Below are 72,089 nucleotides of genomic sequence, written 5' to 3' on the forward strand. Positions count from 1 at the left end.
AGCTTTTTCTGCACCTATTGATATTATAATATGGTTTTTCTTCTTCAGTCTGTTAATGTGGTATATCACATTGATTTGTGGGTATTGAAAAATCCTTGCATCCCTGGGATAAATCCCACTTAATCATGTTGTATACTTTTAATATATTGTTTGTTTTGGTTTGCTAGTATTTTGTTGAGGATTTTTGCATCTATGTTCATCAATGATATTGGCCTGTAAGGAGGCCATCATCACCCTGATACAAAAGCCATTAGCCTTTATGGCCCTGACTCTATGTCATGGTTTCTTTCTATGCATCATCCAGCCTCAGTCTCTCACAGTTAACTGCTTCAATATCCCAATATCTCAAAGTTTAAATTCTTCAAAGAGACTTTAATCTAGGCCATGTCATACGTATCTAAATAGCCATCGATTGATTGGCTACGTTTGGCTCTTGCACTTACCAGTTTTTCAATAAACTGGGATGCTGAGGGAAGAGAATATGTAGGATCAAACCCACATATGCACAGCTTCCTCCTCAGTGAGGGCAATGGGTAGGGCATCTTTCCTTGGAAGGAACTGTGAGTGCAGTATGTACCAGCAATCATCTATTAGCATGTAAACTTTCATATACCAGCTGTTTTTATCAGGACAGAAGTGCCATGCTCTGCCTTGGGAATGGAAGAAGACATAGAAACAAACTTCTTAAATTTGCTAGTTGTTTTTTCCTCTCCATTGATTCAACTATTTGTATATCTCAAATATGACAATAAATAATGAATGGATAAGAATTAAATAACCTTCATTCTCTCTTCTAATTCACAATTAACTAAGCACTTTATGTTGTTAATCCAATTAATACCCACAATTAAACTAATCATCTTATTTATATCTAGATTTGTTATATGAAATACTATCAAATGTTGTATTTTATTGTGCTTTAATTTGCAAAGCACTTTTGTACCCTTTACTACATTCGGTCCTCACAACAAGCTGGAGAATTCGGTGATAGAGACTGAACTAAATTCATAATATAGATGAAGAAACTGCTGAACATCTTATCCATGTCATATGCCTAAAATTCAGCAATGTGCAAATAGAATCCTTGTCAGATTTCCAGTCAAGTGCACCTTCTTTTATACCATACCATATCATATATTTTTATATATGTGCATACAGGTTACATCAGTGAGATCCTGCTTTGTACATTTTTTCTTTATATTTTTACAGGACCATGGAAACACATACACACACACACACATACACCCATATGCATATACCCACAGTCTGTTATAATCAGTTTCTTTAGAAGTGAAAGAAAGGAGTTGGACTAGATGATTTCTACCATCCTTTTATTCCTTATATTCAGATTTTTAAAAACTTAGACAACATAGCACCCTGAAGAAACCCACTTTTATCATACTGTAAGCCATTATTAGTATATTTCTCTCTCACTTTCACTAGAAAATCAGCTCCTGTGGGCTGTACCATTGCAGATTTGCATTTGTGTCCCTACTGCGAAGGATGGCGCCTTTCACATAGCAGGCATTCAATACATTCATTGGTTGAATGAAACAATAATTGGAAATCAAATTTTAGCTCATAATTCTGAAGACATCACATCTTGTTATTCATGATTATATTGGAATAGAGGCCTTGAACAATTGAAAATCAAATTTTAGTTTTCAGTTTAGGACATCAATATTAGTAGAGCCAACTTAAAGCAAAATGATGAAGTAGTCCAAGTGAGTTCTCAGTGATTCTATATCACTTCTCTTCCAAAGATGTTTGGTAGTGAGTACATAATTCACTCACCAAAATGTTCAGAATTGATAGAAATAGAAAGACAGACTTGAAAAAGGCAGAAATGGATAGTGAAGATTTAATGAAGTAGAGTTAACAAAATAGATTTAATAAAATCTAAGATACTCTTCTGTGAGCAAATAAATGACTTTGAAAAATAAAAAATGGCCTGATTTTAGTTTAGATGACTCAATTGTATGAGAATGAAATAATTCACTTAACAATAAAGTGGATTGTGTTCTTAGTTCTGTAGCAGGGACTAGCTTGTTTATTTCATTGCAATTTGTTCCAATGTCAGTGACTCATCTTAAAAATATCAAACTTAAATAAGACACTTAGGATTTCCTGCAATGAAAATATGTTTTACATGTACCTCTTTGTATAAAATTGACATTGTGTTTCTATTTTGGAGACAGAAAATAATTTATATGATAATATTGAAATGCATAATACACATAGTAGCTATTTGCTATTATTGACATAAATCTAATGATTGCACATCAATTTTTATTTTTAATTCATTAATAATGTCAATATTACATGGCAGTTTGAACCTCCACAATACAAGGATGATTGAATACGTTGATGTGTTTGTGAGCTCCCAATTTGGCGACATCCGACATACTAGGATAATTTTACTTCTATGAGTTTAGGATGACCACATTTCCCATAAGTTGAAGTTCCATGCCTGATTTATGATTGTTTTCATTTTTAAAAGGCAATTCATTTTTAATAACTGCACCCCATATTTTGTTTATGCCACATATGTTCAATCTAATAATTTATTTTGTTCACTTTGTACAGTTCTTGACTCCTTCTGTTTTTTCCTTTTCAAGCATTAAAGTTACCGTGGAAATGGTGCCATTAACATCATGGGTGGGGCTTTTACACAAATGTATCTAGTTGCACATTGTGAGGTTTTAAGATTCAGACCATGTCACTGAGTGAGAAAAATCAAGGTTGACATGCATTGTACCTTCAATATGTGTTTTAGCACATTAGTTACAGAAAACTGTGTTTAGGTAAACTTTTTATTTATTTACTTTAGTATTTATTTATTTATTTAATTTTGGCTGTGTTGTGTCTTCATTGCTGCATGTGGGCATTCTCTAGTTGCGGTGAGTGGGGGCTACTCTTTGTTGTGGTGCGTGGGCTTCTCCTTGAGCTGGCTTCTCTTGTTGCAGAGCATGGGCTCAAGGCGTGTGGGCTTCAATAGTTGTGGTGCGAGGGCTCAGTAGTTGTGGCTCACGGGCTGTAGGGCACAGGCTCAGTAGATGTGGTGCACGGACTTAGTTGCTCCGTGGCATGTGGGATCTTCCCGGAGCAGGGCTCGAACCCGTGTCCCCTGCATTGGCACGCGGATTCTTAACCACTGTGCCACCAGGGAATCCCCTAGGTAAACTTTTGATTGAAAATTAAATGACAGAAGAATATAAGTTAAATCTTAAAGCTCTCCTGGTAATACTGATTGATTTATATTATACTTTACACATGTATTGTTAATTATCTAAATATTGATGGTGTATAATAAAAGGTATCTATTGCATAATATATTATCTATGTGCCTTTATTTACAAAATTTAAATTAAGAAAATTCAGCATCTGTGTGTGTCTTCTTTTTAGTATTGGTACTATGACATGCCTTGTAGGTCACATGGCTAGGGGATATTAGACCATTTACTTGTATTTCTAATAGATGCCTTGATATGGAGAGAATTGTGTACCATGTGAAAAGAGCTTGTCACTTTAGTATGTTATATGTGGTTTTAGAATATAAAAATGCCAAAGGTATTTTTATTTTCAGTATTGATTAATTTTCATTCTCATCCTTAAAACTCACATCTAGAGGAGTGTTGATTTTCATAAATGGTGTCCAAAATATCTTGAAACATTTTCCTCTAATAATATATGCTGAAACTTTATATAATATTGCTTAGAAACATGTTGACTTGAAAGATTTAAAAAATTAGGAGGTCATTGATCTATCATTAAAATATTTGTTTAGTTGTTGATAAAGTATCATATCTAAATTTAAAATATAATACAGAGGTATGCAAATTTTGACCCATGGGCCAGATCGAGTTCACTGCCTGTGTTTGTAAACAAAGCTTTATTAGAACATGGCCATGATCATTTATTTATATGTATTGTCTATGATTGTTCTCACACTATTAATAGCAGAAACAAATAGCTGTAACAAAGATCACATAGCCCACAAAACCTAAATTATTTACTAACTGTCTCTTTACAGAAAAGTCTGCCTACCCCTGACATAATGCATCTTCTTTTATTCCATTTTTAAACCAACAGTCAAACAAATGGAAAAATATAAAAAAACTGTGGCTATATATTTATCCCAGCACTATTTCTTGAAAAGATATTTTAACTATGGACTTAGCACCCTTGTCAAAATTCAGTTGAGCATATAGAAATGAGGTTTATTTCTGAACTCTCAATTCTACTCTATTAATTTATATGTCTACCCTTATGCCAATCCCACACTGTCATGGTTACCATTGCTTTGTAACAAATTTTGAAAGTGTGAAGTATGCGTCTTTCATAGTTTGTTCTTCTTTTTTAAGAACCTTTTGGCTATTCTTGGTTCCTTGTAATTCCTTATAAATTTTATAATCAGCTTGTTAATTTCTACAAAGAAGTCAGCTGGGTTCTGATAAGAATTGCATTGAATCTGTAAATTAATTTGAGGAGTATTGCTATCTTAGCAATATTAAGTCTTCTGATCCATGACATGGGATATTTTTCCATTCATTTAGATGTTCTTTAATTTCTCTCAACAACATTTCTTGTTTTCAGAGTCTGAGTTGTGTACTTCTTTTCTTAGTAATATTTTATTCTTTTTTGATGCTATCGCAGGTTGTTTTTCTTAGTTTAATTTTTGGATTGTTCATTAAGAATATAAAAATACAGTTGATTTTTGTACATTGATACCTGCAACATTGCTGAACTTGTTTATTCGTTCTGATAGGTTGCTTTTTTAAGTGGATTTCTTAGGAATATTTTCTGTGTATAAGATTATGTCATCTGTAAGTAGAGATAGTTATACTTCTTCCATTCTAATCTCAATGTTTTTTTATTTATTTTTTCTTGCTTAATTTCTGGCCAGAACCAATTTTGATTAGAAGTGATGAGAACGGATATCCTTGTTTCTGATATAAGGGAGAAAGCAGCCAGTCTTTCACCATTAAATATAATGTTTGCTGTGGGTTTTTCATAGTTACGTTTGATCAGGTTGAGGAAGTTCCCTCCTATTCTTAGTTTGTTGAGTGTTTATATTATGAAAAGGTGTTGGATATCATCAAATGCTTTTCCTGCATTTATTGAGATGATTATGTGGGTTTTTTTTTTTGCTTTTTATTCTATTGATATGGGATATTACATTATGAATGTTAAACCAATCTTCCATACCTGGGATAGATCCCAATTGTCCATATTGTATAATTCTTTTTTAAAAAAGATTTATTTGCAATTTATGTATTTATGTATTTAATTTATTTTTGGTTGCATCGGGTCTTAGTTGTGGCATGCGGGATCTTCTTTGAGGCATGCAGGCTTCTCTCTAGTTGTGGTATGTGGGTTTTCTCTTCTCTAGTTGTGACACACAGGCTCCAGGGCGCCTGGGCTCTGTAATTGTGGCATATGGGTTCCAGAGCACGTGGGCTCTGTAGTTTGTGTCATGCAGGCTCTCTAGGTGAGGCACGCGAGCTTAGTAGTTGTGGCACGTGGACACTTAGTTGCCCTGGGGCGTGTGGGAGCTTAGTTCCCTGACCAGGGATCGAATCCACATCCCCTACATTGTAAAGCGGATTCTTTACCACTGGACCACCAGGGAAGTCCCCATATTATATAATTCTTTCTATGTTTTGCTAGATTCAGTTTGCTAGTAATTTGTTAAGGATTTTTTTGTTTTTGTCTATTTTCATAAGAGATATTGGTCTGTAGTTTTCCTTTTTTCCCCCAAGTCTTTGTATGTTTTTAGCATCATTGTAACACTGGCCTCATAGAATGAGTTATAACATGTTTTCTCTTCTATTTTTTGGAAGAATTTGTGAACAATTGTATTAATTCTTCTTAAATGGTAGAATTCAGCAGTGAAGCCATATGGCCTTGAGTTCTTCTTTACTGGACTTTTTTATTTTACTAATTTACTTTCATTACTTGTTATACGTCCTTCAGATTATGTATTTCCTTGTTGAGTCAGCTTTGGTGGTTCCTTTCTTTTCAGGAATCTGTCCATTAAATGTTATCTAATTTATTGACATATGATTGTTTATAGTAATCCTTTCAATTTCTGTAAGATAAATAATAATGTCCTCCCTTTTATTTCAGATATCAGTAATTTGAGTCTTCTCTCGTTTTATTTTGGTCAACCTAGCTAAATATTTGTCAATTTTGTTGATTTTTCAAAAAACCAAGTTTGGGTTTCAATGATTTTTTTTCTGTTGTTTCTTCATTTTCTACTTCATTAATTGTCATTCTAATTTTTATTATTTCCTTTGTTCTATTTGCTTTAGGTTTTGTTTTTCTTTTCCAGTGCCTTAGGTTTATGGTTAGGTTATTGATTTGAGATATTTTTTCTTTAGTAATATAGGCATTTAAAGCTAAAAATTTTCCTCTAAGAAGTGCATTATGTAAGTTTTGATATGTTCCCATTCACTTCATTGTATGTTAAATTTTCCCCTTTTATTTCTTTTTTGATCCCATTTGCTATTTAGGAGTACATTGTTTAATTTCTACATAATTTTGAGTTTCTCAATTTTTTTTGTTGTTGATTTCTAATTCCATTCCATTGTAGTTGGGGAATATACTTTGAATCATTTTAAAACTTTAAAATTTATTGATGTGTGTTTTATGCCCTACTAAATTATCTACTCTAGAGAATTTTCCATGTTACTTGAGAAGAATGTATATTCTATTGTTGCTGGGTAGAGTGTTCTATAATGTCTGTTAGGTCTAGTTGGCTTATAGTTTTGTCCAAGTCTTACATGTTCTTATTGATCTTCTGCCTAGTTATTTTACCCATTATTGAAAGAGGAGTTTTGCGTGTACACTTATTATTTTTGAATTGTCTATTTCTTCCTTCATTTTTATCACTTTTCGCTTCAGTATTTGGGTGCTCTGTTATTAGGTGAATATATGTTTATAATTTGTATATATTCCTGATGGATTAACTATCATTATAATTTTCAGAAATCTCTAGTAACATATTTTGTTTTAAAGCCTATTGCATCTGATATCAGTACAGTCACTCCAAATTTCTTGTGGTTGGCATGTTATATCTTTTTCCATCATTTTACTTTCATTTGTGTCTTTGAATCTAAACTGTATTTCTTGTATAAAGAATATAGTTTGATGATTTTTTAAAAAATCCAGCCTGACAGTCTTTGCCTTCACATTGGATTGTATAATCTACTTATGTTTATGTTACTATTGATAGAGATGGATTTATGTCTGTCATTTTACTTTTTGTTTTCTGTATGTCTCATACCTGTTTTGTTCCTTTGTTCCTCCTTTGCTGCTTTCTTTTACATTAATTATTTTCTAGTGTGACATTTTAGTTAAATTTTTCTTACGGTATATTTTGGGTTATTTCTTTAGCAGTTGCTCTAATACCATGTACATCTTAATTTATGAGAATTAGCTTTAGATTTTTAGTGTTTCTAAGTTCAACAAACAACTATGGATAATAAGAGAGTATGCTGGTTAAGCATCACATGAAAGGAGTGATTTTCAATTTATCAACCTTGCAAATAGGAGTTGGAAATGGAAGAAATGAAATATATTGACTCTATTATATCTTGCCTAATTTTCAACTTGTAAGAGGCCTGTGAAATAGGTTTTCTATTCAACAGAGAAAATTAGGGCTCAAAGAGATTAAGTGACTTGCACAAATTAACATAACAAATAAGATATAAAACCAGGCTTGGGACTGCTTGATATCAAATCCTATGATCTTTTTTCTAAAATAGCATGTGAAATCCAGACAAAACAAAATGCAAATATTTAAACTTTTAACTTTGAAATAATTTTAGATTTACAGAAAAGTTGCAAAAAAAGAAAAGTACAGAGTTTCCATATAACCTCCCTCTTGAGACAGCCTGAGCTAATGTATAAAGTTCCTTTCCAAATGCTTACTAAAATTATTTAAATAATAATGAAATTATTAAATAATTAAATCAAATTTAAAATAAATTAATTGAGCTCAAAATCAAGATGGGGAAATATATAGTAGTGAGAAATAGAGTTACCTCAGAATAAGAGAGAAGTTGAAGCTGAACAGTTCACAGGCATTTAGGAAATAGATATAAGAAAGTTTATGGCCTTCAGTTTTTATTTCTATTCAGGAAGAACAGTATAGGCCATAAGCTCTTGAGCTACCAATATAAGGCTGGAATTAGGAAGAACTTCCTATCAATTAACTAGGGACTAGAAAATTCTCTATTGCAGGCCTGTGAAGGCAGTAAGAAAGCTTGTTGTTCATCTAGGACTTTGGATAAAAGGAAATCATCCACTGGGCACTAGAACCCCAGTCAATTTTCATCAATAAACAACAGCTCCTAGCCAAAGTAAGTACTCAATATTTGCTGAATATTTAAGCATTTTACAAAGGGACATTTCTCTACTCCACTCCCTAAGACTACTGCTAATGCACATTAGCAATGAAGTAATATATGTCATTTATGATGTGCACCAGTGAGGCATCATGGCATCTGCTCGTCAAGTAAAGTCACACTCAGCCTTTATTTTGCCACAGTGTATGGGGTTTTGTGAGTCATTTCAAGGAGCATGATGCCTCTGAGTGGCATTCAGGAGGCTAAGACCTGGCAGTTTCTGGCAGAAAGGCTCTGGTGCTCCCTGGCTTGGCTGGCATCTCAGCGCATATGATTTCCCAGCAGATGAGAAGTCAGAATCTGTGGACACATGGAGGTAGGAGCAGTTGTTGACCTCTCATACACAGCCTTCTGGCATATTTCCTTTTTTCTCTTCAATTGAAAAATCATTTGTAGTAAATTGTTAGTGTTCTCTTCATTCCATCTTGTCCCTAATGCCACCTGCCATTAACCAGTGCTTCACATGGTGCTACAAAGACAATTCTCTCCTGAGAGAAAATGGAACTCTTACCTTTAAAGTATGCCATATTTTTCTCTCCTTGTATCTCAGGTTAGAACATAAAAACTTCCAGCAACTTTATTATATTGAGGGCAAAGAGGGATCTTAATATGGCAGAAAAATCCAGAATTTCAAATGGAAGAAAGCATCTTTCTATTAGTCTCAGAATCTGATGGACTGGAGTTTGATCTATAGCTGTGTAACTTTAGGCAAATTGATAAACATCCTTGAACATCATCTGTTCTCTCATCTGCAAAATAGGAATAATAATAGTACCTTCCTAATAGGGTTGGCTATTAATATTATATATATATAATAATAATATAATTAAAATAATATATAAAGTAATATGTATAACTGATATATAATTTTTATTAAAGTGAGTCCTTAAAATAATTATTCTTTCTAATTGTTGCCTTTTTCCTTTTCTTCCACCATATCGTCTTCATTAATTCTGTAACCCAATTTGATGGGTCTCCTTTTATTTATTTTGCATAATAAGTTTCCAGTGATCTTCTGTAGATGGGGAAGATGTGGAATATACTTCCTTGTTTCTTCATCTGTGTGTTTGTCTCTGAGCTGAAGTTCTTCCCTTTGTGCTTCTCAGTGAGGATATGATCATGGAAGAAGTGGACACCCATTTACTCCCTGTTGTAGTTATTCTACCACTTTTCCCTAAGGCAAATCCACTGCTCCCAGATGAGGGCTTATTCCAATTACTATGGCTGTACAGCAAATTACTCTGAACCTTAGAGTCCTAAAAGAATGGCAACATTTATTTTGCTGGTGAGTTTGCAATTTGGGCAAGGCTTTGTAGGGATAGCTCCTCTCTGCTCATCTGGGTCAGTTGAGGTGGCTTGAAGGATAGGGACTGGGATCACCTGAAGGCTAGTTACTCTCAGGTCTGGAGGTGAATGCTGAGAGGACTTGAGCAGTTAGAATAAGGAACAGGTAGGGATCCTCAAACAGCTCTTTCTGTTTTTATGCAATTTCTCTAAATAGTCTCTCCAGCATGGCAGCTTTGGGTTAACTAGACTTCTTACCTCTGGGCTATACTCTTCCAAGGCACACATCTTAACAGAGAGAGATCTAAATGGAAACAGTGCTGCCCTTTGCACTCACCCTCAGAGGGCATGAAGCATCACCTCCACGATGGCATGAGCCACTAAGACTGACCCAAATTAGAGAAGGGAACTAGAGTTTACCTTTTAATGGGAGGAGTGTCAAAATTTTAGAGTAGCATGTGGGACCATTTTTAGAAAATTCAGTCTGCTGCAGGGTTTAGTGGATTTTTAGTGAAGAGGATCAAGTAATTGCTACAAACATTATATACTTGGTTCAGCTTCCTCAATCCCTTATGTTGAGCAAAGTGTAAAGCAAATTGTCTAGACAGGCAGTTTTCAAAATTTTAGGTATCAGGGCCCCTAAAGTCTTTTAAAAATTATTGCACACCTCAAAGAGATTTTATGTGGGTTATACCTATTTATATTTACTGCAATAGAGTAAAACTGAGGATATTGAAAATAGTTCTTTTTCAGAAAACATGTTATTTATGCTAATGTGTAATAGAATAATTACTTTTGATGAATAAATATTTTAAACCTTTTTCAGACAAACGTTTTACTAACAGTAGAGCAATTATTTTACATTTTTGTCAGCTCTTTAATATTTGGCTTAAGAGAAGACAGTTGGATTTTCATATTTGCTTCTGCATTCAATATGTTGAAATGTTATTTTGGTTGAAGTATAGGGAGAAAATCTGGGCTTAGATATGTAGTTGAAAGAGGGAGGTGTATTTTAGTAGCCTTTTCCAATAATTATGGATATTCTCCTTTGATACTATGCCAAAACTCAGCAAGAACCAGTTTCCTAAAGGTCAGTTACAGTGTAGAATCTGAAACCATATCAATGAATATGTACACCTGTGAGAGAAAAATGAGAGTGAAAAAGGCATACAACATCTTAATATTATAACAAAAATAGTTTTGACCTTACAGACCTCCAGGGAGCTTGAATTACACTCAAAGAAACATAGGTATATATAATTTGTCAACAATCTTCCCCAGATTTTTGAGCATTGTTCTATATTGATTCCTATCATTTTCTTTCTCTATGATTCTCTTTCTGATGCCTTTTCTCTTTGACCCCAATCCATCCTCTATCCTTGTCATTCTCTTCTCATGCCCTGCCATTTTGTTATTGAATTTATTAAGTGTACAACCCTTCAGTGCCTACTGGGATCTTGCAAATTTCATCGTCTTAGGTCATGAGTGAACTATATTTTTCTACCTGGTTACTCCTGTACTAACAGAAAGGCTGGGTGGTCTAGGTCTAGTTGATTCACGTTAGTATGGTAGTTCTATTTTTAGTTTTTTAAGGAACGTCCATAATGTTCTCCATAGTGGCTGTATCAATTTACATTCCCACCAACAGTGCAAGAGGGTTCCCTTTTCTCCACACCCTCTCCAGCATTTACTGTTTGTAGATTATTTGATGATGGCCATTCTGACTGGTGTGAGGTGATACCTCGTTGTAGTTTTGATTTGCATTTCTCTAATGATTAGTGATGTTGAGCATCCTTTCATGTGTTTGTTGACAATCTGTATATCTTCTTTGGAGAAATGTCTATTTAGGTCTTCTGCCCATTTTTGGATTGGGTTGTTTGTTTTTTGTTATTGAACTGCATGAGCTGCTTGTAAACTTTGGAGATTAATCCTTTGTCAGTTGCTTCATTTGCAAATATTTTCTCCCATTCTGAGGGTTGTCCTTTCATCTTGTTTATGGTTTCCTTTGCTGTGCAAAATCTTTGAAGTTTCATTAGGTCCCATTTGTTTATTTTTGTTGTTATTTCCATTTCTCTAGGAGGTGAGTCAAAAAGGATCTTGCTGTGATTTATGTCATAGAGTGTTATGCCTATGTTTTCCTCTAAGAGTTTTATAGTGTCTGGCCTTACATTTAGGTCTTTAATCCATTTTGAGTTTATTTTTGTGTATAGTGTTAGGGAGTGTTCTAATTTCTGGGAAAACTGGACAGCTACATGTAAAAGAATAACATTTTTAAATGAATGAATGAAAACCTTTTTTTTTCTGGACACAACTCCATGGAATCTTTTTGTGACTTTCAGAATCATAACCTGGATTTGAACTATGATAGATGAAAATGTGTAGGGATTAGATTTTTGCTATGATGCTCATGGACAGGCAGATTCCTACTTAACCTTCAACATCCTCTTGACAACAGTCTACTTGCCTTGTAACTCCTTTGTTTGTGAACTCTTCTCTGATTTTACCTTATGAATCTGAAGATATAATTAGCATAGGCATAATTTTTGAATGTGAATTCCTAAAACTATGCCTTATTTTAACTGAAAACTTAAGGCAAACAAATTTCAAGTGCAAATATTTAGGTTTTTGGAGTGTGGAATTACCCAGCTTCTGTTGGTGACTTGTGGGTTTCCCCAATGACAGCTGCTGGAGAATTCTTTCTGGGTTCCAAAGTTCTAGGCTGTTTTCATGGATGCATAATTATAAGAAAGACTCATTTTGTAGAGAATTGATGATGATGTGAATTTGTGGAATAATGCAACGCAAAGGTTTTGACTCAGTCTGGTTTTGGCCTCCTTTTAAAATTAATCATCCTTATTTAGAAACCTTGGAATAGATATCTGTGACCAGAGGTATAGAACAGTAAATATACTGGATTGAAAGATAATAGATTTGGTAAAACTTGAATAAGTAAATTTAAATGAATTTGATAATTGCTTATGGCCAGGTATTACACTTTTGAGATTTTCATAAAGTTAAGAAACTTTAACTTGAAAGAAATAAGTATACTGTGAAATCAGAGTTCAGCTAGTAAACGATTTATTTAATCAATTCATTTGAATACACCATCCATCCTCAACATTTCTGAGGGGTATACATTATAACTACGTGGCTAAATATAATGCGTAATAATTTGCAGTTTGCTTTGTTGGTCCTGACATATTTTTCCATTTATAATGAAGATTCTCTTGTGAATAAGTATCGTAACCTTCACAAGCTCTTGAGAAGGCCAAGTTAAAGTAAAAAACAAAGCCCTATAAAACCACCCCACTATAAATTGGCTTTAATCTGAATGCTGTTTTCCTTGGAATATAGGAAATGTTTTTATTCTTGTCTTGGACCTCATGTAGCATTCTTCTTAGATTCTGCAATGAAGGATTTTATTGGGTTCTATTATTTGTTCAACTGTTTTTATAGTTAGCTAGTAAGGATATGAAGGGGTTAGAGAGATTAATACTGCAAGGAATGCACACTGCTGACAGAATAGCAGCAATTTTTTTAATATTGCAAAGTTCATTAATAAAAGACTCCATCATAATTTTAAAAGCTGTGGTGGTGCCCATCATACAAGGTCAATGTGAGTGTTAGTTGAGTTTCGTACGTGTCTTCTACTCAGTTCTCAATGCCACTCTTAACAACTGTGACAACAATTTACCTTTCTCAAGGTTACTTGATTTTTCATATAGAAGTGTCTCTAACTTTCCTTGGATAGGACAATACAGAGGTAAAATTATAGGCTATTTGTAGACAGTCGATTTGGAAAAAAATTCTTTCCTTTTAAAAATGTATTCTCCTGTCTCCTAATTGCATGTTCAATTTAAATGGTTGGAGTTCATGACTTTATCTTGGAGCCTCTCCTGTTCTTTCTTCTGTTTCTCTCTCTTCTTTCTCTTCTTCTTTGTCATTTTAATTTTATATTTTGCATCAGTTTTTCTTGCAAGGTATGTTTGGTTACAGGTTTATCCATCAAAGTAAACTGCTAGCGTGGTTTACCTGGTGGATTTGTCCTGGATGTGGTCTAGTTGGTTGATTTTGTATATTCACAATCTGGAATTACACAAATGAGATTGAGTGAAAAAGTCATAAATCAATAGAAAGTGATAGTAACAGATACAAAAACATTCAAGCTAGGAATTCAGACTACTGAAACCTGCCATCTAGGAGACATACAACTACCTGTAATACACAACTTTTCTATTGGTTTTCTCTTTTGTAAAACCCTATTCATGAATTAACTCCATATTTTTCATGATTTTAGATTTCTATTTTTCTACTGGCCAAATTAAATAGTAAAGATTTGCTTTTGATATCAATTGGTATCCCAAGAAAAAAAATGTATTTTCCACATTTTTATGACATCTGGACTTATTTTTTAAATGAAATCTATAGACAGCAATATAAGTATTTTTATAAACATTTCTCTGCAAGTAAGAAAAAGTAGATAATATGGTTATATTTAGTCATAGTCCCTCTTGTGTAAAAGGCAGGAGACTTGGATTCTAGTTTGAGCTTTAATTAACTGCTATTGGATTTGGGGCAAGTCACATAATTGTAGTGTATTAAACGTGAATGTAATCCAAACAGCTTCACTTTCTTACAAAAGAAACATATAGTAGATGTGTGCTGTGAAAACAACAAACAATTTAAGTAAGGCATTAGGGAAGAAAATAGTATATTTTTAATTTACTTTATAAAAATAGATGATTTGTTAAGGAAAGATTTTCATTGCCTTTCTCCCTTCCTTCCTTCCCCCACTCCCTTCCAACTTTCTTTTTATCTTTTTTCTTCCTCTTTCTCTCTCTTTCTTTCTTTTTGAGATATAATTGACATATAACATTATATTAGTTTCAGGTTTATAACATAATGATTTGATATTTGTATACATGGCAAAATGATTATCACAATAATTCTGCTTAACATCTCACCACTTACAACTTTTTCTTGTGATGAGCGCTTTTAAAATCTACTTTTAGCAACTTTCCAATATACAATACAGTGTTATTAATTATAGTCACCATGTAGTTCACTATATCCCCTTGACTTGTTTATTTTATAACTGAAAGATTTTACCTTTTGGCCACCTTCACCTATTGCCCCCACTTCACATCCCCCATCACTGGCAACCACTAATCTCTTCCCTGTATGTATGAGATCCGGGTTTTTGTGTTTGTTTCTTTGTTTTTTAGATTCCACATATAAGTGAGATCATATGGTATATGTCATTCTCTGTCTGACATATTTCACTTGGCATCATGCCCTCAAGATCCATCTATGTTGTCCCAATGGCAAGATTTCCGTCTTTTTTATGGCTGAATAATATTGTATTTTACATGCACGCACACACACACACACACACACAAACACATCACACTTTCTTTACCCATTCATCCATTGATGAACACTTACATTGTTTCCATGTCTTGGGTATTTTAAATAATGCAGTAATGCTGCACTGAACACAGGGGTGCATATATCTTTTCCAGTTAGTGGGGTTTTGTTTGTTTGTTTTACATCTTTATTGGAGTATAATTGCTTTACATTGGTGTGTTAGTTTCTGCTTTATAACAAAGTCCAGTTAGTGTTTTTGTTTTCTTCAGATAAATATCCAGAAATGGAATTGCCAGTTATATGGTATTTCTATTTTTAATTTTTTGAGGAACCTCCATTCTGTTTTTCATAGTAGCTGCACCAATTTGCATTCCCACCAACAGTGTACAACCCTTCTCCAGATCCTTACCAATATTTGTTATTTCTTATCTTTTTAATAAAATAGCCATCCTAACAGGTGAGAGGTAATATCTCATTGTGGTTTTGATGTTCCTGATGATTAGTAACGTTGAGCACCTTTTTATGTACCTGTTGCCTATCTTTATGGCTTCTTTAGAAAAATGTCTATTCAGATCCTCTGCCCATTTTTAAATTGTATTATTTGGGAGGCTTTTGCTATTGATTTATATTAATTCTTTATGTATTTTGGATATTAACCCCTTATTAGTTATATAACTAGCAAATATTTTCTCTCATTCAGGAGGTTGCCTTTTCTTTTTGTTCATGGTTTCCTTTGCTGTGCCATCGCCTTTAAAATATATCCCATATGGGGATATATGTATATGTATAACTGATTCACTTTGTTATAAAGCTGAAACTAACACACCAATGTAAAGCAATTATACTCCAATAAAGATGTTAAAAATAATAAAATAAAATAAAATAAAATAAAATAAAATAAAATATATCCCAAATCATTTATATACCTCACAAGGTCCACATAATCTCTTGCTCTACCTGCTTCTCCAGCCTCATGGGCCATCATTGTCTCTCTGGTTCTTTAAATTCAAGCCTTTCTAACTTTAGTTCTAAAGAGCCACATGTGGCTATCGAGGACTTGAAATGTGGCTAGTGTGACTGAAGAATTACATCTTTAGGTTCATCTAATTACAGTTCATTTACATTTAAACTTAAATAGCCACATGTGGCTAGTGGCTATTGTATTAGATTTTACAGCTATATTTCATCAAATGTGGTGCATAATTCCTCATTCCCAGCTCCTCAAACTCATAAATATGTGTCCTATCTGCCTAGGACACCCCCTCCTATTTTATTCAGCTAGTTCTTACTTTTTTTTTTATCACTTCCTTAAGGAATTCTTCTGAGACCCTTCAGAATGGTGTGGATGCCCATGTTATACATTCCCCTCTCACTCAGTAACCATAATGGAATTGCATGGAGCTAACATTTATTGAGGAATCATAGTATTATAGAGCATTTACTTAATTTGATCCACACAGAAATTATGAGAAAATGATTTGACTATCCTCATTTTACATATGAGAAACTGAGGTTTGAGTAGATTAAGAAACTTATACAAAGCAAGTTCTCCTATATTACACATCATACTTAGGATAATATTTTATAATATCTCTGTTTTCTACAATACTCCAAATTCTAGAATTTCATCTTATTCAGGACTGTGTGCCTTCCCCCTAGTACAATATTTAGCACATTGTAAATATCCAATTGTTTATGGAATGAATGAAAAGTTATGAAATGTGCTATTTATACATGAAAAACTGTGATTATTATAATTCTAAACTAATATTCATAGATGGTTGAAAATAGTTCTTCACTGAAAACATATATCAACTATAGAGAAGTTTCAAAATAATACTCTTTTTTTCAACACTGATATCCCATTTAAACATATTTATATATTTTTTCCAGCTTCATGAATACATAATTGATAAAATGTAAGATATTTAAAGTGTACAATGTGATGATTTGATATATGTATACATGGTGAAGGGATTTCCCTTCCCCACCATTGAGTTAATAAACACATCCAACAATTCACATATTTGCCTTTTTTTTTTTTTTTTTGGTGAGAACATTTAAGTTCTACTCTCTTAGCAAATTTTCAATTATACAATACAGTGTTATCGACTATAGTCACCATGTTATACATAAGAGCCTCAGATTTTATTCATGCTATAACTTAAAGTTCGTACCCTTTACCAACCTCTCCCTATTTCCCCCATGCCCCAGCCCCTAACAACCACTTTTCTACCCTTTGTTTCTATGAGTTTGACTGTTTTATTTTGTTTTTTTTAGATTCCACATGTAAGTGAAACCATTCTATATTTGTCTTTCTCTGGCTTATTTCACTGAGGATAATGCCTTCCAGGTTCATCCATGTTGTCGCAAATGACATGATTTCCTTCTTTTTTAAGGCTGAATAAAATTCCATTTGGGATGTGTGTGTGTGTATATTCATATTTTCAAATTTTCTTTATCCATTCATCTATAGATGACATGAGTACTTAGGTCATTTCCATACCTTGGCTACTGTGAATAATGCTGCTATGAACATGGGAGTACAGATATCTCTTTGAGATAATGATTGAAGTTTCTTTGGAGATATATACCCAGAAGTGAAATTGCTGGATCATGTGGTAGTTCTATTTTCAACTTTTTGAGGAGCCTTCATACTTGTTTTCTGTAGTGGCTGTACCAGTTTACATTCCCACCAACAGTGCACAAGGGTTCCCTTTCTTCACATCCTCACCAGCATTTGTTATCTCTTATCTTTTTGACAATAGACATCCTAACAGGTATGAAGTAATATCTCATTGTGGTTTTGATTTTCCTTATGATTACTGATGTTGAGCCCCTTTTCATGTACTTTTTGGCCATCTGTATGTCTTCTCTGGAAAAATGTCTAGGCTCTTTGTCCATTTTTAAGTTGGATTATATGGTTTTTTGCTATTGAGTTGTATGAGTTTCTTGTATATTTTGGATATTAACTTCTTATTGGTATATGGTTTGCAAATATTTTCTCTGATTTGTTAGGTTGCCTTTTCATTTTGTTGATTGTTTCCTTTGTTATGCAGAAGTTTTCTAGTTGGATGCAGTTCCACTTGTTTCCTTTTGCTTTTGTTGCCTTTGCTTTTAGTGTCAAATCCAAAAAATCATTGCCAAGACCAGTGCGAAGGAGCTTACCCACTGTGTTTTCTTCTAGGAATTTTATGGCTTACATTCAAGTCTTTAATCCATTTTTAATGGTTTTTAATTGATTTTTGTGTATGGTGTAAAATAGAGGTCCATTTTCTTTTCTTCTTCCTTTTTTTTTTTGCTTTTGGCTATCCAGGTTTTCCTACATCATTTGTTGAAGAGACTATTCTTTCCTCATTGTATATTCTTGGCATTTCTTTGTCAAAAATTAATTGATCATATATACATGGGTTTACTTCTGGGCTCTCTGTTATGTTTCATTGTCCTAGTGTCTGTTTTTATGCCGATACCATACTGTATTGGTTACTATAGCTTTGTAATATAGCTAAACCTGTTTATATATTTAACATCATTTACATGTCTAGACAATTTTATTTATTTATTTATTTATTTATTTATTTATTTATTGCGTTACGTGGGCCTCTCACTGTTGTGGCCTCTCCTGTCACAGAGCACAGGCTCCAGACGTGCAGGCTCAGCGGCCATGGCTCACGGGCCCAGCCACTCCACGGCACTTGGGATCCTCCCGCACCGGGGCACAAACCTGTGTCCCCTGCATTGGCAGGCGGACTCTCAACCACTGTGCCACCAGGGAAGCCCTAGACAATTTTATATCTACTGAAGTTTTATATTTTATGAATATCAGATACAGAATGATATAAAGAAAAGAGTCCTGGAGTAGAAATGAAGAGATCTTTGGTTTTGTCTTTTCGGCCCTTTTAAGGTATGTGATCTTGGATAAATAACAACATTTCTAGGATTAAGTTTCCTTAACCATAAAATTACTGGGTTATATTAGATGATCTTTATGTCATTTTGACTCATGCCTTTCGTGATTCTACTTGTATTACCAAAAATTATGATACACTGAACTCTTAAAATAGCAGGAATGACTGGATAATGCATTTATTTGTAAGTCACTCTTAAATAAGCTTGTTAAATAGTCAAGCACATGTGTTTTTGAGGCATTTTACTAGTAATAAATACTCAATAATAACATTTCTAATAAATACAACTCTTCTGTTTTGAAATAATTTGTAACATAGTTATATTATTAAAAAAACTTACTTGCCTCAGTCTAATTCTTTCCTTCCTGGTGAGTAGATAGTAAAATGCTGCCTCTTCTGACTGCTGCAAGGATATTCTACAAACCTAGACAGTGGTGGTACTGGGACAAGCGTATCTGGTGGAAGTAACCCATTGCATTTTGAACCAAGGATGTATTCAGAAATGGAAATAGCTCTCTAATTTTGGCATTGCAATTTCCAACCATGGGCACAGGTTAATTCTCTGACAAAGAGTCACTCATTTATTTATTCAGTCACCAGTATTTATTGGGCACTTACTGGTCATTGTGCTAATGCTGGAGATAGGGAAGAATACATATCTTCAAGACGTTTGATCTTATGCTCACTTTGAATATTACTGCTGACAGGTTTCAAATTTGTTTTAAGCTGAACCTAGTGGCTTCTGTTTTTTTTTCCACAAAAGGCCATTCTTTTTATAAAAATGTATTTATTTATTAAAACCATTTAAAAAATTGAAGTATAGTTAATTTACAATGTGTTAGTTTCAGGTGTACAACAAGTGATTCTGTTATACATCTATATATCTATTATTTTTCAGATTATTTTCCACTATAGGTTATTAGAAAATGTTGAATGTGGCTCCCTGTGCTATACAGTATGTCCTTGTTGTTTATCTATTCTATATTTAGTAGTATGTATATGTTAATCCCAGACATCTAATTTATCCGCCCCCCAACCTCTTTGGTAACCATAAGTTTATTTTCTATGTCCATGAGTCAAGTTCTGCTTTGTAAATAAGTTCATTTGTATCATCTTTTTAGATTCCATATATAAGTGATATCATATAATATTTGTCTTTCTCTGTCTGAGTTACTTCACTTAATATGATAATCTCTAGGTCCATCCATGTTGCTGCAAATGGTATTATTTCATTCTTTTTTATGGCTGAGTAATATTCCATTGTATGTATATGCCACATATTCTTTTTTTTTTTTTTTTTTTTTTTCCTTTTTGCGGTATGCGGGCCTCTCACTGCTGTGGCCTCTCCCGTTGCGGAGCACAGGCTCCGGATGCTCAGGCCCAGCAGCCATGGCTCACGGGCCCAGCCGCTCCGCGGCATATGGGATCCTCCCAGACCGGGGCACGAACCCGTATCCCCTGCATCGGCAGGCGGACTCTCAACCACTGCGCCACCAGGGAGGCCCTATGCCACATATTCTTTATCCATTCATCTGTTGATGGGCATTTACGTTGTTTCCATGTCTTAGTTATTGTAAATAGTGCTGCTATGAATATTGGGGTGCATGTATATTTTCAAATTAGATTTTCTCCAGGTATATGCCCAGGAGCAGGATTGCCAGATCATATGCTAGTCCTATTTTTAGTTTTTTAAGGAGCATCTGTACTGTTTTCCATAGTGGCTGTACCAATTTACATTCCCACCAATAGTGTAGGAGAGTTCCTTTTTCTCAACACCCTCTCCAGCAGTTGTTATTTGTTGACTTTATAATGATGGCTAGTCTGACTGGTGTGAGGTGATACCTCATTGTAGTTCTGATTTGCATTTCTCTAATAACTAGTGATATTGAGTATCTTTCCATGTGCCTGTTGGCCACCTGTATCTTCTTCTGAGAAATACCTGTTTAGATCTTCTGCCCATTTTTTGATTGTTTTCTTTATATTAAACTCACATTTTTTTTATATTAATCTCTTTTTTATATTAAGCTCATATGTTTTATATGAGCTCTTTGTATATTTTGGAAATTAATCCCTTGTCAGTAGCATCATTTACAAGTATTTTCTACCATCTGTAGGCTGTCTTTTTGTTATGTTTATGGTTTCCTTTGCTGTGCAAAAGCAACAAAAGGCCACTCTAATTTACAAATCATATTCAGCTAGCATTCAGATACAGTGCCACTCTTGCAGCTACTTTGTCATCCCAACTTGCTCTTCAGCCCCCTCCAAACATTATAGTATGATCAGCATCATTTTGTTTCATTAGTGACTGATTTACTTAAGAAATGACTTGTGTGGTACAAGCAGAAAACAATTTTAAAGACTTGGCTTTATTGTTTATCACCACTGACTTTCAAATTAGTGGGATTGGGTAGGATGGGTTCCCCCCTCATCTCCAGACATCTCAAGCAGTTTCCAGAGTCTCATTAGTGCTTTTTCTCAAATGACAGTTTCCAGTGTGATAAAATACAGTTCATCTATTATCAGAGTTTCAATATCTCTTCCAATGTCTACCTTCTCTGAATACACATTGGGTTTGGTAATCTGTTCTGGTTTCAATTGCTAGTAACAAACTACTCCAAAACTTAGTGAGTTTGAACGACAATGGTAGTATATTTTTCTCATCAATCTGCAATTTGGACAAGGCTAGATGAGGATAGCTAATTTCTTCCCCACATATGTTAGCTGGGATGAGTCAGTTGGGAGCTGGAACATCCATTTTCAAGATTGCTCTTTCACATGGCTGGCAAGCAGGTGCTGGCTTTTGTCTGGGGACTCAGCCAGGACTTGGTTTCTCTCCACACAGGACTCTCCTCATCCTGTTTAGACTTCCTCACAACATGGTGAATCAGTTCAAAAGTAAGTATACCAAGAGAACCAAGGTGAAATTACATTACATTTACTATGCTTCTTCTGGCACTTTGGGATCGGGTATGGGGAGGGAGAAATTAGAACATATTACTTGATTTGTTAGGTGGTAATCTGTTATTAGTGATCTCTGGATTTGAAAGATGGCCAAATTTGCTCTTTCTCTTTTGGGGCAATTTTGTGGCCTTTTAGAATACCCACCATCACTGGGGACTTCTTGCACTCTTCCCTGAAGCAAATGATACATCTTCAACTGGCCTCTTATAAGTTTTCTTTAGCTCATTTTTAGTTGGCACAAACTTCACAGACTCTATTTGGGAGTTGGGGGGTCAGTGGATGACTTTTAGCTCTGGCATTCAGATTTAATGACTTCATCTGACTCAAGCCCAACCCCTTTCAAGAGATTTCCTTCTGTCCATCACTGGTAGAGCTGACATTTTTCTCACACTGTAGCTGCTTTTCTTCTTATTACACCATCTGAGACAGCCTCAGTTCTAAGTAGGACTCAATTACCACTATTCAAATAATGGAAGACTCATCTCAAACTCTTTAGGAGGTTCCTAAAGCTCTTCCTTTCCCCCAAATGGGTCTGAAGTTTATGGCAAGCAGTTCTTCTCTTTAGGAGTGAGGGAAACACCAAATACCCCAGCAACTTGTTCCTTAGAGATTCCCTCTATTAATTGAAACATTTTCATCTATCTTTATTGTGTCTCTTTTATAGAGTCTTGAGGTAGGTGATAGGCTAAGGGTGGCAGAACTAGTTTTTGTCTATCATTTTAATGTCCTGCATATTTATTCTGGTGGTACATAGACGATATGAACACTTAACAATGTAACATTTTGTTCTCAGTAATGGGCACTTAGTAACAACTGAGATAACAACATAACACTTCACATCCTATAACATGTGCATTTTAGTTAAATATTATAAATTTCTTGATTTTATGGTCACATATTTTGGGGGCATAAAGAGTAATTATATACCTTTGTAAAATGAATGACTAAAGGATTGAAAAGATCTTTCCAACTACAATCTCTAGCCAATCCACACCACTGAAGGCACATTTCTAGTTGGCAAGTCTTGCATTGAAGTATTAAAGTTCTTTTATAATACATTATGGTAGCTACAGTTTTGTGGCACTGTGTGGAGTCTGGAATAAAATTAGTCATTGTTTCAATGTAATCAATAAAATAAGTTGGGCTCATTGTATTCACAAAGCAGGCATGTGTAACCAGCACGTCGGGCAGTGTCTGAAATGTAGGTGAATCCCCGAAGATGGAAACTCAATTTTCTTCTAACTTGTAGAGAGGTGAACTGAACCCACTATAGTCCATAGACCATAAAGAAACTTCAAAAATTTTAATTGAGAAAGGGATACAATGGTTTGAGTTATAGGACTTCAAAGCAGAAATAACATGTAGCTTAAACTTGATACTTCTATATACAAACTAATTATTGAGAAAATACTATTTGGGCTCTCTACTAGGCAATGAGGAGGAAAGTAAGACCCCTCATCCCAATCAAGGAGATTATATTTTAATTGGGAGGTAAGAGGTTTAAAGGCTCAATCAATATATGTCTACATCAGCTGAATATCAAATAAAAGCAAATATCTTGTACAAGCCATGGTCACTCAATGGGCATTCAATAAATATTTGTTAAATAGATTGATAAACAAATAAATAAATAGTAAAGAGGTTGGATTGAGCTGTCCCAGGGCACTAGGAATATTCAGGAAACATCTCATCAGTCAAAAGAGAGGTTCTTGGTGTTTTATTTTCCTGTTAACTCCTAATCGATGAGACTGCAATATGATGAATGAAATTGTTTTGCTTGGATAAGATAGATTTCACTCTTTCAATGACTTCAGTAGGCGAAAAGATTGAATCTCTGCCTTGGGAATGAAATAGTTGGAGGAAAGGAAGGGATAAATCAGGTGAAGATGAAAACCCTCAGCTTGGGGCTGTCTTTATATTCAGCAATAGAATCACTGCAGAATCTTTCCCACTCTAATTTTCAGGTTAATCTGCGAGACACAGTTCATAAGTGGGAATGGAAGTAGAGTTTTCCTTTGTTTATTTTTTAATGTTGAATTTTTTTAATCATTTCAATACACAGGTGGTAGATTTGGCCAGGGGCTGCAATTGGAACTTCTCTTTTTTTAAGTTTTGAAGAGGAACAGAGCTGTCCTAACTTAAATGTATTGTGAGACGTTTTTCCGAAATGAAATTCAGGCTTTGGGAAAGGGAATTTGAGAGAATGAGAAGTGGGAAAGGGGTGGAGCATGTTTGATTTAACCAGTGTAGAGGTCCACTGCTTAAGGAAAGTATATCTTAGGCCTTCCAGAAGTTATGCCAGAAAGTATTTCATTCAAAAAAGGAAAAATACCATGAAGAAGGAGACTAGCTGCATCATTACCATCATACAGTAAAGGCTACTTAAATTTTTGGCTTGTTGGTTTCCTTATTCTGTGTTGATTCTCTATCCTAAATGAATTTCCCAATTTGTAAGTATCTATGGGTAGAGGGCTTCTAAATGTCAAAACCTGAAAGAAAATCCTTGTCTTTGTGTTTCTATATTACACTTTTTTACACTGAAAAAATCAGTTGGAACTTTTTCTTTTTTCCTGTCTTAAAAAAAGACCTTCACTTTTACAGGACCGTTTTGCTTAATAATCAGTTTGTGCAAATATGCCTTTACACCCCTGCATCTAAGAGTTTATTTTCTTAGCATTGTATATCTGTTAGAGAAACCCTGGTATGTGAAGTTAATTGGGAGGATGCCTTCTTTTAGACTAATTCTTCATCCTTCCCACTCACAAGGGTTCTGATTTGCATTTAAGTATTATTCTAATTTATATGTGTATATTAAAAGCAATTCTGTTCAACACAGGACTGAAAGGTTGTACTGTTCTTTTTTATTCATGTGTTGATGTTTGTTTGAATTTGTGTATTGGAGCCCACATCTATGTGGCATATTTTAGGTTATAAATTCTTAGAGGACAGGAAGTGTTACTCTCTGATTAACTTTGTATATCTTCCAGTATAGGTCTACGTATATACAAAAGCTTAATGCATTCAATCTGTTGAAAAATTACTGGGCCTGGGATTTTTCAAGTGTAAAATTGTATTCCATGATATTTTTATTTAAAAGTGGAATTCGTCCAGATTGATTCTTTCACAGAGTTGTCCTCATGTGAGATTATATATGGAGGGGAATGAAAGCAAAATGCTCTCATTTTACCAACATGTAAGACAGAGCAGAGGGGAGATAATTCACACTTAATGTGCATCTGCTGTGTGACAGGTAATCTAACTGTTTTGGACAGGTTCCCTCAGTGACTATTCCCAAGGTAAAAGGTAAAGGATAATGACGTGTATCTGAAGGATCATAGTATTTAGAATAGACTTACCTGAGTTTGAATACCTGTTCTGCTACTAAGATGTAATCTTGAGAATTTTGCTTAACTTCTCTGAAACTCTGCCAATTGTAATACTTGCCTCACAACATCATTACATGAATTATAAATGGATTTTATTGTTATCATAGTATGAATTACTGTACTCACTTGATAAATAAAGACACTGAGGACAGTAGCATTACATGATTTACCCATGATCCCATTGAAAATGCCTGGCAGGTTTTCTGTTCCAAGTCCTGTAAAAATTTAAGAGCTGAACAGTACTGAAAAGGCTGTAGTTAACTTGGGCTATGGATGTGATCATGCTGAGAGGTGATCTTAGCACTGAGCGAGGAGCAGGCATGATATCTGAGTGGCAGTAGAATTAGAGAAGCTAGGCTAGGAGGTTTGCCGTTTGTAATAGTTAAGATGAGATTTGGTCATTAGTGAAAGAAGACCCAAAACAACAGTGGATTTAAAAAGATAGAAGTATGCTTTTCTTCATATAAATGTAGTTCATCTAGAGTTGATATGTTGGCTCCAAAATTATTGGGGATTCAGGCTCGCTCTGTCTTATGTTCTGCCACTTATAACACCCAGCTTCCACCTTGTGGTTCAAGGTGTTTGCTCTCTGTCCAACCATCCCATCTACATTCTGCTACATTCTAGCAGGAAGGAGTAAAAGAGGTGGGAGAAGGTATGCTCCCACCCTTTTAGAATACTTCCAGAAAGTTGTGTCCACCATATAAATTCTGCTTATATTCTGTTGGTCAGAATGTGGTCACATGGTCATACTAGCTGCAAGAAACTGTGTGGTCATGAACTAATCTGAGAATCCTGTTACTGAGGAAAGGAAGAGAATGGGGTATTGGAGGACAACCACACCATTTATTTATGGTTTTTGTGTTTGCAGAACTAGTTTGAATGAAGCTGTTTCTTTTCTACTAGTTCCTATGCTTCAATTTGATTAAGAAACTATTTTCACTGAGGAGGGGTTTTAATAGTTTCATAATTATTAAGGTTTTCAACTATAGATATGTTATTCAAAAGAATATATCAAATCTTCTATGAATTATATTTTTTCATTAATAATAAAGTATATTGTTAAACAGCCTAATTTTAATGATGATAAAGTTTTACATTTAAAAATATAATACATATTAAGGACTATTTAAGGAAACATGTAAGAATAATTAGCACTTCTTTTAGTAAGATTTAACTATTCTTTCTATACTTAATCTGAACTTGTAACTAGCCTTGAGTAGATCACAAGGTTAACTTGCTACACTGTAACGAAAGGCCATTTCTTATTTGCCTTTGTATCCTAGCAAACTAGCTTACAGTACATTCTAGCCTTTAGTAGGTAGAAAAGGCTAAATGTTTGGCTGATAACTGGACAAACAGAGGAATGAAAACTTGGGTGAAGGACAAAGTAATGTGTCCCTCCAAAGTAGAGAAATAATTTTAGCTTTAGTGATTTTATGGTAGCTTTGTTTCACATACCCAGCCATTTCAGAAGATTTTCATTTCAAAAACCCTTGAAGAAAGCTTGGTTTCTCAGGCAGAATAAATATTTCAGTGGTTATTAATAGCTTATAAGGGGAAAAATCCCAGTTATGTCTTCCAAGCATCTTCCTTCCTCCTTGGTTTCTTTCATTTGTCTTTTGACTTCTAGAAAAACAAAGGAACTGTTCTAGAAACAAAAATAATCTGGCTTTCAGGAAAACCCAATGATAGTCATTGTCTAACTAAACTTTTAATTTTTGAGTCTACCTAAAATGTGATAACCCTATTTTAGAAACTATAGATTTAACATAAAAATAATGTTAATTATTTTCCCTGCTTGTCAAACAGAGAGCTAATGATTGTAGAAATAAGAGATGATTAAAATTGTCCTTAATTATTTAGTTTTATATAATCAAGAAAACACTTTAATATATTTTTCTAGTTTATACTTTTTTTCCTCCTTTCCTCCCTCATTTCTGCTCTGTGCCTCCCCTATCTTTCTTTCTTCCTTCTTTCCCTCATCCCATCTATAAAAGTGAGTCATACTGTGGATGTAATTTAGTACCATTTTATCACTTAAAATTATATCATGAGTGCTTTTCCACATCATTAATTATTATTTTATAAATGATTTAGAGCACTATCATATGTTTCTATAGCATGGCTATAGTATGATTAAACATTCTGCTATTGTTGAGCATTTTTCTATGGCATAATATTTTATAAAATGTTGCAATAAATATCTTTATATATGATTAACTGACATCTTTCTAATTTCCTTATGCTAAATTTCTACTGTGGGATTTTTGATCAAAATATATCACCTTTGCAGGATCCCAAATACTAATTATGTTCCAAAAAAGAGACTCTGTTTACATTCCGAGCATCGTGTAAGAGTGCCAGTCCCATCACACCATCCCTGGTATTAATAGTCATTTGGACTTTAATCATCTTTCCAAATCTATTAAGTGAAAAATAACAGCTAGTTATAGATTTAATTTGTTGTTAACAATTTGATGTAATATATACATACATACATGCGTGGTGTGTAAATATATAAATATATATAAAAATACCGAGACCATACTACGTTTTTTCCTTTGTAAACTTTTCCTTTTTAAACCTATGTTTTATGACTCTAAGATAATTTTTATATTATTTTATATTCAGACATAATGTTAACTAATGACCTAAGATAGTGTTCTTGTTTTCTTCAAAGCTTCTGTTCACTTTATTTTTTTATTTTTTATTTTCTTTAACATCAGATATATTTTTATTTTATGTTATTTTATTTAAACATCTTTATTAGAGTATAATTGCTTTACAATGGTGTGTCAGTTTCTGCTTTATAACAAAGTGAATCAGTTACACATATACATATGTACCCATATATCTTCCCTCTTGCATATCTCTCCCTCCCACCCTCCTTATCCCACCACTCTAGGTAGTAACAAAGCACCGAGCTGATCTCCCTGTGCTAAGCGTCTGCTTCCCACTAACTGTCTATTTTATGTTTGGTAGTGTACATATGTCCATGCCACTCTCTCACTTTGTCCCAGCTTACCCTTACCCTTCCCCGTATCCTCAAGTCCATTCTCTAGTAGGTCTGCATCTTTATTCCCATCTTGCCCCTAGGTTCTTCTAACCATTTTCTTTCTTTTTCTTTTTTTTTTAGATTCCATATATATGTGTTAGCATACGGTATTTGTTTTTCTCTTTTTGACTTACTTCACTCTGTATGACACTCTCTAGGTCCATCCAGCTCACTACAAATAACTCAATTTCGTTGCTTTTTATGGCTGAGTAATACTCCATTGTATATATGTGCCACATCTTCTTTATCCATTTATCTGTTGATGGACACTTAGGTTGCTTCCATCTCCTGGCTATTGTAAAGAGAGCTGCAATGAACATTTTGGTACATGACTCTTTTTGAATTATGGTTTTCTCAGGGTATATGCCCAGTAGTGGGATTGCGGTGTCATATGGTAGTTCTATTTTTAGTTTTTCGAGGAACCTCCATACTGTTCTCCATAGTGGCTGTATCAATTTACATTACCACCAACAGTGCAAGAAGGTTCCCTTTTCTCCACACCCTCTCCAGCATTTATTGTTTGTAGATTTTTTGATGATGGCCATTCTGACTGGTGTGAATGACATCTCATTGTAGTTTTTATTTGCATTTCTCTAATGATTTGTGATGTTGAGCATTCTTTCATGTGTTTGTTGGCAATCTGTATATCTTCTTTGGAGAAATGTTTATTTAGGTCTTCTGCCCATTTTTGGATTGGGTTGTTTGTTTTTTTGATATTGAGCTGCATGAGTTGCTTGTATGTTTTGGAGATTAATCCCTTGTCAGTTGCTTCATTTGCAAATATTTTCTCCCATTCTGAGGGTTGTCTTTTTGTCTTGTGGATGGTTTCCTTTGCTGTGCAAAAGCTTTTAAGTCTCATTAGGCCCCATTTGTTTATTTTTGTTTTTATTTCCGTTTCTCTAGGAGGCGGGTCTAAAAGGATCTTGCTATGATTTATGTCATAGAGTGTTCTGCCTATGTGTTCCTCTAAGAGTTTAATGGTGTCTGGCCTTACATTTAGGTCTTTAATCCATTTTGAGTTTATTTTTGTGTATGGTGTTAGGGAATGTTCTAATTTCATTCTTTTACATGCAGCTGTCAATTTTTCCCATCACAAATTATTGAAGAGGTTGTCTTTTCTCCACTGTATATTCTTGCCTCCTTTATCAAAGATAAGGTGACCATATGTGCGTGGGATTATCTCTGGGCTTTCTATCCTGTTCCACTGACCTATATTTCTGTTTTTGTGCCAGTACCATACTCTATTGATTAGTGTAGCTTTCAAGTATAGTCTGAAGTCAGGGAGCCTGATTCCTCCAGCTCCATTTTTCTTTCTCAAGATTGCTTTAGCTATTCAGGGTCTTTTGTGTTTCCATACAAATTGTGAAATTTTTGTTCCAGCTCTGTGGAAAATGCCAGTGGTAGTTTGATAGGGATTGCATTGAATCTGTAGATTGCTTTGGGTAGTAGAGTCATTTTTACAATGTTGGTTCTTCCAATCCAAGAACATGGTATATCTCTCTGTTTCTATCATCTTTAATTTCTTTCATCAGTGTCTTATATTTTTCTGCATGCCAGTCTTTTGTCTCCTTAGATAGGCTTATTCCTAGGTATTTTATTTTATTTTTTGCAATGGTAAATGGGAGTGTTTCCTTAATTTCTCTTTCAGATTTTTCATCATTGGTGTATAGGAATGCAAGAGATTTCTGCGCATTATATTTGTATCCTACTACTTTACCAAATTCATTAATTGGCTCTAGTAGTTTTCTGGTAGCATCTTTTTTTTTTTTTTTACATCTTTATTGGAGTATAATTGCTTAACGATGGTATGTTAGTTTCTGCTTTATAACAAAATTAATCAGTTATACATATACATATGTTCCCATATCACCTTCCTCTTGCGTCTCCCTCCCACCCTCGCTATCCCACCCCTCCAGGCGGTCACAAAGCACTGAGCTGATCTCCCTGTGCTATGCGGCTGCTTCCCACTATCTATCTACCTTATGTTTCGTAGTGTATATATGTCCATGCCTCTCTTTCGCTTTGTCACAGCTTACCCTTCCCCCTCCCCATATCCTCAAGTTCATTCTCTAGTAGGTCTGTGTCTTTCTTCCTGTCTTACCCCTAGGTTCTTCATGACATTTTTTTTCTTAAATTCCATATATATGTGTCAGCATACAGTATTTGTCTTTCTCTTTCTGATTTACTTCACTCTGTATGACAGACTCTAGGTCCATCCACCTAATTACAAATAGCTCAATTTCATTTCTTTTTATGGCTGAGTAATATTCCATTGTATATATGTGCCACATCTTCTTTATCCATTCATCTGATGATGGACACTTAGGTTGTTTCCAGCTCCAGGCTATTGTAAATAGGGCTGCTATGAACATTTTGGTACATGACTCTTTTTGAATTATGGTTTTCTCAGGGTATATGCCCAGTAGTGGGATTGCTGGGTCATATGGTAGTTCTATTTGTAGTTTTTTAAGGAACCTCCATACCGTTCTCCATAGTGGCTGTACCAATTCACATTCCCACCAGCAGTGCAAGAGTGTTCCCTTTTTTCCACACCCTCTCCAGCATTTATTGTTTCTAGATTTTTTTTTTTGTTTTTGTTTTTTTTTTTTTGCTGTACGCGGGCCTCTCACTGCTGTGGCCTCTCCCGTTGCGGAGCACAGGCTCCGGACACACAGGCTCCGCGGCCATGGCTCGCGGGCCCAGCCGCTCCGCGGCATGTGGGATCTTCCGGGATCGGGGCACGAACCCGTGTCCCCTGCATCGGCAGGCGGACTCTCAACCACTGCGCCACCAGGGAAGCCCTGTTTCTAGATTTTTTGATGATGGCCATTCTAACTGGTGTGAGATGATATCTCATTGTAGTTTTGATTTGCATTTCTCTAATGAGTAAAGATGTTGAGCATCCTTTCATGTGTTTGTTGGCAGTCTGTATATCTTCTGTGGAGAAATGTCTATTTAGGTCTTCTGCCCATTTTTGGATTGGGTTGTTTGTTTTTTTTGTTATCGAGCTGCATGAGCTGCTTATAAATTTTAGAGATTAATCCCTTGTCAGTTGCTTCATTTGCAAATATTTTCTCCCATTCTAAGGGTTGTCTTTTGGTCTTGTTTATGGTTTCCTTTGCTGTGCAAAAGCTTTTAAGTTTCATTAGGTCCTATGTGTTTACTTTTGTCTTTATTTCCATTTCTCTAGGAGGTGGGTCAAAAAGGATCTTTCTGTGATTTATGTCATAGAGTTTTCTGCCTATGTTTTCCTCTAAGACTTTGATAGTGTCTGGCCTTACATTTGTCTTTAATCCATTTTGAGCTTATTTTTGTGTATGGTTTTAGGGAGTGATCTAATCTCATACTTTTACATGTCCCTGTCCAGTTTTCCCAGCACCACTTATTGAAGAGGCTGTCCTTTCTCCACTGTACATTCCTGCCTCCATTATCAAAGATAAGGTGACCATATGTGTGTGGGTTTATCTCTGGGCTTTCTATCCTGTTCCATTGATCTATCTTTCTGTTTTTGTGCCAGTACCATACTGTCTTGATTACTGTAGCTTTGTAATATAGTCTGAAGTCAGGGAGCCTGATTCCTCCAGCTCCGTTTTTCCTTCTGAAGATTGCTTTTGCTACTCGGGGTCTTTTGTTTTTCCAAACAAATTTTGAAATGTTTTGTTCTAGTTCTGTGAAAAATGCCAGTGGTAGTTTGATAGGGATTGCATTGAATCTGTAGATTGCTTTGGGTAGTAGAGTCATTTTCACAATGTTGATTCTTCCAATCCATTCTCCATCTCTTTGTATCATCTTTAATTTCTTTCATCAGTGTCTTATAATTTTCTGCATGCCAGTCTTTTGTCTCCTAAGGTAGGTTTATTCCTAGATATTTTATTCTTTTTGATGCAATGGTAAATGGGAGTGTTTTCTTGATTTCACTTTCAGATTTTTCATAATTAGTATATAGGAATGCCAGAGATTTCTGTGCATTAATTTTGTATCCTGCTACTTTACCAAATTCATTGATTAGCTCTAGTAGTTTTCTGGTAGCATCTTTAGGATTCTCTATGTATAGTATCATGTCATCTGCAAACAGTGACAGCTTTACTTCTTCTTTTCCAATTTGGATTCCTTTTATTTCCTTTTCTTCTCTGATTGCTGTGGCTAAAACTTCCAATACTATGTTGAATAAGTGTGGTGAGAGTGGCAAACCTTGTCTTGTTCCTGATCTTAGTGGAAATGGTTTCAGTTTTTCACCATTGAGGACAATGTTGGCTGTGGGTTTGTCATATATATTGTCTTTATTATGTTGAGGAAAGTTCCCTCTATGCCTACTTTCTGGGGGGTTTTTATCATAAATGGTGTTGAATTTTGTCGAAAGCTTTCTCTGCATCTATTGAGATGATCATATGGTTTTTCTGCTTCAATTTGTTAATATGGTATATCACATTTATTGATTTGCATATATTGAAGAATCCTAGCACTCCTGGGATAAACCGCACTTAATCATGGTGTATGATCCTTTTAATGTGCTGTTGGATTCTGTTTGCTAGTATTTTGTTGAGGTTTTTTGCGTCTATGTTCATCAGTGATATTGGCCTGTAGTTTTCTTTCTTTGTGACATCCTTGTCTGGTTTTGGTATCAAGGTGATGGTGGCCTCGTAGAATGAGTTTGGGAGTGTTCCTTCCTCTGATATTGTTTGGAAGAGTTTGAGAAGGATGGGTGTTAGCTCTTCTCTAAATGTTTGATAGAATTCACCTGTGAAGCCATCTGATCCTGAGCTTTTGTTTGTTGGAAGATTTTTAATCACATTTTCAATTTCAATGCTTGTGATTGGTCTGTTCATATTTTCTATTTCTTCCTGATTCAGTCTTGGCAGGTTGTGCATTTCTAAGGATTTGTCCATTTCTTCCAGGTTGTCCATTTTATTGGGTAGAGTTGCTTTTAGTAATCTCTCATGATGCTTTGTATTTCTGCAGTGTCAGTTGTTACTTCTCCTTTTTCATTTCTAATTCTACTGATTTGAGTCTTCTCCCTTTTTTTCTGGATGAGTCTGGCTAATTGTTTATCAATTTTGTTTATCTTCTCAAAAACCAGCTTTTAGTTTTATTGCTATTTGCTATTGTTTCCTTCATTTCTTTTTCATTTATTTCTGATCTGATTTTTATGATTTCTTTCCTTCTGCTAGCTTTGGGGTGTTTTTGTTCTTCTTTCTCTAATTGCTTTAGGTGCAAGGTTAGGTTGTTTATTCGAGATGTTTCCTGTTTCTTAAGGTGGGATTGTATTTCTATAAACTTCCCTCTTAGAACTGCTTTTGCTGCATCCCATAGGTTTTGGGTCGTCGTGTCTCCATTGTCATTTGTTTCTAGGTATTTTTAAATTTCCTCTTTGATTTCTTCATTGATCACTTCATTATTAAGTAGTGTATTGTTTAGCCTCCATGTGTTTGTATTTTTTACAGATGTTTTCCTGTAATTGATGTCTAGTCTCATAGCATTGTGGTTGGAAAAGATACTTGATACAATTTCAATTTTCTTAAATTTACCAAGGCTTGATTTGTGACCCAAGATATGATCTATCCTGGGGAATGTTACATGAGCACTTGAGAAAAATGTGTATTCTGTTGTTTTTGGATGGAATGTCCTATAAATATTGATTAAGTCCATCTTGTTTAATGTATCATTTAAAGCTTGTGTTTCCTTATTTATTTTCATTTTGGATGATCTGTCCATTGGTGAAAGTGGGGTGGTAAAGTCCCCTACTATGAATGTGTTACTGTTGATGTCCCCTTTTATGGCTGTTAGTATTTGCCTTATGTATTGAGGTGCTCCTATGTTGGGTGCATAAATACTTACAATTGTTATATCTTCTTGTTGGATCGATCCCTTGATCACTATGTAGTGTTCTTCTTTGTCTCTTCTAGTAGCCTTTATTTTAAAGTCTATTTTGTCTGATATGAGAATTGCTACTCCAGCTTTCTTTTGGTTTCCATTTGCATGGAATATCTTTTTCCATCCCCTTACTTTCAGTCTGTATGTGTCTCTAGGTCTGAAGTGGGTCTCTTGTAGACAGCATATATATGGGTCTTGTTTTTGTATCCATTCAGCCAATCTGTGTCTTTTGGTGGGAGCATTTAGTCCATTTACATTTAAGTTAATTATTGATATGTATATTCCTATTCCCATTTTCTTTATTGTTTTGGGTTCGTTATTGTAGGTCTTTTCCTTCTCTTGTGTTTCTTGCCTAGAGAAGTTTCTTTAGCATTTGTTGTAAAGCTGGTTTGGTGGTGCTGAACTCTCTCAGCTTTTGCTTGTCTGTAAATGTTTTAATTTCTCCATCAAATCTGAATGAGATTCTTGCTGGGTAGAGTAATCTTGGTTGCAGATTTTTCTCCTTCATCACTTTAAATATGTCCTTCCAGTCCCTTCTGGCTTGCAGAGTTTCTGCTGAAAGATCAGCTGTTAACCTTATGGGGACTCCCTTGTGTGTTATTTGTTGTTTGTCCCTTGCTGCTTTTAATATATTTTCTTTGTATTTAATTTTTGACAGTTTGATTAATATGTGTCTTGGCATATTTCTCCTTGGATTTATCCTGTATGGGACTCTCTGTGCCTCCTGGACTTGACTGACTATTACCTTTCCCATATTAGGGAAGTTTTCAACTATAATCTCTTAAAATATTTTCTCAGTCCCTTTCTTTTTCTCTTCTTCTTCTGGAACCCCTATAATTCGAATGTTGTTGCATTTAATGTTGTCCCAGAAGTCTCTGAGACTGTCCTCAGTTCTTTTCATTCTTTTTTCTTTCTTCTGCTCTGCAGTAGTTATTTCCACTATTTTATCTTCAACGTCACTTATCCGTTCTTCTGCCTCAGTTATTCTGCTATTGATCCCATCTAGAGTATTTTTCATTTCATTTATTGTGTTTTTAATCGTTACTTGATTCATCTTTAGTTCTTCTAAGTCCTTGTTAACTGTTTCTTGCATTTTGTCTATTCTATTTCCAAGATTTTGGATCATCTTTACTATCATTATTCTGAATTCTTTTTCAGGTAGACTGCCTATTTCCTCTTCATTTGTTAGGTCTGTTGGTTTTTTATCTTGCTCCTTCTCTTGCTGTGTGTTTTTCTGTCTTCTCATTTTGCTTAACTTACTGTGTTTGGGGTCTCCTTTTTGCAGGCTTCAGGTTCGTAGTTCCCATTGTTTTTGGTGTCTGTCCCCAGTGGCTAAGCTTGGTTCAGTGGGTTGTGTAGGCTTTCTGGTGGAGGGGACTAGTGCCTGTGTTCTGGTGGATGAGGCCGGATCTTATCTTTCTGGTGGGCAGGTCCATGTCTGGTGGTGTGTTTTGGGGTGTCTGTGGACTTTTTATGTTTTTAGGCAGCCTCTCTACTAATGGGTGGCGTTGTGTTCCTGTCTTGCTAGTTGTTTGGCATAAGGTGTCCAGCACTGTAGCTTGCTGGTCGTTGAGTGAAGCTGGGTGCTGGTGTTGAGATGGAGATCTCTGGAAGATTTTCGCCATTTGATATTATGTGGAGCTAGGAGGTCTCTTGTGGACCAGTGTCCTGAAGTTGGGTCTCCCACCTCAGTTGCACAGCACTGACTCCTGGCTCCTCAATTTGGGATGATTCGTTGTCTATTCATGTATTCCACAGATGCAGCGTACATCAAGATGATTGTGGATTTTTAATCCACTGCTTCTGAGGCTGCTGGGAGAGATTTCCCTTTCTCTTCTTTGTTCTCACAGCTCTCGGGTCTCAGCTTTGGGTTTGGCCCCTCCTCTCTGTGTAGGTCATCGCAGGGCGTCTGTTCTTCGCTCAGACAGGACAGGGTTAAAGGAGCAGCTGCTTCAGGGACTCCGGCCCACTCAGGCCAGGGGTGAGGGAGGGGCACCAAGTGCGGGGTGAGCCTGCAGCGGCCAAGGCCGGCGTGACGTTGCACCAGCCCGAGGCACGCCGTGCATTCTCCCAGGGAAGCTGTCCCTGGATCCCGGGACCCCGGCAGTGATGGGCTGCACAGGCCCTCCAGAAGGGGGGCATGGACAGTGACCTGCGCTTGCACACAGGCCTCGTGGCTGCGGCAGCAGCCCCAGCATCCCACACCCGTCTCTGGGGTGCGTGCTTTCAGCCACGGCTTGCACCCGTCTCTGGAGCTCCTTTAATCAGCGCTCTTTATCCCCTCTCCTTGTGCACCAGGAAACAAAGAGGGAAGAAAAAGTCTCTTGCCTCTTCGGCAGGTCCAGACTTTTTCCCGGACTACCCCCCGGCTAGCTGTGGCGCATTAGCCCCTTCAGGCTGTTTTCACGCCGCCAGCCCTAGTCCTCTCCCTGCACTCCGACTGAAGCCCGAGCCTCAGCTCCCAGCCCCTCCCGCCCCAGCGGGCAAGCAGACAGGCCTCTCTGGCTGGTGAGTGCCAGTTGGCACCGATCCTCTGTGCAGGAATCTCTCTGCTTTGCCCTACCCAGGTACGTGGGGAGTTTTTTGCCTTTTGGGAGGTCTGAGGTCTTCTGCCAGCGTTCACTAGGTGTTCTGTAGGTGTTGTTCCACGTGTAGCTGTATTTCTGGTGTATCTGTGGGGAGGAAGGTGATCTCTGTGTCTTACTCTTCTGCCATCTTCCCCGAAGTCCTCCTTGTAGCATCTTTTGGATTCTGTATGTATAGTATCATGTCGTCTGCAAACAGTTCTACTTCTTTTCTGATTTTGATTCCTTTTATTTCTTTTTCTTTTCTGATTGCTCTGGCTAAAACTTCCAAAACTATGTTGAATTATAGTAGTGAGACTGGGCAACCTTGTCTTGTTCCTGATTTTACTGGAAATGCTTTCAGTTTTTCACCATTGAGAACAATGTTGGCTGTGGGTTTGTCATATATGGCCTTTATTATGTTGAGGTACGTTCCCTCTATGCCTACTTTCTGGAGGGTTTTTATCATAAATTGGTGTTGAATTTTGTCAGAATCTTTTTCTGCTTCTATTGAGATGATCATATGATTTTTCTCCTTCAATTTGTTAAAATGGTGTATCACATTGATTTGCATATATTGAAGGATCCTTGCATTCCTGGGATAAACCGCACTTGATCATGTTGTATGATCCTTTTAATGTGTTGTTGGATTCTGTTTGCTAGTATTTTGTTGAGGATTTTTTCGTTGCTCCCAAAGTCCACTTCCTCAATTTGGGATGATTTGTTGTCTCTTCAGATATTCCACAGATGTAGGGTACATCTAGTTGATTGTGGGGATTTAATCTGCTGCTCCTGAGGCTGCTGGGAGAGATTTCCCTTTCTTTTCTTTGTTCGCCCAGCTTCCAGGGTTCAGCTTTGGATTTGGATCTGCCTCTGCGTGTAGGTCACCTGAGGGCGTCTCTTCTTCACTCAGATAGGACGGGGAGTAGCTGATTCGGGGGGTCTGGCTCACTCAGGCCGGGGGGAGGTAGGGGTACGTATGCGGGGCAAGCCTGTGGCAGCAGAGGCTACTTGATGTTGCAACAGCCTGAGGCGCGCCGTGTGTTCTCCCGGGGGGAGTTGTCCCTGGATTACGGGACCCTGTCAGTGGCAGGCTGCACAGGCTCCCGGGAGCGGAGGTATGGATAGTGACCAGTGCTGGCACACAGGCTTTTTGGTGGCTGTAGCAGCAGCCTTAGCATCTCATGCCTCTCTCTGGGGTCTGTGCTGACAGCCGCGGCTCGCGCGTGTCTCTGGAGCTCCTTTAAGCAGCTCTCTTAATCCCCTCTTCTCATGCACCAGGAAACAAAGAGGCAAGAAAAATTCTCTTGCCTTTTCGGCAGGTCCAGACTTTTTCCCGGACTCCCTCCCATCTAGCTGTGGTGCACTAACCCCTTCAGGCTGTGTTCACGCTGCCAACCCCAGTCCTCTCCCTGCGGTCCAACCGAAGCCCGAGCCTCAGCTCCCAGCCCTCGCCCACCCCGGTGGGTGAGCAGACAAGCCTCTCGGGCTGGTGAGTGCCAGTCGGCACCGATCCTCTGTGCGGGAATCTCTCCACTTTGCCCTCCTCTCCCCTGTTGCTGTGCTCTCCTCTGTGGCTCTGAAGCTTCCCCCCTCCGCCACTTGCAGTCTCCGCCCACGAAAGGAATTCCTAGTGTGTGGAAACCTTTCCTCCTTCACAGCTCCCTCCCACTGGTGCAGGTCCCATCCCTATTCTTTTGTCTCTGTTTTTTCTTTTTTCTTTTGTCCTACCCAGGCACGTGGGAGTTTCTTGCCTTATGGGAGATCTGAGGTCTTCCGCTAGCATTCAGTAGGTGTTCTATAGGAGCAATTCCACGTGTAGATGTATTTTTGATGTATTTGTGGGGAGGAAGGTGATCTCCGCGTCTTACTCTTCCACCATCTTGAAGCTCCTCCTATGTTTGTGTTTTTAATCATGCTGAGGGAATATACTATTTCTGAGTTTCTAAAAGTTTTATTCAGTAATAAATGTTGAATTTTATTTATAAAAATTGTCTTCATATTTTTCATTGCATTTGCTTCTATCATTTGTTCCCCCTCCCTCCCTTCCTTTCTTCTTTCCATTCGTTCTTCCTTCCTATTATCTTTTGTTATATATTTATATTACTTCTTTTTTTCTTTATTTACCTACTTTGAAGTATGTATTTTATGTCTTTTTCCCAACGAATCAACTTACAGATATGTCAATTCTTTTTCTGTTTCCAGTATTATTAAAATTTTTTTATCATCACCATGGTATTCTTCCTGACTCTATTAAAATAAAAATAAAAAGTTGAATTTTGAATATTAAAAGTTTATTCATTTTTTACTCTTAGAACTTAAAAATGAAAACATTTAAAGTAATGTAATATAATTATTTTAAATGTAGATTCAGTCTCATAAAATTTAATAGGTAGTATCTTATTTTTATTGTAAATATTCTTTTTTAAATAAATTTATTTATATTTATTTTTGGCTGTGTTGGTTCTTCATTGCTGCACACAGGTTTCTTCTAGTTGTGGCAAGTGGGGGCTACTCTCCGTTGTGGTGTGTAGGCTTCTTATTGCAATGGCTTCTCTTGTTGTGGAGCAGGGGCTCTAGGCACGCAGGCTTCAGTAGCTGTAACTCACGGGCTCTGGAGTGCAGGCTCAGTAGTTGTGGTGCACGGGCTTTGTTGCTCTGTGGCATGTGGGATCTTCCCAGATGAGGGCTCTAATCCATGTCCCTTGCATTGGCAGGTGGATTCTTAACCACTGTGCCACCAGGGAAGCCCCCTATTGTAAATATTCTAATTAGTGTTTAACTAGTATTTGGGTTTAGAATTTACTCATGGATTATATAGTGTTATCAAATTTTTATTGTTAATAAGTGACAGTATTTGATGTGACATATTCATAGATTGTAGAAAAAGGGGAATAAAATTATAGGCAGTGTGTAGGGACCAAGATCTAACTAGATGTGTTTAGTTTGGAATAATAATGGCATAATTTATTAGTTATTAGAATGATGCTGTTTATGATAGAGAGGTGAAAAATTGATAGGTCTATAAAGAGAGGAAAGTATATAGACTAAATTTTGCATCAGTCAGGGTCTGATCAAAAGACAGAAACTACACAGTAAATTGAAAGGGAATGTTTTATTTAAAGAATTATTAATTATTACAGAGGATCAGAGTAACAAGAGATTGGTTAGTAAGATTTAACAAGAATTCTAAAGAATATAGGAATAGTAGATATAAGGAGCAGTCACTAGCTCAGCAATAGTTCCATACACACATTCCCCCTGTCCCTTTGGGGGCTGAGATTCAAACCTTCTTGGAGAGGTTATGACCATGAATCACTGAATGACAGAGAAATAACTTTGGGGTCACACTGGTGGAACTTGTGGAAATCTACCCTCTTAGGTGATGGGGAAAGCTGTTCCCTGGGGTAGTGTCTCTCTCGAGACACATACAAAATCACCCAAGTAGGATACCAGGGGAAGGGCTGGCCACTGGTTTTCTGGCCACCATGTATTACAAGAATTGGGTGCTGCAGAAGCCTCCCAAGCTGCAAAAGCTGGGCTGAATAAGACCAGCAAAACCAGTAAAGAAAACTCCTTCTTCCTGCAATGTTTCTCTAGTGCTCTCTACTAGCAAAGTTTAGTTTCATGCTAATTGACAAAGGAAAAGATAGCTAAAGGACCCATTACAATTTTCTAAGAACAGACAATGAAGGGTGAACTTGGAGTTGAAAAGCAATAAACTGACAGATTTGGTATTAGAATACAAAGTCTTAAATACTTGTAAGTTTGGAATTGGAAACCAATGTGTAGTCAGAACAGAACTGTTTCAGTTCTTATCCTTAGCACTGATACTTTAGTGTTCAAGAAGCAGTATTATCCACTGCTTCACATACAGCGTTTCATATATAAAATCTAATGTACATATCTTGTATATAAAATATCATGTATAGAATCTAACATGCATATCTAGTGTCCATATTGTGATTTCTGATGCTATTTTTCAGTTAAAGGAAACAGGGCTCTGGAGAAAACAGTTGTCTATGTGTTTTGTGTTAGAGGAGTTGTTACTCAAGTGATGTATATAATGTGATTTATGCATAAAGAGATTGCCTAATTCTGTTTAATGAAAATCAGACAAAAATAAGTTTAGTTGAAACCATATAGGAGAGCTGAATCGTATCAAATCTAATTAGGCACTTAGACATGAAATAGGTTATAATAAAAGTTTTGAAAGAAGAGTGAAAGACACACATTTTTGTCACACTAAAAGAGTAAGAGTAATTATGCTTTATGTATCAGATTGCATGAAAATGAGTAGGCTTGAAGAAAGAGCTAGGCCCAATACATATAGAATTACTGGACATCCAGGTATGTATTCCAATACACAATTTTTGATAGTTTATTCAAATCTATAACCTCTATATTAGGAAAATTTGACTGCTTTACATTTTTGTTGTCATTTGGAAATTCATTTTAAATCCTACTAGTTTTTCCTTTAAAACACATACATACATATCAAAACATTCAAACCTCTGATTATCAGCATAAAATATTAACAGTATCTACACAGTGACTTTTCCTGCCCTAATTTGATATTAGAATGGTTTATCTATTCTTCTACCCTATCAACCCAATCCCTTCCTGAGTTTTATTTTGATAATATAGAAATTTTAGGTTCAAATTGTTATTATTGATTTTATCTCTCAGCAATAATTTTTGTCACTTTCCTCTTTAACTCTCTATATAACGAGTTTCAATGACCATTGACAATCTTTTCACAATGTATTTTCTTAATCTGTGAATTAGTTGTTTTGATACATCACTTCTAAAAATACTTTTTTCAAATAACCAATTTAGAAATGGTATGAGTGGTTTACTTATTTGAGTCCATGCAACTACAGTAATGTCTCTGTTAAATTAGGCATGCAGGCTATTAGGCTTAAGATAGTTATTATGAATTGAAAGTGCAGAATAATATAGTAATTTAAAAGAATATGGAACTAACTTTATATATAAGTAGATAAAGTTGGGATATTAGGGGGGCAAGGTTTATGGGAAGTGAAATTTTCTTTAGTTGTGTTTAATCCAGTAAGAAGCTATAGAGACTAATTAGACTATCAATCTAGATATTGATAGAAAAAGTTGACTTTAATCATTGCAATAGTTAGGATAATTCAACTGCAATAACAGAAAATATAACTCAAGGTAGCTTAAACCTTAGTGGCAGTCAATTCTCCTCCTTCTCTATAGAGAAGTTCCAAGGTACAGCAGTTCCTTGATTTGTTCGTTTGGTGACTTAAACATAACCTATAGGCTGAGCTTCTTTCTGTTTTCCATTCTTCTTTTCTCAGAGAGTGGCTTATCTTCAGTTAAGAAGATAGCTGGAAGATGGCATCAGTTTTTCTGGATTATCCCATCTATTTAGGACAACACACAGTGGAAGAAGAGAGTCTGTGTCTCCTTATGTGTGTTTTTTAATTTTTTAATCAATCCAGAAAATATTTCCCAATAACCCCCAAGTAAATGCAGTCTCATTACATAGAAATTATATCATATGACCATGATTAAACCATTCACAGTTAATAGAGGTGAGACTTCCACAACTGACTTGAGCAATTAATAAATAATTCCCTATAGGAAGTGCCTGCCCTGACACACATGGTTGTGCAAAAGAAAATGAATACTTAAATTGAAGCAGGGTTCTTTTAGAAAGGATAGGTAGAGAGCCATAATGAATGTTGACAGTGTATAAGATATCCAAGCTACTGAAGGAATAAATGTGGATTCAATAATCTTTATTGAATTATATAGAAAACTGCTATTAAGGCAATAAAAGAAATAGCAAGAAGGTGTGAAAAATTTAAAGAGTAATATGATATCAAAAATAAATTTAACATCAATAATCAAAGTAATTGTAAATAGATTAATTTTAATGTTTAATACATATTTGCTCTGGGTAAAAGAGAATACACATTCATACACACATATATATACAATTTGGAAGAAATACACCAAAAAGGAAAGATATTACATTTCAATTAAAAGTTTGCTTGAAAACAAAAAAAAATATTGTGACATAGAAAGTTGGAAAATAAATGGGAGAATGCTAATAAAAAGAAAGTAGATATATTATGAAATAATAAAAATATACCAGAGAGATATCAGATAAAATAATACATTTCTGTGCAGAAAATAATATAGCATTCAATGTACAAAGAAAAATGTTAGAATGCAAGGAGAAATGCAGAATTTCAAAGAGCATGGTTCTCTGAGTATTCAGAAGATCAAGTTCACAAATATAAGGATTTAGAATTTAACAAAATCAATACAAATAAATATACATAAATAAATCATGTACACACATTCAAATGTGTGTGCAAAATGCATAATATTTAACCTTGAGTTCATGGTATTTACTATGTGTGAGGCACCATTCTAAACACAAGCCTGCACTCTTAACCATTATGTTAGGCCACAAGGAAATGTTCCATAAATTATCCAAAACAGGAACCATACTGAGGATGATGTCTGGCCACAGTGCAATAAAATTAAGAACTAGGAACAAAGAGAAATAAAAAATATCAATCCATTTAAAATTGTAAAACACCCCATAAATAATTCTTGGGTTAAAGAGAAAATAAAAATTCAAATTATTTTGAAGTGAAGCATGATGAGAGCATTAAAAAGGAGAAAAAAAAAGAAAGAAAAAAGAAAATAAAAGAAAAAACCCTGTAATTTGGCCAAAATGGTTGCTAAGAGAAGAAAATAACAACTTTAAATAAATTTATTAAGAAACAAGAAAGACGAAAACTGAATGAATCAAGTTTTAAATGCAATGAGCTAGAAAAGGTAAAAATGTAAATAAAATGTAAGCAGTAGGAAGAAGTTAATGAAGATAAAAGCAGAAATTAATGCAATAGAACACAAACCACTAGATATGAGGAAGTAGACTTGATTAATAAGACTAAAAGCTGCTTTTTCTAAAAGAACAATAGACCAATCTTTTAGTAAATTTGATTAAGAAAAACTGACTTTAAAAAGAATATTATAACAAAGAACAGAGTAGCACAATAGATATAGAATAGATTTTTAAAGAAAATCCATTTTCCAGGAAAATACAAATTACCAAAGACTCCAAGTAACACAGAAATCCTGATTAGATCAATAATCATAAAAGAAATTAAAAAGCTATTCAGAAATCTGCCCTTGAATAAGTACCAACCACATTCTATAAGACTTACCAAAGCCCTTTCTATCCTGTCAACCCTATAGCTCTTGGATACAGATTGAAGGTTTTGCAACTCATTCTATAAGACAAAACTATTATGATACTAAAATTAGACAAGGACTGTAGAAAAAAAAAGATCTATCTCACTTATGCATAGAGTGAAAAGTGTTAAAATAGTAAAACTGACCAACCTAAACCCAGCAGTGTATGCATAATTATGAAGTAGAATTCAACAGGGATAATTTAAGCTTAGGAAATCTAAAATAGAGTTGGCCACCTTAACAGATTATAGAAGAAAAAGCACATGATCAACTTGAAAGACTCTGAACAGGTTATTCCTGAGATAGGAACAGAAGAAAAATCCCTTATCTTGAGAAAGAATATCTGTTAGAGAGTTCTCACTAATATGGTGAAAATTAGAAAGATTTCTAATTAAATTTAAAAAATGATAGTAAAGGTGATGATTGTGGTGAGAGGGCAAACTGTGCTGGTGTGTTACTGCTCTAAGAATTTTCTCCTGTGTTGTCTAATTTACTCCTCTCAATATCACTCTGTGGTAGATATTATCATTATTATTAAAATAACAATATTACAAACAAGGAAATTAAAACTAATGAAGACCTTTATTTTTTAACACTTGATATCTTAGGCAATGAAGTAAGAAAGAAAAAAATAATTTGGAGGTATGTATGATTTTAAACTGTATCTTTTGTAGAAAAAAAGAGCATCCAATTGGATTATTCAGGAATCAACTAAACAATATTATAAAAGAGGGTTCAATAAGGTGATCACCTTTCAAAAATTGGAGTTTTTCTTACAATTCTAAAATAACCAACTAGAAAAAAGTAGCCATATGCTATAAAACACAAAGTATCTAGGGATAAATTGAAAAAGAACTGTGCAAACCTAGAAGATGATAAAAGCTACAAAACTCAGCTGAAGCATAGAGAAGACATGAAGGGCAAGGCGCACCATGATATAGCAAGGGAATGCTCAATACTGGAGAGTTATTACTTCTCCTGACCTTAATCTATTAGTTCAATCCTAATCCCATGTAATACATGTTAAATACCTATTAAAATAATAACAGGATCTTTAAAAAATTAGAATCCAACAAGCTAATCTTAAAATTTACCTGGAAAAGAAAATGTGTAAGAATAGCCAAGAGAATTTTGAAACAAAAATAACGATAAAGGGAGCCTTGGTCTGGCAGGTATCAGAACACCAAAAAGCTACAGTGGTATAGGCATAGAGATAGATTATATGTTCACATGTATGTGTGAACTAAATGAATGAAAACATGTGGAACTTCATATTTCTGGGGAGCTGTATTGCATAGTTTTAAGAGAGCTGTTTCTAGAGTCTGACTTCATTGGTTAAAATTCCTTGCTCCACCCATCAGATGCACAATAGACTCTGGAAAATAATTTGTCCTCATTTATAAAATGGGAATAAAAGTCTTACTTTACAGTATTGTTAGAAAGATTAAATAAGTTTTTGTATAAATTAACTTTTGTAAAATTACTGTATGACACATACCTGAGCAAAAAAGATGTTCAATAAATTTAGCTATTGTTACTATTCACTAATTCAACAAATATTTATTACCTACTATGGGCCAGGCTTGGAAAGGTCCTAATGTTGTTTTTGTTACAATTATTGGAGAAAGAATGGACTATTCAAGAAATAGTAGAAAGGGAAATTGATTACTTGTTTGGGGGAAAAACAGATCCCAAACTCCTAAAATATATGCACATAGTTATCCACATAGATTAAAGATTAAACATGATTAAATGAAGTGAATAATTTTGCCTGGAATTCAGTAGACAAAATATCAACTATATATATAATATATTGTTATAGATAATGTATTATATATAATATTATATAATATTTCTATATAATAATCTTAACATACATTATCTATAAACTATATATTTCTAGTCTGTATTATCAACTATAGACTCAGGAAAGCTTTACTACTTTTTATTCAAAGAATAAGACTTGTATTCCATTTGCTATGACCTTATCAGGGTTACTCTAATTTTTCCAGGTTAAGCATCTGTTTTCTTGCTCTCCCTCTCTCCCTCTCCCTCTCTGTCTCTGTCTCTGTCTCTCTCCCCCCTCACTCTTTCTTTCTCTCTTCCTCCTCCCTCCCCTTCTGCCTTTCTCTCTCTCTCTTTCTGTCCCCATCTCTCTGTTTCATCTCTTTGCCATTGTCTCCTTCATTCTTGAGGAACTGCTCATGTTTAACTTTCAAATCCTTATTCAATTTACTGCAGTTTTAATTTTACTCTTTATTTCTTATAATGCAGATTTTAATTGTCTTAAACTTTACACTTCTAATTGACTTCAACTCTGTTACATTTAGATGACTTTTCAAAATGAATTATTTTCATTTGATCAGATTTTTCATCTCTTCCTTTATAGTGATCATGTTTTCTTGAATGTTATCAGCAACACAAAAAAGATGCTTTCTACAATTTAGCTTTGTTTTCTGTTGTTAAACTCTGCCCAAACATGATTCTTTTCTGAATAGTCACTACTTTCCACGTTATTCTATGTTTAGAATCTTTTCTTTAGTTGTGTTTGTATGTGTGTGTGTGTATAAGTGTGGTAGTTTTTTAGTTGTTCTTTTGCTATTTTTTCATATTCAAATAAGGAAAAAAATGGCTCTTTTGGTATACTTTATAGTCTTCGTGCTTGATTAATAGACTCTCTGATTTGAACTTGGAGAAGTGCTTACCATGCATATGCCAAGCCTGGTTTTCAGTGCTCAGGCCTTATTTGTCTGGCATGGCTCTCCTAGGATGAGAAGATTCCTGAGGTGATGCTCAGGATGATCTCCTCCTGAACACATTAATACTCCCTGTACTCCTCTCTGTCCTCTGTGAGTGAGAGACTGTAGAACTAGAGGTCCACAATGTCCAATCTTACAGTCTCCTGTGTTTGTCCCTTCAGAGGACTGAATTTCTCTCCCAGGATGCAATCCTATATCACATGTCAAGTTTTGTCTTCAGAAGTAGGTATGGAAAAATAAATACTAAAAGATGGAGGCTGAGATCACTCCGGAACCTCAGAAAATTATAGAGAGGATGTTTTCTCTCCTCTTTTCTTGTGGAAGCCTTATGTTTCTGAGGTAGATGGAGACAGTTCAAAGTAGGTGGAAACCCCGCAGTTCTGCCTCAAAGACTTTCAGTTAGTGGAAGTGAGGCTGGGGTGGATGTGTGATGCAAATAAACTAACCAATCATTGCTCAGAGCTTACTGTGCTGTGAAACTCTTCCAACATCTCAGGATTTCATCAATATTTCAATAGGAAGATGAGAGTGAAGCAGAACAGTTATTCCTCAAGTTCAGTTATTATTTTTGTTTTAGAAATAAGATTACGCTATTTTCCACATGTAAAATATGTTCATTATATAGAATTCAGCAAATACAGGGACTTCCCTGGTGGCGTAGTGGTTAAGAATCCACCTGCCAATGGAGGGGACATAGGTTCAAGCCCTAGTCTGGGAAAATCCCACATGCCGTGGAGCAACTAAGCTTGTGTGCCACAACTACTAAGCCCATGCTCTAGAGCCCGCGAGCCACAACTACTGAGCTCATATGCCACAACTACTGAAGCTTGTGCACCTAGAGCCCATGCTGTGCAACAAAGAGAAGCCACCACAATGAGAAGCCCATGCACCACAATGAAGGGTAGCCTCTGTGCGCCGCAACTAGAGAAAAAGCTCACAGGCAGCAACGAAGACCCAACACAGCCATAAATGAATGAATGAATGAATGAATGAATGAATGAATGAATAAAATAAATTTATATTAAAAAAAGAATTCAGCAAATACAGAAAAGTAGAGTGATGGAAAGTGCCTGTAGTTAACAATATGGTGTTGTGCATGTAAAGTCTTATTAAGGAGGTAGGTCTCATGTTGTGTTCTTACCACTTAATATGTAATAATATGTTTATTACCTTGATTGTGATGATGGTACCATGGGTTTATGAATATGTCCAAACTCATCAAAATGTATGAACCGAATATGTGCAATTTTAAATATTAAATGTACCCCAATGAAACTGAACAAATAACAAAATGAAAAAATTTTTGCATGTTTTTCTACCCTCTGTATCTTGTTTTGTTTAACTTTTAGAGATCTATTCAATTGCCTTGAATTCAGTTTTGAAGTTTTCCAAGAAACTTTGTTATGACTTTGTTATGACAAAAAAGACATAGTCTTTTTTGATATAAACATGATAATTTATTACAAGAATGTTAAGATATTATTATTAATTGATATTAACATAAATGAAGACACTCAAAATCCAGTTACACAAAGTACAATGAGCATTTCAATTATATTCTTCAATGTTTTTCTATACCTGATTTGTTCATAGCTATGATCATATTACATAAACAGTTTTTTACGTTACATAAATTTTTTACTAACCATTCTACATGTTTCGTCTTGGTACAAAGTTTCATAAACATCATTTTTAATAAAATAAGCTTTATGGTATTAGGATCGTAGCCTTCCATGTTCACAGCTGTATACCCAGGGATAGGCATGATACCTGGCATATAAGGGGAAATAAGTAAATATGTGTGGGAAAAAAATTAATTGCATATTGTCTCAATTTATTTAGCTATCTACCACTTATTGAACATTTAGTTAATTTTGTTTTTTTCTATTATAAATAATTTTCCATCAAATAAATCTGGGTAGTTTCCTTCTCACTTTAGGTTATATTTCTTGGTATAAAATCTCAGAAGTAGATGGTGCAAACATTGTTAAGCCTCTTGATATAAGAATATAACATAGAAAACATTTGTTTTGGCACCAATAAAAATTTTTTCCTCAGTTTTTTCGTCATGATGAATCATTGTGATTTTGGAGATAAATATTGTGGATTACTGTACTTCAAGTTATTTCAGATATTAAAATAAATTATAAAGCTACTTTTTAAAACATCTTTATTGGAGTATAATTGCTTTACAATGTTGTGCTAGCCTCTGCTGCACAACAAAGTGAACCAGCTATATGTGTAGCCAGGACATGGAAGCAACCTAAGTGTCCATTGACAGATGAATGGATAAAGAAGATGTGGTACATATATACAGTGGAATATTACTCAGCCATAAAAAGAAATGAAATTGAGTTATTTATAAAGTTACTTTTTTAAAGCTTCTAGTTTACCCAAACTTCTTTTACTCTTCCATTACAGTATCAAAATTTGGCTCTACTAGTTGAAATTAAATAAATTATACTTTATTCTTATGTAAAGAAGATAATTTTCAAATATCATTACATTAACTCTCCAAAATATTTGCTTCCTTGACATATTCTGAGTGAAACATAGAAGTGTGATAAAGGCTGACTGGGAATGTAGTTAGTATCAGATTTAATATTTTCAATATAATAAGTGGAAGAATGGAAATACCTGTAAAATATTACAGAAGTAAATGAAAATTAAATTGGTTTTTACCAGACTGAAATTATATTTTTGCTGTATTCTCATGAATGCATAACTATATAATAATTTATATAAAGCTAGGGATTATTTCTCGTTTATGTGAGCTAGACTTTTTGGGCTGTTGGGGAAATGGGGCATGTCAACATGAGACCAAAAGAAGTCATCATTTAAATCTGTAAACAAATCAGTACCATGAAAAATTAACTGAAACCAGTCAATAGATCTGTAAAGAAATTTTCTTTTTGCATTTGAAGATGCTATTTATGAACTATCATTAGTATTGAAATATATCAGACACTGAGATTGTTTTTGTAGTATTGGTAATAGATTTGTGGTCTCGCTCATTGATAAAACATCTGGCTATAGTTAGGGATTCAGTCTGTGGCCACAGAACAGAAGGAATCCAGGAGCCCTCAGAGGTATTAAGTCCAGCATTTTGCTGTCAATTAGTGCAGTGCTCTGGCCAACTTAGAATATCTTAAAAAAATGAATGACTGACTTTTACATTTTTCAGACAGAAACTTCAGTATGACATAGAGTAGAGCTCTAAGTCTGGGTAGATATATCCCTTTGAAGTTATTCTCTGTTAATATATTTGCTAGAGGAGAACTATTTCTCATGACTTGATTATGGCTCTGGAATATTCTTGCTTTTGCTAGGACATTAGGTGCCATTAATTCTTTGAAAACATATCAGAGTGGAAAAAATTGTATATATATAAATAAATAAATTTAGGCATACAATTTTAAAATATATTCATTTAAATATATATAGCATGAGTACTACAAACTATAGTGCAAACCCAGGCAATTTTCAAAGATCCACTTCCAAAGCCTGATGATCTAAATGAGGTCTGCTGCTCTGCTCTGGTTGACTCGAGACCTGGCCAAGGAGAGGCTGGGAGCCCCACAGGGTAATTAACCTGCTCTCTGAGATGTTGACTCTGAAGCTCTCCGAGGCAAAATGGCATTAGTTCAGACTTCGTGGTTTGCAAGACAGGAAGCTTTTTGGATCATTGGGAGCAAAGAGTATTGCCAGTGCCAATCCAGTGAAAGCGAAGGGCTTGGCTATTTCATTGTAGTACACAACACTGAGCAATCTGATTTGTTTTCGTTTTTCACAGTATGAATGAGTAAAACTCTCTACACTGGGGAAAGGGGTTATGAAAAATCTCTTAAAACAATTTTTGTCAATTTTATGATGATAATTTCAGCATTAGATTTACTTCTATTTGTTTTTTATGAGATTTTTGAGCTATATAAAAAAGATGAACTTTTTCCTAATTAAAGTACAATATATCTGCCTGTCTTAATGGCTCCTTATGCTATTAGACTCTCTGTATTGCAGCTGTTGCTGATGGTACAGATACTATATGGGTACTGAAGCCTTTTCAGTGTGTCTTGTCTCTATTGGCTTCTCATTTTCAACTTAGAGACATATTTAAGAATTTCCAAATTAAGTAAAACTTTTGGGAACAAATAACTCTTAAAATAAGGGCTCAAAAAATTTGGGCAAAGGCACTAAATTAGTTGTGATGGTCTAAAAAATTTCATGGCAGTGTAAAAGGTTTATGTTTGATTTATATTTGAAAACAAAACATAAATAATTCACTTTTCCAGTTTTAGTCTATGAATTCCAGCCTAATTTTAGTCATCTTGTCCTACTCATCTGTGTTATTTGTATATTTCTACATAGCAAATCATCTGCAAATTTAGTGGCTTAAAACAAGTCTATTGATTATCTCATAGTTTCTATGGGTCAGGGATCTAGACTCACAAGGCTGCACCAAGGTAAGGGCTCACAAGATGGCAGCTTTTTTCATCACAGCAGCAAATGAGAAGAATGAGAGAAAGAGATCAACACACTGTGGGGGGAGATTACAGAACAGCAGGTGAAACCAGGCAGCAGGGAGTATTGGGGGCCGTCTTAGAAGTCTAACAACTGGCTGCATTAGCTGATGAATTCTTGATGCTTTAAACTTGATTTTATCTACCTCTCTGAAGGAAGCTCTCAGGGTCTGCTAGAATAGAGCACTGGGTCTTTTGCTGTGTTAATCATTGAAATTTTAACTTTAGCATGCTTCTTAAAACTACAAGGATAATCTATAAAAGACTTGAAATATAATATAAAACTTTAAAACTGGAAGAGAGATACTGAATGACAGTATGAGGATTTGAAATCAGATCTACTTGACACCAAAGACTCTTCTCTTATCCTACAGCTATGTGTAGAGCCCAAAACCAACATAGTAATTACATTAAAGATTCCTCAGGACAGTAAATAGAATAGCTAAATGAAGAGCTGTGAATGGCCTCAGACAACATTTTGTGTGTATGTGTAATCCTTATTTTAATTGATCCCATAGTTCTTGTTTCAAGACTAAGCTATGAGAGGAGAAGAGTGATCACCTACTAGGTCTTGTATAATCCTAACACATATCATATGAGCTGTTGTACTGTTGTATTTTACAGATGAGAAAACTAAACCTTTAAGAACTTGGCCAAGGTTGCAAGTTTGCAGGTGTTGGAGATATAGTCTAAACAAGGTAAGATTAACTCTCTACTACCCAACCTCCAACCCACAAAGCTCATGCTTTTTCCTCTGTAACATGCTGTCTAAACACCTACCATATTACCAGGTATTATTCTAAGCTCTTTATCTATGTTAATGTATCTCCAAAAGTCCTCATGAGGTAAATACTGTTCCCACTTTAAAGATCAAGAACTTGTGTCAATTTAGATCTCACTTAAGTATATCTTAAAAGTTCAGAGTTCATTCAAAATTTTAATTATCTAGCCCTATTCCATGTACATTTCCATATACATGTAGTTCATGTATTAAAAGCTCAAAATTACCTCATACTCTAAAGGACTTAAATGTCTTTTGAGTTATTAAGGAAATGCCTTTTCTTTAAATATTACCCAGATATTCTTTACAAATGGATAATATATAAATACTATGTATAGTGACTGTTATACAGAGTGCATAAACGGAGCAAGCTATTGTGCTTACTATGCTTACTATGCTTACCGTTCTAACTATGGTGACTAATCTGACATCCCAAGCCTCATAATATTTATAAAAAAATGAATCATCCTGAGGCAAAATTATGAGTTGAACAGAAGTAAAGGACTTTTGTCTATCTTTTTAGAAGATTCTCTTCTACTCACAATAGGAGGCACAAAAGGGGGCCAGGCAATTATATGTCCTACATCACTTTCTCTCAGCCAATGAATACAACCACTCCTGAAAATACGCATCTATTCTATGAGCACCCATATATTACATGCATCAGACAAACATTCTTATTTTCACACAGTCAAGGCCTGATTTTCTCAGCCAGTCTGAATCTGTAAGGTCAGCTCTTTCTTTCATGGTCAAATTATGGTCTTTGTGACTTACTCTTTTTAAAATCATAAATTTCTAATAAAAATTCTAATTTCTAATGAAATATAGCAGTTATACAATTCAATTATTGTATTAACATACTAAAATAGATTTATTACATAAATAAAACTTGAAATATTTCATAAGGTATAAAGTTAACTATAATATATCACATAGGAAGATATTATCACAACTTTTTTTTTTTTTTGGTTTGGTTGTTTTTTAGCACTAGGATAAATTGACTATTTTCTTTCCTTAAAAATTAAACTTTTTTTTCTGAGTGGCATTTGTATTTGTTAGGGTTTCATGCATTTTACTAAGGGGTGTATTTTCCTTTTAAAACTAATTCACTATTATTTTCCCCTTCCTGCTCCAGTTAACTGAGTCATTTATAATTTTGTCAGATTTATTTATCTATCCAAGGCACCAAATTTATCCTCAAGTCATTCTTTTAAACAGCAAAAGAGACCAAAAAAGAAAACATTAAAGGACTCAGTGCTCTCACAAAGAAACTCCCAGCTCAGTCAACAAAATCTAAACTTCCAATAAAAACAGAAAACTCTCTGAGGTGTAGACCCCAAAGGCTAAGGAAAGCCACAAGTTCAAGTTGACCTCACCAAAAGCATTTATACTTTTAGCCAAACTTATTAAAAACAAAATTCATTTGAAAGGGAAAAAAACATGCTACTGGGTTTCATAACATCAAGATGACAGGCTACAAAATGATTTTATTTTTAATAATATTACCTACTGAACACAACTCTAACTCTGTTTTTCTTTCAAGTTCCTCTTCTCCCCACTTTCCAGCTACTCCTAGAATAAGCAGTCTACCCTTGTGACTAGAAAACAAAACATCAAATTTGACAGGATTTCATTTTCAGGAAGTATTTTTTTTTCTTATTAGTATTATAATGTGAAGAATATCCCACCCAATCCAAGGACAAACCAACATTAGATCAAATGCTTTGAAAAGACAATGGCTGACCAATGCTCTTTCACTTTATGAAATTCTAAAATGGTTCAAAGGCAGAGCCCAAATTAAGGCTTTATGCTTCTCTCAGAAAACCTGGCTTTTGTTATTTTGTGCCCGGGGAGAAATGTTATTTTAAAGTTGTTTGCATTTAGTAGGCTATGTCTGGCAGCTAGAGAAAGCAAAGTCACTGATAGCTGAAAGGAAAAAGGCTTGGCAGTACTTGTGAAGTTCACAATCAGCACTGATGGTCTTGAAATAGAATTTTCTACAATAAGAAAATCTGTGACCTTCATCACTCCTACGACACTGCACATCAGGTATGGCTGTACCCAATTTTAACATTCTCTTTTCTGATCTACACTTCCCAATCATTAGCCAGTATTGAGATGACATAGCCAAACAAAGGGAAGTGGGTAAAGTTTGGACTTCTGTTGCTCTAGATAGGCATTCAGAAGATATATGGAGGAAGTGTTGGGATGCGATCTGAAGAGCTGGCTTGAGCTAGGTTTTGAAGTGTCTTTGTATATAGACTGATTCCATCTCATCCTATAGAAAATTGGATATCATGTTCAGTTGTCTGTCTTAGCATGAAGAGGTGAGATTCACCTTCATGGGAAACATGGTTAAAGAATGGGGGTGTAAGAGGATAGGTAGTTTTTTCCTCATCTCCTAACAGAGGGTGACATTTCAGATCTAACTTTGCAACACAAGAACAGGAGGAAGCATTAAGAAAATAATTCTGACCTATGTGCAGAGAGACCTAGAAAAGTGAGAGATTACTTTGGACAACTATAAGAACATCTGGAGCATAAGAGCAGTTAAATGGAGGAACTGCTGAGAGATACAGATGAATTTATTTGTTTATTTATTATTAAAAATAAATAAAATGTGATCAGCAAGCCTTAATGGAATGGAGCACCTACTATGCAAAGCTCTTGGCTAGTTACTGTTAAAGGTTTATGTTTAAGTTTGAATATTTCTGGTGGCAGTGAATCTACTATTTCTAAGACTTTGAAGATCATACCTCCTCTTAAAATATTAAAACTATGTTATAATACCTGTGTCTTAGGTTCTATCTTGATGAATGAGAAAGAAGTTTTAGATTCTTTTCAGGGGAGAGGTGTCACAATTATTGGCATAAAGTCGTCACAGAGATGATTTTTAAATGGCTAAAACTAAAGTTGAGTTTATAAACTGTTACTACATGGTAGAAAGATACATATATTAACATTTATTTAAAGGAATCATATTAGTCAACATTTCCCACATTTCCCGCCTTGTCTTATTCACACTAAATTATTCTTATATCTTATGGGGTGGTAGATGCTAAAAGAGGAAAGTTCTAGGGCTTCTATGTTATAGCTGTTGGGTGTGAGTTATTTCAGTGGTATGATTCATAGAACTTTGGACAACATATAATACCTCTATAAATCTATTTAGAGTTCTAGGAAGAAGGTGAGGGAAATATATCTGAGAGTATGCAGGAAAAATGGATAGACCTATGTGGTTAGAAAATCTCAAAATATCTTTAAATGTGTCTATTGCCATACTGTCAATATAAGTATCTCACATTGTACCCCAGTTCTCTTCTTCATAAAAGATTTGTAATCGATTTTTGATGAATATTGATATAATCTTACTTCTTAAAAAGAATCATATTCTATGAGGACAAGAATATTGTCTCTTATTCCTTGGTGTATTTCAAGCACCTAGAATACCTTCTGCTACATTCAGTATTCAATAAATATTTGTTGAATAAGAGTATTAATAAACTAAAGAGAAGTTAGAATGAAAGCAGAGGCCCATAATAATTTTCTATAAATGAAATAATTGTTTTTATTAAAAAAATAAATACAGGCTTTTCATAATTTGGTTTATTTAAAGGGGGTTATAACTGGAGTAAGGATATTGTTTTTGCCTTCCTTATTTTCTGATTTTGATAAAACCTCCTCAAAATTAAGGAATAAAAAACAATTGGGAAGATAATTCTTTTAAAGGTTGTGTGCCAGTTCTTAAGCTATTGTCTCTCATCTCCAAGCCCACCCTTCTATACTCAGTTTTGTGATGCTGGGGCAGGGACTCTGCGACCACATTTCTACTTCACCAGCTGTTTCTCAATTAGGCTCTGCCAGTAGGCGGTACTAGATGGAGAAGGGAAGTGGCTTCTTCTTTCATCTTATTACTGTCAGAGCACATCGGCTTCTTAAGGGTTTCCTGTCTGCCCTTATTCTTGTAAACATCACCCCAGTATCACTTTTTCATCTCGGCAGCAGCAGTGCCTTCTGATAGCAGCATGTGGATCCATCTTGTGGTTTATTAACACTTGTAGAACCAACCTTATCAGACACTGAGAGACACAAGCACCAGCCCAGCAGTGCCCTGCCTTAGAAGTTTGAATTTCAGCACCACAGGGCCTCTCCTCCAGCCTTCTAAATTTTAATAATTCCAACCTCCTGCCTTTATTCCTTCAGCCCTAAGCATGGTAGCTTCTTCCTGTAGCTGTTACCTCTACACCACCTTAATATTCTTTTTACTCTTTCACTTACTTAGTTAACTCTTCACTTACTTAGTTAACACTTTACTTACTTAGTTAACACTTCACTTACTTAGTTATATTAAATTCTCTCTGTCCAAATAACTGGTGTCATCTCTGTCTCCTAATGGGGCCCTAACTTAATACAAGTTGGTTTTACTAAGTCTCTTTCCTTGGTTTCTTTACTTTATACATGTTACTTGATTCAGTGCAGAGAGTCAATTAAACAAATATCAAGAGATTTGATATAAGCAAAATTCTAAAATAAGTGAAATGTCCTGAATACCTTCACTGTCTTCCCTGGCCATTAGTACTTGCTTCACCCTATATCTTTCTTCCTTTCCCCTCCTTTTCCTTTTATGCCTTTCCCTTTGGGTGTTTTTTTCCCTCAACCTTTCCTCTTCTCATCTTGAAAATTCTCTTACCTTATTCTCACCAGCCCAGTACCTTCATCATCTTCTCTTCTACTATTGAAGAGACAGTGAGCTCAGTTCTTTCTGCTCCTTACCCCATGGAAAACAGAGAGAGACCAAAGTCCCTACACATTGCAACAAGAGAAATGGGAAATTCAACATCTGTCTCCAACAGTGGAAAAAATATTCTTCTCATCAGAGTATGTTGAGATATATTTCAATGACACCCTATCAGCAGCCATCTGGTTAGCTTACACCTAAGGGCCTACCCCCTTCCTATTTTCTCCTACCTTTGTTGGCAGACAGTAGAAGAGGACAATATTCCATCTTAGCAAAGAACTGGAAGGAACTGTGGCTGGATGAGCCCCTCACTAAGAAATAGAAATCTTACAGATGGATCCATATTTGCTCAGACACACTGCCAGAATCACACTCTGATCTTAGTTCTTTGGTTTCCACAGAGTCTTCTTATTGTTTAATGAGTGTCTAAGTTCCCATTATTCACCACCACCTTGAAATGGGAATTTTTCTTCTATATCCTAACTCTTAAGGGTTTTATTCTCAGCTAGGTTTCAGAGTAATTTGCTTGGAATAATTTGTTTTTCTAACCTGTTCTAAGGTATCAAGTTAACTTTTATAGGTTAACTTTTACAAGGATATTTGTATTTAAAAACAGTAAGCCCAGAAACTCTTGTCTTAACACAAATATTAAAAAAATTTAAGAGGTGAATTTTTAGTGATAAAATGGATTGATTTGGTGTAGTCTTCTGAGAAGATACTTCTTCATCCTCATTTTAATCAACTTGAGAGGAAAGCCAGTCTAGACCAGACTTCTACTTCTGGAAGGCAGCTTTATGGGTCAGAAACTTTAAACATCCTATAATTATATAAATAAAGATAAAATAATATGCTTTTACATCTTACTAGGGATGCATTTCAAAAGAGAATAACAATATAAGAAAAATAGTCTGCAGCCCTATAATAGTAGAGTGTAAATCAATGTAAGGTGAATTTATTTTTAGTATGCTAATTGCCAAGAATTCAGAGTCTCAGCCAAGAAACAGTTTGTTTTTCATTTACTTTCTGAACAAAATTTGAAAAATAAATTTTGATCGTAGATCAGAAGAAGAATAGAAATAAAATAGCAATGAGTATTATAGCATGCTTTTTTGGAGGAAGTTTGCCATGACTATTATTAATATGTGCTATTTTTTAATTTTGAAAAAATGCCTATTTCTGAACTTTTAAAAAAAAAGGTTGTAAGTTTATTATTAAAACCATCCTTACATACATTTCCTAATACAGTCATGTAGACTCACAATGGTGCTTTACTACTGAGTCTTAGAATTCTTATTTGAATCATGTTATGGCTTCATTTCTGAGAAATGTTCTCTTTCTCCTGATATGTGTGGTACTACGTAGACTAAAGTAGTTTTAGAGGACTGACACCTGAAGGTCATGAAAGGAAAAGGTAAAAGACAAGGATTGACCTTGCCATGTTTTCTACTTTCATCTACTTGGCAGAATCTTTTGACTTCTAGAGTACAAAGGTAGAAAGATTGGCTATCTTAAAATTCCTTTGAGGTTTCATGGGTGGTTTCCCCGCAGTTTTACTCAGCACTTCCTAGGCACTCATCTAAGCTCTAGTAGGAGAAAGATAGTTCCTTTTTTTTAAGAATGTCTTCTAAAGTCTGTGTAATTCCTATATAAAAGAGGACATAAAAATGCAAGGTGTTGAAATGTAAGCACTATGGATAATAAATGAAGGTTGATGACAGTGTAAGAAGACACACATTTTCTGATAAGAAATCTCTACTCTTCAGAGGAATGGTTTCTGTTGTATGCATGCACACACACATACATTTGAAATTCCAGAAAGGAAGCTGAACATCTGGTCACTTCATTCTAGTATTTCTTAATTTATAAGGATATGAAAATTTTAACATCCCATATCAGAAAGTCATCAATCTGTGATAAACTTCTCATTCTCTTTGACTGAACAGTTTTCTAGTGAGTATGGCATGAAACTATTATTATAGCAGTTGCATTTGTGACTCATTAGAAAAACACATCTCTGAGCTGAAAATATAGTCCATCTATGACATTAAGCCTAGGATTCAGGTCACAAAATCCATTGCTGTTGCTGTAGCTTAATTCAAGATTCTGTGAGATATATATGTTTTATATGGCTTTAAAAGAAGCCTTCCTAAAAATAACAAATATAAATTTTGAAGAGTTTTCAGGATCTTTGCTAGCTTTTGTGGTTTCAGTATTCCAACACATCTTTCTTGAGTTAACTTTGGTGCACTCTTCTTTTTTTGAATGGAGAGAAGCTCATATGCATTAGAAGTACGATATAAATGAAGACTCTGGTCTGCCAACTTATAAATGTCTAAATGAGTTATTTTGCTGTACATGTTTTGTTCATGTTCAGGCAGTATGGTAGAGAAGGAAGAGTACTGCAAAGTCAGGAGACTAACTTACAGATACTGGCCAAAACAATTCATATCTCAGGACCTATTTTACCGACTATAATTGAATATTATAAAACTGATGATAATCCATTCCCTTGCAGTTATAAAACTGATGATACATCCATTCCCTTGCAGTTATAAATATTAAGATACTATCTGAAGTGTTTATTATTTTACTTTTTTATTATAAAGATAATAAATACTTTAAAACTTAAACAATATGGAAAGTATATAGAAGATATTAAAAGAAAACCTTAAATTCCACCATCTATAAGAAAGCACAATCAATATTTTGTAAATATTCTTCCAGATTCCTCCTCTTTAGGAGTGAACACATAACTTGATATACATAGGTGTATACTATCTAATATATGTTGCTCTCATACCTTTTTACATTTAAAAATATGTCAAAAGAACTTTCCATATCAATGAATATACATATATGCCTCATCTTTTTAAAAGGATACAAAAAAAAAAGATACAAATAATTCCATTGTATGGAGGCACTAAAATTACTTAATTTCTCTTGATAGGTTTAGTTTTTCTTCCTTTTTAAATATTAGTTTTTGATATATCTATTACAAAGATTTCCCCCAAGACTTTCATTTTTCTTTCAACATTGTTTATAGTATAATTTCTGTTTTTGTTTTTTATTATTTATAATTTTAAAATTTGTTTAGTTTGAATGCAAAAAAAAAAAAAAGCCATGTCCATGATAAGTGTGAGTTCCTTGGATCATCTTCCTTGCAATCTATACTCTTTGGGAAAATGGAGCATGGGGTTGATATATAGATGGGCAAAGGTTTGAGAATTTGAAAATTTGAGTTGGATTCCTGTGCACAGGAAAACAGAATCTCCAAAAATAAATTTGGCTCACTTCACATATTTGCCTGAACACTGTTCAGTTTGGTTTTTATCACCTATGGTTCAGTTCTCAACCAAGAAGTTTAGAATGAATAGCATTCAATGGTTTAAAAATAAAATGAATCCAAGTCTGAAGGGATGAGAGGTCAGTAGCTCTCTATATGTTTGCAAATAACCTGGTAAAATTTTTGATTAGTAGAAACAAATTATTTACTCCCTAAAGCAAAATAAAGGATATAGTCAAGCTGCTTTAAACTAGGTATTAGGTATGCTTCTCATTATGTATTTTTCTACAATATAGTTTTTCAAATCAGTGCTTTTAAAATCATATACATAAATACCTATGTTATATGAGAAACAGTGGAGTGTAGCAGAAATAGAATTGAATTGAGATCTGGCTCATACTTCTAATTTTTGCCAATGACATGCTGTAATTTTGGAGAAAGGCCAGAATTTCTATATTGGTCAATCTGTCCACTTTTTTCTTTCCTTCTTTCTTTCTTTTCTTTCTTCCTTTTTTTTTTTTTTTTTTTTTTTTGCACTGGAGACCTTACCATTTCATGCCATCCAGATTGTCCTAAAGTCCTTCGGGGATTTTTAAGAGCCAAATCATCATTTTTTTTATTTGATCAGGAAGGAAGATACCTTATAAGCAGTTAAGTTTATGTAGATGATCCTGAGGAAGGAGGATTTTCATCGTTACCATTTCAGCTGCAACAGACTTTGTTTCTCCTCCAGCCTTCAACACTTCCCTCACTGCTCCTTTTCTCAGCTAGTGAGCTCACCTTGTTCTTAAAATAAAAAGATCAAGGCTATCCTTCATTGATTCTCATCTTCATATCATTCTGTTTTTTTCTACTGCTACAGACATCTCTTCAAATTTTCCCAGTCTCAGAAGAAGAGTCTTAGAAGTGCTAACCTTGCCCTGGTACACTAGATTGAGATTTTTTGCCTCCCACTTGTCCCTTTCTTCTCCATTCCATTTCTCCCTCCTCTAGTTTCAATAATTCACATCTCTCTATCTTGAGGCAAGCATTTGCTTGACCTTAGTCACTCTTTCTTCTAGTCAACTTGTATCTGCTTTATTTTTAACACATACATCAACCTATGCTGCTCTCCTGTCATCACTCTGTCCTTACTTCTGAAGCAGTTTGCATTCCACTCATTTACTGAAGCAACTCTTTCAAAAATCACCATCTTTGTTGTCAAACACAATGACAAATGCAGTCTCCTTGACCTGTTTGTAGTTTTTGACACTGTTCACTGTATTTCCTTCTTGAAACACTCTACTTCTTTGTCTTTAGTGAAATGGCACTCCACTACTTCTTTTTCATCTACTTATGTCTGCCCTCTCTTTTACTGGATGAGTTTTAATTCATTTCTCTCTTCCTTTTTATATATTCTGTCAGTCATCATATAGTACTGTGAAGGAATCAGGACTCAAAACTAGATATACCATTAATTGGTAGTATTACCTTAGGAATTTCATTTATTTGTCTGTTATTTTCTTCTATGTAGCATGAAGACAAAATGCCTGACTTGAAAAGAGACAATGAGGATTAAATAAGAATCTATGTAAGGCATCTTAACATGGCCAGAGTTAATGCTAACCTACACAAGTCATCTGTGTTTGATCACCTCCTTGACATCTCTGATAATTCCAGCCCTAAAGGTTTTCTTCCTTTCTGGCCACATATGGTTAAGAAAATCATGTGCTGCACAAATTTATGTTTAATTATATACCATATTTTGTCAATAAATGTTAGTTCTATCTTTCTTACTATGATGTAGAGATCCTCCCCCAAAATTCCACTATATGCTTCTCAACACAAATATATGGATCGGTTTTCAATAAATGATAGCTCTTTGTGAATTAATTGACCTGAAACTTTCACTTTACCCTCCTCTGGACTAACAACAAGTAGTCAAGAAAATTATGAGTGTGTAAGGAATTTAATATCACCTTCTAAATCATCGCTCTGGTTTCCTTGGACTTCCATAAATGTGATTGCATTCTAAAATAAAGATAACATGAGTGCTAATTTGTTAAAAATTACCCTCATTCTCTAGATTCTTGGGGCCAAACAATACCCCATTTCTTCCATTGTTTCAACAAATACTTTTAGAGTACAGTAAAATGCTTGACACTCACATATTAATAGGGGAGACAAACAGGCAGGCAATTCTATTAGGGTGTGGTACCAAATATCACGTGGGAAAGAATGAGGTATTATAATGTACACAGAAAGAACACTTAAATCATTCTTTGGATGGAGGGTATTCTGAAAAGACTTCCAAAGGAAATCATTTCTAAGATGAAACTTGGAAATTCATTTTAGACAATAAATATAAGATTAACATTATTTATGTAATTGTTTTTAAAGGGGACGCACATCATTTGCTTTTAAATAAAAATTTCAAATGTCTTCACTCCCTCCCCCACCCCTTTTTTTCCCCAAATTGCTACCAAATTCTGAACCTGTGAGGCCTTAAATTGGGTTTCTAGTTAAGAGATATTGGAAAGAATAATTTATTTTTAGCAATCAAATGTAAGAATATATGAAAAAAGTGAAAAGTCAATGAAAATATACTTTTTACCTGTTAATCATATAAAGGTAACAAAAACCTTCAAACTTATTACTCTATTAGAAGCTAAGAAAACCATTTTTTTAAATGGCATATAACACAGAGAAATATCAAAATGAAAATTCAGATGATCCAGTATCAAAACTGGATAGTCAAAAATTGTCAAAGACCTAAAGTTATACACATGCTCCCGAGATCGATGTGAGGCAGAGGAAACATTTTGTGACTGGAAAACATCACACCAAAAGGTGTTTATCCTTCTTGGTTTGGTTGTGTGTGGAAAAGGGTTAAGGTTACTTTCTTTTTTTCATGAATGAGTTTATTTAAAGTGAAGATAACATCTATAACTCTGAGGGGTATGGAGAATAAAACAAAGATGCCCTGACCTTTGTGGAGAAAAGTCATTGTATACATATTTCTTATGAATAATACAGTGCCCTGCAAAAGATAAATATTCAAATCAATGAATTTTGTGTTGTGCCCAATCTCCTGTTTAGAGAGAAGGGAAAATGTTTCCCTTCCATTTCCCTACTGCACAATGAAATTAAAGCAAATGGAAAAGAGAATTCAATTTATCAAAATTCCCCATTGGGAAACCAGTGGCTCTCATTTTACACACTACTTGTGATTAGCTTTAGGGTCTTTCACCTAACTCTTTCCTTTGAATTAATTAAAAGTATGTTTGAATGTGACAGACATTTCAAAATTCCCTGTAATGTGACAGGAAGAGCTTTTTTCCTTTTCCTTTTTCTTTTTTTCTCCATAACTATAGAAGCTCCAAGCTCCAAAGATATTACTACAATGCTGCAAGGTTGTTTACCTTCACTCCTTCACAAAAGATAATCCAACAAATTACATTAATTATAAACCAATATGTTCCGTTCAATTCCCATATGAGCCAAACCTGGGGATGAGCATCTGCTCTTATTTTCTGAGCTCGGTTTTGAGGACAAGATTCACAACAATGCTCAATCCATAATTAACAGAAAAATTAAAGATGCAACATCCCGACATCCTGCTTTTTGAAGCAGCATGCTTAAAAATATACATACTTAATCCTGTCAAGCTTCTTTTTTCTTCCAAACTCAAAAATAGCCTATTGTTATCCCTGGCACGTTTTTGCTTGTTTAAAATACTTACATTTTTATTGGACTTAAAATAAACATGAAAATATTTTCTACAAAAAGAATGAACAACCATGTCCCACTGTGATATATTTTTTTTTAAACTTGGGGTTTCTTTTTTCCCTAGATGATTATCTCTCCTTCTCCCTTAAAATGATGTTTATGGTGTATTAAGCATGTTGTTTCATGGTGGGGGAAATATATAGAAATGGGCAAAATTTACTTAGGATACTTGATTTTCTCTTTTTTCCTGCTTGACCCATAAAAGGAAATAATAGTAAGTTATACCAGATCCTCATATACATCTACACATATATTTAGAATCTTTTATTCTATTCATGGAAATCCCAGTTAAGCAGTTGGTGGTAAACAAATATTTAAAATATCTGCATTATAGATACCTAATTCATATATAGCATCCATATGTGATTGAATATAAATAGGCATACTGTTTAAGTACACCCACACACCACATACAAAGTGAATGGAGAGCAGGGCAGTGAATGAGCTTCTCTTTTTCCTGTTCACATGTGTAATACCTGAGTCTGATGTGAAGATGAGCATTCTTTACATAATTTTTCTGAGATCCTCAGAAGAAAGAAAGTCACAAAGTCAGCATAATTCTATGAATCTCTGAAGTACTTTACTGTCATTTATCTTTATTGCATATTCAGTCATGAAGGGAGAGATATTCTGCTTTCACTGATCTTCCTCTGCTGATCTTCAAATTATTCCTAACACCACCTATTTGAACCTAGAAATTCTTGTTTTAATGGAGTTGATTTTTATCATTGAATTCATGTTGTTTTGGGGGAGAGACAGATATGATACAAGGTCCTTAGATTTTTTGAGTGATAGGAAAACCAGATAACCTTTGTGGTAGTTCCACAGAGCACTGTGTGTCAGAAAAATACTAGTCTGGAGTCTAGCGGCTGAGGAGTCCTGGTCTGATCTCTTAACATTCTCTATGCAAAGAGAAAGTTTTTCAGCAGGGAGGTCTGGGAGGGCAGCTGGCTCTGGCTTCACATTCACAAAGGGCCTGTAATATATATGTTGATGTTCTCTCCAAAAGAAGTTTTACATATAATCATGAGCAAGATTGAAAGAAGAAAATTGTAGTCAAGATGATTTCAAATACAAATAAGAGAAAACCCAACTAAGTTCTGTTTCTTAAGGTTTTAGAAAAATATTTTGTTAGATTAATAAAATAGTCATAGGCTGGCAGTTCTGGTGGATCAGTAAAGTCATTGAGAACAGATACAGGCTCTTCCATGTTTTTACTCTTCCATTATTAACACTTGGTTTTGTTCTTAGTATTGTCACCTCATTACTTCAAAATGGCTGCCACAGATTCAGATATCATACCCATACATAACATGATCCAAAGTAGAAAGTTCTCTTTCACCAGAATTGGGTCCTGTGACTACCTCTAAATAAATAATAAGGAGAATAATACTATGATTATATTAGCTCAGTAATAATTCATTTCCATTATTTTCTCAGACTGGGAATATTTCTGCCAGTGGGTAAAATGCTATTGTGTAGGTAAATAAGAGTTTTCTTGCCACCAAATATCTGTCATATAACCCTACACATAGATCACTAGGTCATACTCTCTGGAGAATATATATGTGTGAATCCACACATTCACACACACATACATATTCCTTTACTTGTAATTATTTTTCATTGTATATCATATATTAATAATATTTATTTGTTAAACAAAAACATTTAAAAAATATTACATGATATTTGTCTAACTGTTTTGACATTTTTTAATACTTCTTTTAAATATATGGAATGGTATAGGCCTCTCTCAATCTCTGAGAGATAATGGTGATAGAGTTTACCAGCTGTATGACCATAAACATTTGCTACTTAACTTCTCTGTACCTCAGTTTATCCATGGATGAAATCAATATAAAATTCCTGGACTGCCTAATTGGATCTTACTTTGTGGGAAGGATCCAATGCATGATTACATGAAATTACTTTGAGAATAACAATACTTTTTGTGACCTGTATTTTATGTTCTTAGGATTTGATACTGAGAAGAATTGCAAAGATAGGTAGGTGAATCCCAGGCCCCAGTGCTGGTCATCATGAGGACTTCTGAGTGAAGGAGCAGAAGGCCCACTTATTCCACTTACCCATCTCTTCTACCTAGTTAACCACAATATGCCTCAAAGGCAGGAAGTCCTACTGTTGGCCCAGTTGTCTCCTGGAGTAGTCTGACTCTATCAGGAGATACTTCCCAAACATCATATTATTTAAGTTATTATTGTATGATGTGTGAGAGACTGAGTAGACCCTGTAGAGTTTGAAGTTAAGACTTTGTAAATTACAGTTTCCTGTGGTTTTTGTCTACTCTGGCAACTTTTCAATGAGATTTACTGCCACAGGCCATGATTTTGAATATGACCACACCCATTTCCACAGATGTTGAGAACACTCAGTTTGGAATTTTTACCATGCCATTGGTAAGTGAGCTTCTTATACATCTTCTGGTCCAGATATTGCCACACACAGGATATGTCTGGGTTCATACCTCTGATGTGGTTGTGGACATACTACATTTAGGTGAGGGTTCAGTGTCTCCTTTCTTTAGTTCACAATGTTTATTGAATACTGTCTTGGGCCTGAGTTTTGTTTGATGAATTTATAACCAAACCTTTAAGGAGTTTAAAGTCAAGATAAGGAGGCAAAATCTGTAGGTATAATATTATTTTTATAGCATTTATACTATATTATAATTATGTCATTGTCTCCCCTAAGCAATAGTAAATTTGTTTGCTTTTTAAAGACTATTTTTTAGAGCAGCTTTAGGTTTACAGCAAACTAAGAGGAAAGTACAGAGATTCCTATATACCTTCTGCCCCCCACACGTGCCCAGCCTCCCCCATTATCAACATCTCCTGCAGAGTAACACATGTTACAGTTGATGAACCTGCATGTCACATCATTATCACCCAAAGAACATAGTTTATATTAGAGTTCACTCTTGGTGTTGTACACTCAATGGGTTTAGACAAATACATAATGACATGTATCCATCATTATAGTATAATACAGAGTATTTTCACTGCCCTAAAAGCCCTCTGTCTTTTGCCTGTTTATCTCTCCCGTCCTTCCCAACTCCTGACAACTATTGATCTTTTTACTGTTTCCATAATTTTGTTTTTTCCAGAATGCCATATAGTTGGAATTATATAGTATGTAGCCTTCTCAGATTGTCTTCCTTCACTTAGTAAGAATGTATTTGTGTTTCCTTCAAGTCTTTCCATGGCTTGATAGTGCATTTCTTTTAGCACTGAATAATATTCCATTACCTGGATGTACCACAGTTTATTTTTCCATTTACCCACTGAAGGACATCATGATTGCTTTCCAGTTTTTACAATTATGAATAAAGCTGCTGTAAATATCCATGTGCAGGTTTTTGTGTGGACATAAGTTTTCAGTTTCTTTGGATAAATACCAAGGAATACAATTTCTGAATTGTATGGTAAGAGTACATTTAGTTTTCTAAGAAGCTGCCAAACTGTTTTCCAAAGTGATGGTACCATTTTGCATTCCCACCAGCAATGAATGAGGGTTCCTGCTGCTCCACATCATCATCATCATTTGGTGTTGTCAATCTTCCAGATTTTGGCCATTCTAATATGTGTATACTGGTACCTCATTGTTGTTTTAATTTACATTTCACTGATGGCATGTGATGTGGAACATCTTTTCATATGCTTATCTGCCATCTATATATCTTCTTTGGTAAGGTGACTGGTAAAATTTCTTGCCCGTTTTTTAATCTGGTTGTCTGTTTTCTTACTGTTGAGTTTTAAGTGTTCTTTCTATGTTTTGGATAACAGTTCCTTATCAGATGTGTCTTTAGAAAATATTTTCTTCTAGTCTGTGGCTTGTCTTCTCATTTCTTGACATCGTTTTTTGCAGAGCAGAAGTTTTTAATTTTAATGAAGTTCAGCTTATCAATTACTTCTTTAATGAATTGTGTCTGTGGTATTGTATCTAAAAAGTCATCACCATACCCAAAGTTATCTAGTATTTTTCCTATGTTATCTTCTAGGAGTTTTATAGTTCTGTGTTTTACATTTAGTCTTATGATCCATTTGGGGTTGATTTTTATAAATGGTGTAATGTCTGTGTCTAGATTCATTTTGAAAAGATTGTCTTTGATCCATTGTATTGCCTTTGCCCCTTTGTCAAATATCAGTTGACTATGTTTATGTGGGTCTACTTCTGGGCTCTTGATTCTCTTCCATTGACCTATTTGTCACTTTTTTCACCAATACCACACTTTCTTGATTACTGTAGCTTCATAGTAAGACTTGACTGGTAGTGTCAGTCCTCCAACTTTTTTCTCCTTCAAAATTGTATAGCTATTCTGGTTTTCTGCTCTCCCTATAAACTTTAGAATCAATTTGTCAATATCCACAAAATTACTTGCTGAGATGTTGATTGGGATATCTGTAAGATTCTTAAGGATGGGGATATGTCTTCTCTTCCTCTCTGGATACCTAGTATGTTATTGGTGCCTGATTTATAGCAGTTGCTCAATACGTACTTACTGAATAAATAAAATTACTAAAGATGTGATCAGAGAATTAAGTCAAATATATAAGACACTGAACAAGTTCAGGATTCCTGGAAGCATGAGGGTGGTGAGGAGGGAAGCTGAAATCAGATATGGATGCATGTGGGTAAAAATGAAAGTGGGGTAGAAATGAGGGAGTACAAAGAATGATGGGGCCAGATTTTAAGAAACAACATGACCTTTGGAAATACCCAGAAGTGAGAAGCATTTTTTGAGAAACACCATTAAAACTATATTAGAGGAAAGTATTTTTTTTTCAAAGCTATAACCTTATTTATCATTATTTACTTTTACTGCACCAGGAAAGAGGCACATGAACACTCATAGCATATTTACACGTTTCTAGCATAAAAAGGCATTTTCTTTAAGATCTCTAAGGTTGGGGTATACAAGAATGTGGAGACTCAAAAATTAGAAGCCTTAAGAATTTGCCTTCACTGATAGACAATGTGAAGTTTTGCTGAGGGCTATGTGGCAGAGAACAAATTATGAGAGGTCTTAAAAGCTGAAGGATTTTTTCCCCTCTAAAATTTCTTCCTAGAAAAATAGATATCTTCTAGATATCTTTTGTGTCTCATGAATTTCCTGTCATTTTTATAAGGAATCTCAGTTATTTCTGCCTTATGTTCAGACACCACAACTTCTGATAAAATTTGCTACTTAGATATGTGTATTTTTCCTGGGACTCTAACATATCCTTGTTCTTAAAATCTCCTGGAAACCAGTATAATAGGTCAAAGGTTCTTGTCATTCCAGGCTAAGAACCAATTCACCTGATTGTAGAGCTATAAGCAGAAAAACTAACTGTAGGTCCAACCAAGTAGTATGGAGGAGGCTACCTCTGTGTTTCCACCTTGTGACAGTTGTGTCCTGAGTAGCAGCAACAGGCCAACGTTAGGAGAAAAGAGCAAGATGGGAGAGTCCTAAAAGACTTCTGACTGGATCTCAGTACATTTGTCCTTACTGCTCATGTGATGGTTAAAACCCTCCTTTTCCTAACTTTTCTGTTCACTTCTTCTTCCCTTTTGTTTTTCTTTCCTTTCAACATCTTCTCTAAGCCCATCTAAACAGTAAAACAGAAGAAAAGTTCCTTTTGTGGCCAAATGTTTTAATATGGTCTGGAAAGTGTTCACTGAGTATTAGGTTCACCAAACTGAATATTTCTGTAGACACTGTGTCTTATAACTCATGAAAATCTCTTTCAAATGGCTATTTGTCTACATGCCACTCATTTTGTTCTAATTAACAAATAATCAAAATTTTCATAAAACAGTGGACCAACTGCAAAAAGATTTGTGTGGGGTAGGGGAGTGTGAAGATAATTCATTATGTGAAAATGTTCATTCAAACAAATGGGTGCATGTTTTCTTTACAAAAATAATTTCATCTTAGAGCATAAGGAAATACAATCTAATTTTTTTAAAATCTAATTTTCACCTATATTTTCAGGATTCTGCTGGGGAGAGAAAAGATAAAGAGACATTCATCCTTGTAATTTTATTTTATTTTATTTTTTCAACTTCATATTTATTGCACACTCACTATAGGCAACTGATAAGTCCTCAAAACACAAAGCGTAGCAACACACAACTTCACTTTCAAGGGCTTCAGATATACCTACTGTATTTTGTGGAAACATGTAGAAGAGAACAGTAATTTGGGTAAAAAAAAGAGGACACTAGACGGTTTGGGAGGGATATCAGCCTAAGCAAATATTCCGAGGTGTGAAAATACGGTCTTGCCTGAAAATCTCCTATGTCACCTAGTCCTTAGTCACCATGCCCTCAACCATGTTTTTAACCTCTGCCTTTCCTATTTTTGCCACTTTAGACTTGCAGCTCTTTCAATTCCCTTGCCTCTAATTCCATCTTTCTACTCACTACAACTTAACATTTCTGGGAAGCATTTTAGCAAAGCTATTTCATAAAGCATGAAAAGTCCAATTTGTCCAATAGTTTTTTTTTTTTACTCAAAAGCAGTGGTCCCCAACGTTTTTAGCCCAAGGAACCGGTTTCGTGGAAGACAATTTTTCAAGAGGGGAGATGGTTCAAGCAGTAATGTAAGCGATGGGGGGAATGGGGATGGTTCGGCGGTAATGCAAGCCATGGGAAGCAGCAAATGAAGCTTCCCTTGCTTGCTCGCTGCTCACCTGCTGTGCAGCCTCATTCCTAACAGGCTGCTGACCAGTACTGGTCTTCAGCCTGGGGGTTGGGAGAACCCCTGCTCAAAAGGATTTATACTAAGGAAGCAGGAATGCTTTCCAATCCTTAAGTTACTTAAGTCTTATTTATAACTAGTATAAAAATTGAAAACTTAAATGTTTAATGACGGGGAACTATTGGAGATAAATTAAAATACATTCATTAGAAGAATTATTAAACCATTAAAATTTGTTTTTCAAGGAATATTTAATAACAAGGTAGATAACATATACTTATCTAACATGTATTTTTATATCACTGAAGCTAAAGTAAAATGTCCTTTTTATTGGGTAAGTTTGGCCTGCTGTATGTGTACACTGTAGTGAAATTTAAAAAATACTGTAATTATAATTTCAGAACTTCAGAATATGAATAGGTGCCAGTGTTCTCTCCTTTTTTTATATGGGAAAAAAAATCCTTTGAAAATCTTTTGAAGCTTGGACAAAAATTCCATAGCTATATTCTTACTATCACTCTGTAGAGTCTTCATGATTCAGATGATACAAGGGAAGAGCTTCAGTGCAACCTTTTAGAGAAGATATTGCAGTTCTCATGATCTCATCAACCAGGAGAATGTTGGTGGCAATCACAATGCAGGAATGAAGAAGGTGTTTCTTTATGCAATAGTTATCCCATATGCCTACTTCTGTTGTTATCATTGCCTCACCTGTGTTCAAGTCCACACCCACAAGTTGACCTGATTCTGAATGTTCTGCTTGAACTTTAACTAGAGTTTCCTGAAAGTCAAAACCAGAGTTCTGAGCAAGAACCTTGGGAATAATGAGCAATGCATCAGCAAATGCTTGAACTCCAAGTTGGGCCCTGCCCTTTACACTGGACTTGTATTTAATCAGGGCTTCTGCCATTGCCACTTCCACTGCACCAGCACCTGAAACTACACAGCAATCATCAATAACATTTTTAACAGTCCTCAAACCATCTCTTATTGCATCTTTGATTTGAGTAAGTGTGTGCTTTTTTGGTCCTTTGATCAACAATATGACCAAGGAAGGATTGTTACATTTCTCAGTAAAGGTGAACTTCTCTTCTCCCAATGTGTATTCATAGACAAGTCTTGCATGTCCCAAACAATTGGGATTTAGGTCATCAAGAGAATTTAGGGCTACCCCACCACAAGCAAGAGTCAGCCTTTCCATATTTCTTCTTTTAGCTCTGCACAGAGCTACTTTGTCTTCTTTTGCAAGAGCATCTAAGGAAAAGGTGTCAATTCCCTTTTGATTAATAACAACAAATCCTTTATCTGAATCACCACAGAATTTCTTTTTCGGGTCTATTATTATTTTAACTCTGTCTTCAATAAAGTTTCTTTCAGCTTTCACTAGTTTCTCTCTCTCCTCTGCACTCTTGTAAAAAAAAGCCAGAATTCACTTCTGTTTTTTCATATTCTAATGACATGTTGCATGTGAGGATG

General features: G+C 35.1%; 1 pseudogene; it reads right to left on the reverse strand.

The window, feature by feature from the left end:
• Positions 1-71,127: 71,127 nt before the first annotated feature.
• The window catches only part of LOC132494724 (T-complex protein 1 subunit zeta-like), a 1,638-nt pseudogene continuing 676 nt past the window's right edge, over positions 71,128-72,089 (reverse strand).

The sequence above is a fragment of the Mesoplodon densirostris genome, chromosome 8 (genome assembly GCF_025265405.1).
Source record: "Mesoplodon densirostris isolate mMesDen1 chromosome 8, mMesDen1 primary haplotype, whole genome shotgun sequence".
In the NCBI taxonomy this organism is placed as follows: domain Eukaryota; kingdom Metazoa; phylum Chordata; class Mammalia; order Artiodactyla; family Ziphiidae; genus Mesoplodon; species Mesoplodon densirostris.